The sequence below is a fragment of the Convolutriloba macropyga genome, chromosome 7, assembly GCF_964194025.1.
Source record: "Convolutriloba macropyga chromosome 7, txConMacr16.3, whole genome shotgun sequence".
Taxonomy (NCBI): Eukaryota; Metazoa; Xenacoelomorpha; order Acoela; family Convolutidae; genus Convolutriloba; species Convolutriloba macropyga.
This window is the reverse complement of record NC_134474.1, coordinates 74,729,798-74,801,886: the sequence shown is the minus strand read 5'-3', so window position 1 is coordinate 74,801,886 and position 72,089 is coordinate 74,729,798.

Here is a 72,089-nt window from a genome sequence, read left to right as displayed (position 1 = left end):
TTTTTCAGTCGTTCAAGGAGTTTTTCAAATCAAGCCTAACGCGGTGTGCAAATTTTACAAACTTTTGCTGTCCTTGAGAGAAAAATTTTTAGGGGCAACTCGCCTAGAAGAAAATGTTCTCTCGATGCTTAAAAAATCGAATACACTTTCTAATGATAGTTTTTTTTTCAATCGGACAATGAGTTGTTCATTTCAATTGGTCGAGAAGATGTTGAAAACAAACCAAAATTGTTGTGCAATTTTCATCAAGTATATAGTTTGCATTTAAAAGTCGTTCAAGTGGAATTTGCCTAGAAAAAAGTTCGTTTTCTGGTTGCTTTTGTACAAAATTATCGAATACATAATTTTGAAAATAAATTTTTTTAAATCGTGTCTCAGAGCTGCTCAATCCAAATTGCATTTAGTGTGCAGGTACAACCAAGTAGATAGTGTGCTTACTAGAAAAGCATTTAGTTCTAGCTCTGTAGAAAAAAGTTTTTTCTCTCGTTGCCTTCGCACGACGAGAATAGCGAATGAACTTTTTTTAGATAGCTTTTTTCAATCGGTCAAGGAGTTTTCCAAATCAAACCAAACATGATGTGCAATTTTTAACAAGTATGTAGTTTGCAGAATAGAGGAAGCCATTTAGGAATAATTTGCTCTTTCTTCTTTTCTCTCGTTCTCGCGCTTGAACCCCATCACTCTCCTTGTTTGCGCCCAGAGGCAAACACTGCCCTTTGTTCTTTTCTCTTGTTCTAGCGATTCAACTCTAGACCTTTCTTTGTGTGCCCCCAACGCGAACCCCCATTCTTTCTTCTTATTTCTTGTTCTCGCAATTCAACCCCATCTCCTTTTTGTGCCCCCAGCGCGAACCCCCGCCCTTTTTTCTTTTCATTTGTTATCGCGCTTCAAATCCACCTCTTTCTCTGTGGGCGCCCCGCGTTAACCTCCGACTTCTCTTTACAACTTTCGTTCTCGCACTTCGAACCCACCTCTTTCTATAGGCGCCCCCAGTGCTAAACCCAATCCTCTCTTCATTTCTCTTGTTCTAGGGCTTCAATCCCACCGCTTTCATTTTGAGCCCCCAGAACAAAAACCCACCTTCTCTTCCTTACTTTTGTTCTCGCTCTCCCACCCCACCCCTCTCTTTGTGTGCCCCCAGCACAAACCCCCACCCTTTCTTCTTTTCTCTTGTAGTCGCGCTTCAATCCCAACCGTTTACATGGTCTCTGTTTTTCTTTGTTGTTTATATGCTTCTCGCTGCGCGTTTTTGTAGCTCAGAAAAGCACAGTCCCTGGCCGTCAAAGAAGCCGAAGAGGCTTACAAAAATCTAAGATTTTGCATCAAATGTTTCGTTAAAAAGAGCTATGAGCAGAGTTTAGATCGGCCGTACTGAATATGATTACACTGTTATTCAAAAAGACTAGGTCGACCGTATCAAATATGAAATGATTATGAGTTGACCGATATTTGTTGCCGTCGAATCAATTTTTTTGTAAAAAACAACCAAAAATGATCAGACTTTAGGGCAACTGTACCGGATATGAAAAGGACGTGGTCGACCGACAATAGGTTTCAAAAGACCGTTGTTCGAGTTATAAACGGACTATGGGTCGACAAATATTGGGTACGAAAACACCGTAGGTCAACTCATATGGGATTTGAAAAGACGTTGGTCGGTTTATGAAAAGACCGTGGTCGACCGATATGTAGGGAAGGGAAATACCCCCAAGGTCGACTTTATAAGTCTTTTCATAAAGTCGAACTCTCAACTAGGGAATCATTTTATGACAGACAAAATTTTCTGCGCTTTATCTTTATGTTAGAACAATTTTTTGCAAAGAGAGAAGTGGTTCGGTAATAGAGCAACCCAAAAACTAATAGGACAAAATACTGCTGTCATTTTTTTGCATTTCAACTTCAATGTCTCTGTCTAGAAAACCCAAAATCTCTGAGTAGTTTAAGGGGCTCGCTAGAGGTACCACAAAAAATTTAAGCCGCGTAGTTTTTTGCAAGTTTACAACGGCGCGAGAAAATGAACTAATAGGAAAAAAATTAGATGCATTACAAGAAAATGTCCGCCCCGTTTTTTTTCTCCGAAATGCAAATTTTGGAAACAATTTTTTGGTTCCTCATTCAAGAGAGACATTATCTTGTAAAATAGCTTTTGAAAGATGTGTTCCAAATTTTTATGTCGATTTAGTCTCTTACGGATGTGAAATAGTATGAAAAATGCTTTGTGAGTGAAAAAAGTAGTCGATAACACTTTTTTTCGAAAATCGAATATTTTTCATCATGAAGGGACATAAACAATTAGAAAAAGGTCTAAGATCTTTTAACAACTTTTCGGTATTGAACAATGTGAGTGGGTGTGAAACACACTCTTTGAGTGATAAACACCAACCTGCATCTCGCCGCCACGTCCCTAACCATCCGTTAAGCAGAAACCAACTAAACTCACCATACACACAAACGCAACACCCAAAAACATCCCCCCGATAACATAGCTTACACACGCCAGGAAACACACTGCCCAAACTGACCCCATAAAAAACACGCCGACACCCACTGCATAACATTGCAAATTTGGATCTTCTGCGCTTCCCCAAGAAAAAAATATATGACCTTGTTGATGTTAACCAAAAAATGGATTGCAAGTCAAAGAGGGCTTGAGATTTTTTGGAGCTTCTATTGCGCTACTTTTGTTTGCTTCCCGGTCAATTCCAAAACATTTGTTTTTGGTGTACTGTTTATGAACTGGTTATTTGTGGCGTCTGAGACTACGCTTGACAGTGAGTTCTCTATTGTAAAATTACACTTTTCGGGCTTCTTTAATACTGCCTAATTGATATTTAAAATCGGCAGTAAGTTAAAAACATCTGGCAGATATGTCAACCGTTTTTGGATATTGTTTTATTAGTAAACACAGAGCTTTAAGCAACGTTTATTGAAAACGGAGAATAAAATTTAGGGAAGTGAGTGGAAAACAAATGGAGAAACATTGTTTGTCTTGACTTCTTTTTTTGTGTTGAATCAGCCAATCAGAAACTGTTTTCTTTTAATTGTGTTTAATGACTCAATTTATGTATTATTTGATCTGAACAAATCAACCAAAATCAATGCCCGACTCTTATGTCAATATTGAAACGGCTCTTTTGTTTGCATGTTTGCCAAAAGTTTCTTGTCTCTTTCTCGACAAGAAAATTTCTTTTCGCGCCAAGGTTGGGCGGGTGATATAGAAAAAAAACTTTAACGCTTGTCTGATCAACATACAATTACTCGTTCTGAGCAACTGTGTTTTTGATGAAATAGGAACCTTATGGATAAATTATTTTTGACAAGTTAGAAGTAGTTAGGTAAAAAAAAGCAACCAAATCACTTATAGTACAAAATACTGCTGTCAATTTTTTTGCATTCAACGTCTGTTTTGAAAGACTCATTATTTTTTACAGTACTTTTTTCATAAGTTATTGATTTCTAAGCAGTTCAGAACATTGGTTTGTAACAATTTCTGCCTAATCCTGTTCATATTTGTTTGCAGGCGCCCTGGTTGCGTTGGGCGTCCATCTGATGCTTTCATAAATATAGTGTTTATACACCATATCGTTGTTCCCTTATCTGGAACACACTTCAAAATCTCTGTCTAGAAATTTCAAAATACCTGAGTATTCTAAGAGGCTCACTAGAGGTACAACGTTTGGGAGTTGGAGGTTGAGAGTGGGGACGGATAATTACAGCAACGTAATTTTTTTGAAAAACTCCAACGGGGTGGGACTATGAACTAACAGGGAAAAAAATACATTAAAAAACTGTCCGCGTTGTTTTTCATCGAATTTTGAAATAAAGTTTTTGATCCCACATACAAGAGCAACATTATCTTTGAAATATTTTGAAAAATGTGAACTTTATGTCAATTTTTTGTCTCTTATGGAGGTGAGTTCTCGTTTTTGCATGTGAGTTCTTCATGGCAAACGTACACTTTTCGTGCTTCATTAAAACTGCCTGACTGATAATTAAATTCTGTGAAATGATTAATCCGGCTGATCTTTTGGCTTTTTTGGTGAAAACAAGGCACTTTAAGCAATGCATCGTAAAAATCGGAATGAAAATTACTGAGTAAACACCAAATGGCAAACGAAACATTTCGTTTGTCGGGACTTACTGTTGAATCAACCAATTAGATATTGTTTTGTTTAAACTGTGTTAACTGACTCTGTTTCTCTTCTCTGAGCACGTCAACCACAATTTTTGCCATAACTCTTATGTCAAATTTGCAACAGCTCTTTTGTTTGCCTAAATCTCTTGTCTCTTTCGGTTGTGCAAGTGATATAGCAACAAACTTCACCGCTTGTTTAATCAAAATTCATTTATTCGTTCTGATCATTTTTGTTTCTGAAGAAAATGGAACCCTATTGCTAAATTATTATTTGGCAGACTTAAAAAAATTCTGTTTTGAATCCAATAAAGTGTTCACTTTAAAGGATTTGTCTTCGACAGCAAATTTTATATATATAAAAATTTGAAAAAGTCTGCTATCGTCATTTAGGAGTTGGCTAATAATTGTAATCAAACTTGATCAATAAAAAATTACATGAAAAAAAATATTTTGAAAGCCAATGCAAACAAGAAAAAAGGAGAACCTACATTCAGTAGCAATTTTATTTTACTGGCCTTCTTTGCTGGCGCGTAACAAGGAATTAGAGTTGACTTCTCGTATTCAACTGAAACGTTGTTCGAGAGTAAGAAAATGTTTTTTTCCGGCTTTTTTGTTGGGTCCTTATGCAGTTCAGAAGACTGATCTGACGCCCAGAATACTATTATCTGCCCCACTTCTGCGAGCTTCTTGAGCTGATTTGCCCAAAATTTGATACACCCGTGGTCATAATCTTCGATCAGTTGTCTGATTTTGTTAGATAATTTATTTAAATCATCTCCCCATTTGGTTTAATAGGCGTGATGTAACCATAATAACACAGAAAAGAAAAAACTCAAAAACTGCTGAGTTTTCCTCGGGTGTTTTTGTCAGCTGAAATTTATCTTGCTGTTTTTGTATATTCGACCATTGGTTTGATATCATTTACAAGAATAATAAAGCTGATATCACTGCCTAATAAGCCTTTGTTTTTGTCACATTTTCTTTCACGAATGCCATATTCTTATAAATGTACCACGTACGCGCGATTTTTATCAAAAATTTGAGCAACCAGAACTCTCAAATGATAAGAATTGGAGCTGAAAGTGCCTTGTAACAGGGAAATGAGTTTGGGTTTTCAGAAAAAATATCTTGGCAGTGAAAAAGCAAACGCTAAAAATCGGTAAAAGTTGAAGTTTAATTAACGAGATTATTAAACCAGAACTGAGAAACGGAGGAATGTTAAGATTTATGTTTGTGGAACGCACAAAATTTGAGTCATGTCTAAATAGGGAATGACATCATCCCTTGAATATAGGTTTTCTATGAGTGCACTGGATTTTTTGTTTTGATTTGTAAAAAACAGCTTCCATAAGCCGAACCAATCTATTCATTGTTGATGAAAAACAGTTCGCTGTTGACTTCTATTGCGTCCGTTGGTAATTAGGATAATGTTTTTTGAAATATGTCGTGTATTGCTTAATGCTTAATGTAAAACTTCGCTACGCCCAAACTAACTTTTGTGTCACGTTGTTCAAATTTTAGTCCAGTTGTTTTCCCCGATCGAATGAAAAAAAAAATATTTTAGAAAGTTCTTACCAACTAATGTGCATACCTTTGCAAGTTCTCCGAAGTTGTCCAGTGCTGATATGTAAAGCATGAAGCTCGGCAACAGAATTAACGTATGCAAGCACTTCAGCTGATTTTACGCTTTGGTTTTTGGAGGCAAATGATAAGGAATCAAGGGCAACATGCCAATCTCCATATAACTGTAAGTTTTAGGCTAGTTGATTTCGAAGCTTGGCTATGGTATTATTGGCGAAATTACCCATCCATGCATTCAAATTCAAATCATTTGTTAATTTTTTATCACTTTTTATATTATGTCTTTGACAGGAGGGACCTTCAATTGGATTATATCTGGTTCAAAAAATTACCTTCACTTATAACGCTGTTTGCATCAATAAGGTTGATGTTGGTGGAATGATGGTGGCAATCTTAAATACTGTGAATACTTGGTCTGCATTTTTAAGTTTTTAACCTTTCGTAATTTTTTGTCTGGTTTTGCAATCCAAACATGGTCTCCTTTATCGTTTTTTTCTACTTTTTTGTTCTAATAGCGAGGCAATCAATAAAGGGTCGTGTTTTGTGAAAATTGTTTTGGGTGCAAATTAAGTAGCACGATTAACAACACCGTTTATTGTGTTTACGGAGACAGGCTACTCTTTAATGTAAGTCTCGGTCCAATTTTCTAGAATACTACGCAGGGTATTGAAATAAGTTTAACTAAATAGGTACCAGAACATGATTAAAACAATTTGATTCGATCATTTTTCCCCATATTTGCGTCCAAGTTTGCATAGTGTTTTCTCAATGATTATCAGTTGATCATTACTGATTGGTATAATTGCAGGAAGCACTTTCATCACACAATAACTCAAAAACCAAATGACATCACCTTCTGATAAAGAACTATAGAGTTCTGCGTGTTTTAAGTTGCAGATTATCCATTGCCTGAGCATAATCAAATGTTTCTTCTACATTTGTTACGGCTGTAAGAATTTCTTGCTTGTAGGGCATGTAAAGAACTGATGGCTCTAATTCAATGGTTTGAGATAAAAAGCCTAATTGTTGACTGGTTTACGATCAAATGTACAAAAGGCTCCGCTTTTGTTTATTTGTGAGCGTTTTCAAAAATTGAACAAAACTCAGCAGGTTTCCAAGGTATTCAATTTGTTGAATGACCCTTGATACTTGAACAAAATAATAAGTGTCATTTAATGAGATCAAGTGTCCTTGACAAAGTTGCTTTGACGAACCGAATAATGTTTCACATATACGACGTGAGTTGTTAGTTGATGTGCTGATGTTTTTTTGACAGACTCTTCAACGTTAAAAATTGCTTTGCATGAAAGTTAATAAATCAGCAGACAGTTGGAAAAAATTATTGTAATTTCATGTCCAAAGTATTTGATGACCTCTAACTCCGGGAGGAACAGCAGTTGGTATTTTTTAATTAAAAAACTCAAAACGGGTTGGTTTATTAGCATGCTAAACAAGGTTTCTGCTTTTCCGGAGCCACTGGGTCGCACAGTTGACATAAAGACCTTGTCATTTGTAAGTTTAATATTATTCATAGTTTTGGATTGGTAAGAATGTAACCAACTAAACTTGATAACAATGCAGGTCAAATGTATTTTTCCTCACAGCTTTCTGATAAAAGGAAAAGCATTGTAAAGCAAGGAATAATCATCAGCACTATGGTTCTTATTTGAACAAAGAAAAAAACTTCAGACCAAGGCACTGAAGAATTTGAACAGCAATGCCAGGGTGCTCGTTCCCTCTTGTTGACATCAAAAACTAAATTACTTATACCAGCTTTTGCGTCACCTCTTTGAGTCATAATGAAAAAATTTATTTTCCTTAAGAGTAAATTTTAAAGACCATCAAGTGAAAAATTTTACTTGGAATAATCAGTGACTGACATTGATTTCTATATGAACCTTGATTTGGTTTTTAGAACAACACATCGAGGCTGAGTCATGTTCACCAATAGATTGGTGGATAAAAATTTTTGGAACTTTGGAATGTTCTAATGAATAATATTTCAGTTCTTCGGGCAATTCACACACGCATAGTTCACGTCAAGAGTGACGTTTTTGAACTTTAAATGGAGGAACTCTTTTGTCCGTCCATACTTTCCAGCGGGGGGTTAGCTGCATTTTTTGAGGTTGTAGAGGTTTCTTCAAACGTAAGTTCATATCCATTGTTGTATTGTTTGCATTTTTCCTGCGTCCTCTGCTTGTTGCTCAAAAAAAGTTGAAAACGATAAAAAATTATAGATAACTTAAAGAAAACGCTCTAAAGCTATCAAACTTGTCTGGTGATAGGGCAATTTTTCAAAGTAACCTTTGACAGCAGCTCTTCATAATGAGTTATAGCGCGGCTGCTGGGCCACTTCGAGTTTGTTTAAGAAATTTGATCCTTTCTGCCCATGGACAAACAAAGAGTTCAACAAACAGGAAAAGACCCGCAAACATTTTTCTGACACAGAGATATTGTTGCAATTGCTGATTCTCACATATACCTTGCTTCTCAGCCACTGCAAAAAATTTGAAGATAGGTCGTCTCAATGATTAGACATCTGGTCTTTATCATAGTTCTTTGTGATGAGATTGCGAAAGGCGACTCTTTTCAGTATAAAGATCTCTGGAATACGGTGAGACAAAAATATTCGAGATTGTTTACCGTCTAGTGTTTGAGTTTTTAAGTAGCTCGCACTTTTCCGTATCTTTAGCAGAGAAGATGTTTCAAGTAATTTGAAACTGATACCCAGACAAATAGTTTTGAGATCTGCGTGTAATTTTTTTTACTTTTGTCCCAATCAAGAGCGTGTACTTTTTCGTCAACAAGAGAACTCTTAGGCGGTCTTTGGCTTGGTAGTTCTGTGAAATTAACAGGAGGCTTGCAGAAAAATGTATCAGTATAAATGCTACTCAAACTGCGTTCTTAAACAATCAATCCAAAGGACTTCATGTAGAGTCCTTCAAGATCCATGAAGTTTTTGTTTTATGACTCAGTGTTGTCTAGCATTACAAAAAACGGAAAAAGTGAGGATGAAATACATTAATTAAAAAAGTATATACTATTCCTGTCAAATGAACAAACAGGCAATTGGTCAGTGGAAAGTAGTGGATGGTATAAACAAATCCAAGACCTTTACCTTTGTTTTCTTTAATAAAACTTGCTGAGTCATGTGAAGCTGTGTGAAGTCTCAAAACTTTGCTGTGTTTCAATAAGGAGTCTTAGGGTGAATCATGAGTTTCAATCAAATCTCCAAAAGATCTCAATTTTAATGATGTCTCTACTCCATTTAAGGATCAAAAACAAACACGAAGCTATTAAGTAATATTGCCGATGTGACATTGGTCTATAGTTGAAATAACCTCTCAGAATTACTACTTTCTCTTGACCAAATTTAGGGTCTTTTATTCCGAGGTGAGTTTTTATGAATGGCTATGATAGATCATGGGAAGAGACTTATCTCATTGGTCAGTTTTTTGTTTGAGATATCCGAGAGTTCGAGCGTGACATCAAAGTCTACTTAAAAGTTCTCAATTCTCAAATAAACACTCATTAGGAAGGGTAGCTTCCTGCAAAGGTTATCCTTTTTGTTGAGATCATGTCTATTTTTGTGCATTTATTCTTTTTTAATTGGGGCAATAATTTTATCCAACACCATTTTTCACTAATCTCTGCTTGTTTGTTTGTTTAGGTTTTTATTTAGTAAGTTTTGCAAACTTTTATGTGTGTTTTTGTTTATTTATGTATGCATGTACGTGTGTGTGTTTGTATGAAAGTTTGTACGTATTTTTGTACGTATGTATATATGTATATCTGTATGTATGTATGTATGTGTGTATGTATGTATGTATGTATTTATGTATGTATGTATGTATATATTTATATGTGTTTGTATATATGTGTGTGGATGTATTGATGTTTGTATGTAAGTATGTATGTATCTATTATCTATGTTTTTGTATGTGTTGATGTATTTGAGTTTGTTCTAAAACAGGATGGCACAGTGGAAGCGCGCAGAGCACACAACGCCGAAGTCGGAGATCTAGTATTCAAATTTTTAAATTAATTTTATGTTTTGGTTATGAATACATGTATTTACTTCAATTGAATTGTTTTACTGATTGATAAATGTGATTGGCAATTTAGATCTCTGATTATTTTTCATTTTTGTCAAATTACACCCTTTTGTGAGATTTTTGGATTAAAAAGCTGATGAGCACATTTGACTGTGATATTTGTGAGTTTATTTATCAAGAACACATTTTTACGTATGATTTTTCCTTATGATTTTGCTTCCCGAAACTTTTTTCTTAATTTTTTTTCTTGTTTTTTTCGCTCGTTTTTGTGCATTTGTAATATTATATGATCTAAGCTATGACAGCGCATTAGCATAGAATTGGCATCGAGAAAGATTTTTTATCATTGAGATTGAGCTATCGAGTAGTTGTGTAATAGCAATTTATCATTTATTTTGTGTGGCCTTTGCCGTGCGTTTTGATTGGTGTAGTAATGGATAGTGTGCGGCGGTGCGGTGCTTGTATTTTCCAGTCTTCGGGTGTTGTGTTTGGGTGTTTGCGTGTGTTGATTGTAACCGGTTAGCGTGCTTAGCGGATGGTTTGCGGTGTGGCGTTGAAAAGCAATTTGATGTTTACTACACACAAACTGTGTTTCACATATTCTCAAATTGATTAAAATCGAAATGGCGTCAAAAAATTTTTAGCCCATTTTTTCAAAATTGGTATTTGTTCCCCTTGTGGGGCTAAATTTCCCAAAATTTATGATCGGTCAGAGACAAAAAAAATTGCAAACAAAACTTTTGATAACACTATTCAAAAAATTTTACAAGTTAATGTTCGCTTAGAGGTCTAAAATTGCTAGGCCCAAAAAAACTGATTCAGAAAACATTTTTCACTAACAAAAACACTTTACGTGTCATATCCCATCCGTTAAAGACAAAAAGTTGACTCAAAAACTTTAGGCTTCAATTTTCGAAAAAAAAATAGAGTAAACGTCCCCGTAGGGGGCTAAGATTTCGATTTGCGAAAAAAATGTTGCCGAATTCCGCCACTCAAAAAACATATTTCATAACATCTCACATCAATTAGAGATAAAAAATCAACAAAAAATTTTGTGTACACATTTTTTGAAACTTTTTACAAGTTAACATCCCCCAAAAGTCTAAAAATTCGGTTTTCAGAAAAATTGTTTTTTCACTCACAAACAACATTTTACGTCGTTTTTCATCCATGAGAGAAAAAAAACCGACAAAAATTTTTTAGAATCCATTGTTCCAAAAACATTAAATGTTTTTGTTATTTTTCAAAAATGCATTTCGCCGAAACAAACCAGTCCAGACAATATTTTCTTGTTTTTTGCTCGTTTTTGGCTAAGATTTCGATTTTCGACAAAAGTGTTGCCAAATTCCGCCACTCACAAAACTTGTTTCATAACATTTCACATCCATTAGAGACCAAAAAATCAACAAAAAATTTTATGTACACATTTTTCGAAACTTTTTACAAGTTAACATCCCCCAAAAGTCTAAAAAAATTCGGTTTTCAGAAAAAGTGTTTCTTCACTCTTAAACCACGTTTTACGTCGTTTTTCATCCATGAGAGAAAAAAACCGACAAAAATTTATTAGAATCCATTGTTCCAAAAACATTTAGTGTTTTTGTTACACTTTTTTCAAAAATGCATTTTGCCGAAACAAAACAGTCCAGACAATATTTTCTTGTATTTTTGCTCGTTTTTGGCTAAGATTTCGATTTTCGACAAAAGTGTTGCCAAATTCCGCCACTCACAAAACTTGTTTCATAACATTTCACATCCATTAGAGACCAAAAAATCAACAAAAAATTTTATGTACACATTTTTCGAAACTTTTTACAAGTTAACATCCCCCAAAAGTCTAAAAAAATTCGGTTTTCAGAAAAAGTGTTTCTTCACTCTTAAACCACGTTTTACGTCGTTTTTCATCCATGAGAGAAAAAAACCGACAAAAATTTATTAGAATCCATTGTTCCAAAAACATTTAGTGTTTTTGTTACACTTTTTTCAAAAATGCATTTTGCCGAAACAAAACAGTCCAGACAATATTTTCTTGTATTTTTGCTCGTTCTTGACTAAGATTTCGATTTTCGACAAAAGTGTTGCCAAATTCCCCTACTCACAAAACTTGTTTCATAACATTTCACATCCATTAGAGACAAAAAATCAACAAAAAATTTTATGTACACATTTTTCAAAACTTTTTACAAGTTTACATACCCCGAAATTCTAAAAATTCTGTTTTAAAAAAAATGTTTTTTTCACTCACAAACCACAATTTACGTCGTTTTTCATCTATGAGAGAAAAAAACCGACAAAAATTTTTAATTTTTTAGAATCCATTGCATTGTTCCAAAACCATTTAATGTTTTTTCCCTTTTTCAAAAATGCATTTCGCCGAAACAAACCAGTCCAGACAATATTTTCTTGTTTTTTGCTCGTTTTTGGCTAAGATTTCGATTTTCGACAAAAGTGTTGCCAAATTCCGCCACTCACAAAACTTGTTTCATAACATTTCACATCCATTAGAGACAAAAAATCAACAAAAAATTTTATGTACACATTTTTCAAAACTTTTTACAAGTTTACATACCCCGAAATTCTAAAAATTCTGTTTTAAAAAAAATGTTTTTTTCACTCACAAACCACAATTTACGTCGTTTTTCATCTATGAGAGAAAAAAACCGACAAAAATTTTTAATTTTTTAGAATCCATTGCATTGTTCCAAAACCATTTAATGTTTTTTCCCTTTTTCAAAAATGCATTTCGCCGAAACAAACCAGTCCAGACAATATTTTCTTGTTTTTTGCTCGTTTTTGGCTAAGATTTCGATTTTCGACAAAAGTGTTGCCAAATTCCGCCACTCACAAAACTTGTTTCATAACATTTCACATCCATTAGAGACCAAAAAATCAACAAAAAATTTTATGTACACATTTTTCGAAACTTTTTACAAGTTAACATCCCCCAAAAGTCTAAAAATTCGGTTTTCAGAAAAAGTGTTTCTTCACTCTTAAACCACGTTTTACGTCGTTTTTCATCCATGAGAGAAAAAGAACCGACAAAAATTTATTAGAATCCATTGTTCCAAAAACATTTAGTGTTTTTGTTACCCTTTTTTCAAAAATGCATTTTGCCGAAACAAAACAGTCCAGACAATATTTTCTTGTATTTTTGCTCGTTTTTGACTAAGATTTCGATTTTCAACAAAAGTGTTGCCAAATTCCCCCACTCACAAAACTTGTTTCATAACATTTCACATCCATTAGAGACAAAAAATCCAACAAAAAATTTTATGTACACATTTTTCAAAACTTTTTACAAGTTTACATACCCCGAAATTCTAAAAATTCTGTTTTAAAAAAAATGTTTTTTTCACTCACAAACCACATTTTACGTCGTTTTCCATCTATGAGAGAAAAAAACCGACAAAAATTTTTAATTTTTTAGAATCCATTGCATTGTTCCAAAACCATTTAATGTTTTTTCCCATTTTTTCAAAAATGCATTTCGCCGAAACAAAGCAGTCCAGACAATTTAGTTAATGCATCTTAACGTTTCCTCTCAGGTCAATGTCACAGCCCGTTCGAAACTCCCAAAAAAAATTAGGTTGCACCAATTTCAAACCCCCCCCCCCCGTTGTACCTCTAGTAAGCCTCTTACACTCTTGTCTGCTCTAAAAAGTTTGTATTGTTGATTTTTTCTCGTTTTTTTCTATTTGAGATATGAAGAAAGTGATTACCATGTTTAGATCTCGGCTTATGAAAAGATTTTTTAATTTTAGTAGGGGTTTCCAATATTGACTATAAATGCACGGTCCAGCTCCTAATTAAATTCAAAGTAAAGTCTTTTCATGGGTCCAGATAAAGTCTTTTCATAGCAAATTAAGGTCGAGCATGGTCTTTTCATGAGTTTAGGATCGCATTTAGAGGGATTTAAAAAAATTAGCTTTTCTATATTTCTTTTTGTAGATGCGTTACACCTACCAGCAACACCAACGTAGTATTGCAACGGGCATTCTACCTTCGAAAACAGATAGAAATTCACCAAAAAATCTGAACAGCATTTGAATTCTTAAGATAAAATAGTTTTCGCAATTGACCATTATAGCGAATTTGTTTGGCTCTAGTTAACAAAGCTCTGACAGTCGACATTCCACCAGCATTGAGTTTACAGATTTATTATTCAGTTCATTTCATTCTAAAATTTGATTTTCAAAAATTTTTATAATAGCACGGTTCCATTTTGTACACACTATGAGAAACTTTGGAAAATCTGACCGATATAACCCGTTAACTTCGTTGTAAAAATTAGCCAATTTTCAGTGCAAATTAAAGTTTTTTGGGTCCAGCTTGAACAATTTTAGGACGAGGTAAAGTTGAGCATCATATATGGATCTAGCTAAAGTCCAGCATCAAAAATTTTGGTCGAGTCAAAGTCTAGCTTAATGATTAGGTCCAGCTAAAGTCTTTTCATGGGCTGTTTCAGTCCAGCATGATCTTATCATACCAGTTTTGATCGAGCGTGGTCTTTTTTTATAGGTTAAACCTGGATTTTTATAGGTTTTATAGGCTAAACCTGGATTGTGTCTGTCCAGTAAGCAACTAGCTTCTCTAGATTTTTTCAAGAAAAAAGTCTCTGGTCAGAAAATCCGCTCGATTGTTGAAACCATTCAATTCTTCCGTTGTGAAGCATCATTTTCTTATGTCTGATGCAGCTTAAAGTCGTTTCCGCTGACAATTATTGACAGATAGAAAAATTGTGCCGAAAAATAAAAAGCCCAAACAGAAGACTTTTTTAGTTTCCCAAATTGGGGTTCAGCTATCTGAAGGGATCATCTTTTGATTTCGCGGATTTCCTGTCAAAATCTTGTAAAATCTCCGCCACTTCTTGTTGGGAATCGTTGCAAATTCCGTTTTCCCAACAACGTTCCCGCAAATTTTGTCAAATTTTTGTGTCCTTGTGTTTGGTGGCTGAAAAATCGGGATCTAACTGTATCTTGTCCAATATTGCAATCAGGGGTCATTTCACTGTGATGCCTCTGATCAGCGACCCAAGTCTGCACATAGTCTGATCAGAGTGGCTTAGGTTAGGGACCTTAACCTGGAAAAGCTTCACGCTTAAATACTGAAATTTACCTCAGTGCCATTTAATTTCAGAGCACAGCTCGGATCTGAGTTAGTTAAACTGGGGTTAATGGAGCAAATAAAGCAAATTTGCTTTATTTGCTTCATTAGCGACAGTTTAACTAACTGAAAACAAACTATTGCAAGATGGAATCCCATGTCTTAAGACATCGGATTCTATCTTGCCATAGTTTGTTTTTCAATGCTCAAATAAATTTTTTTGGAACGGACCGCAATTTAATGAAATTTGAGTCAGAATGACTACTCATAAACAAATTTTTTAAGCAACACCTTTCGTCAGTTTTAACATTTTCAGTCCCAACTTTCTTTGAATGCTAAAAAAAATCGATAAATTTTGTTGATTCAATAGATTTTGGTCCCCTAAAAGTTTTTCACCCAAATGTAATGTGTGTTTTGATATCAAATTTGATAAGTAAGGCACCCACTGTGCGTAAAAGATATGTGTCCACTAAGCTATCGGGGGGGGGGGGCAATCTATATATCTGATTGTACTTACCTCGGCAATTTCCATATATGTATAATGACCAAAAACAAGTGCAGGAAATATTAAACCGAGAGCGATTGTGATGCCATAGAAGACTTGTCGTCGTCTCTTGCTCAAAAGAACGCCACTTTCAGTAGGCAAAGTAATCAGAACGTATCTCTCCATAGCCATTGCAATAATCTGAATAGACTGAAACCAGAACAAATATATAATGTATCTTGTGCAAATTTCCCCAATGGAAGATCATGTATTCGAAAAAATTATTAAGCTTTTCTACAATATAGAAAAATGAAATGATTATGTTTGCAGGATTTTGTATTTTTATCGTTAGAAGGCTTCTAGCTGGGGACTGGCTAGCGACCAAAACCCTATTAAAATTTGAAAGTTCTTCGAAAAAAAGTGAGTTCGCCTGACAATTGAGTATAGACTGTTGTCCTCGTTGCTCTCTCAAAGCTGTATATAAAAAAAATTTGATGAACAAATAGTTAATTTCTTTTCCAAGTAAAGAAAGTAATACTTCACTGAAATATAGCTATTGAAACTACCAAGTATATATTAGTTCTTTGAATCAAAGAAGTGAAGCTAAGCAATATTCCAGAATAAGTAATTACGAAGTAGAGAATTAGCGAACACAAACAAATATTAGTTATTCAAAACTAAAATTTAGATATAACTTACAACAGTTGGAAGAATCCCAATTCCACTAAGTCAGAGTAGTTTAACCTAGTCAAAATGGTCGATTAATCGCTTTTTTTCCAGCACTCTTTTTACTTAGACAAGTTGAACTGACGTGTCAACTTCGTCTCTCAAACTATCACTAATTTATTTGACGAACCACTGCTTTTCAGATTGGTAAATCTCTCTCTGAGCGTATTTCTTGCGCCTAAGGATACTCAACCTTATTTAGTTGTTTTCCACCAAAATGTAACGTGTTGTTCCTTTTAGAACATTTTAACCTAACGTTTAAATGTAATAGTGAGCGTGGAAGAAGGTCAGTCACAAGATGCAACTTATCTTATATGAATGTTTGTTCGAGGTGACTAGAGCTGCGGGTTTAGCTCGGTTTGATAATTTCGGAATATTGCACAATTCCTGTTTCATGCTGACTAATATATATTCAAATTTACGCATGCTTGTTTTTACTCTCTTCCAGTAACGAATACGCATCCGATTTAAACTGTGGTGCCTTTGTTTCCCATTTAGGCTGGAGAAATAATTTGTTTTTTTTTTAAAAAAAATTTTAACCCTTTCGTTAGGTTCACAACAAATGAGAAAAACAAACTAAGCTCTTTCTGTCCCTTATTCCCTTTTAAAATAGTTTCGGCGCTCACACTTTGAGATTAAAGTGTAATTTATCTTAACTCTTCACTTCTGAACGAGGTCTTGGTAAAATGTTTTGACCCTGGAAAAAGTGTCCTTTCTTTCAAAGCAGAATAAGAAATTCGTCTTTCATCTTTTTCTTTGTCTAGTCTAAAGGCCCAAAGATTGGTTTCGGGCACCGGAAAGTGCCCGTTGTTCGGTTGTTTTTTTAATGCGTAAAGAATTATCACAAGAGTGACCAGTCAAATTTTAAGGACGATCGTGCTTCAGAAAATAGGTTTTTCAGGAATTGAGGAGGGTAGTTAGTTTATGGGCTTTTGGTTTTGGAAGAATTAGGAACACTGAAGCTGTACCAGAGAGTGGCAGATCTATATTTCGTACCCTGATAACTCAGTCAAAGAAAAAATAGTGTGCACACCAATTCTTGTTTGCTCAATGAACTTCTGCAAACATTAGTAAACTAGCAAATGACTTATTCAGTATACCTTGATTCCTACTAGCTTTAATTCACCTACTAACTGAAAACGCTAATTGATTTCCAGTAATAACAATCAATTCTCAAACTTTATCGCTGCTGAACAATTCCACACGATGTCAATCTTAGTCAACACAAAAGGCACCATTTTAAAAAATTATGCAGTTGGTACAGCCAGCCAAAACGAATTCTGGATCTTTTCCGTTTGTGCCCCCCCAGCTTACTGGGTGCATATTATTTGCAACCCCCAGACGAACGTGCAATATTTTTACATAATGATTTACTATGTAATGACACGTGCTCTGTCACTGGGGGGGAGCATAACGTACTGGGGGGCACAAACGGAAAACATCCCGAATTCTTATTATTAAAAAGACTGGACTTAAAGTTTTGCTTTCCAGGAATGCAAAATTATCATCCAAAATTAACATCGAGACTACGAGCATATTAAAGGTCGAAAGGTTTGTTGAACAATATTACGATGTCCGGGGCCCCAGCCCATCGTTCGGGAAGTAGTACGTAACTGTGATTATTGCAGTGATCAGATCATTCATCGGCATTTTACTAACCCTTTGGTTCATGCTTCTCGCCCTAAACTTGATAGACGTTCGAAAGAATGAAGCCTAGATATTAAAGAAAGGCCGTTACTGGAAAACAATTGCTTTAAGAACGCCCCTTCGTTAGGTCCTACATCCTTTATCGCTAAAATCGAGAATACTATTGATCCCGATTTAAATTGTTTGTGCGCTGCACTTAACACAGTTTTGACCGAAAACCCTTTTCAGGCGGAAAAATTGAAGAAATCTTCTGTTCCTTATGGGAAGAAGACCCGGAACGCCATTTATTAAAACTGATGGGCGCTGCCCCTCTTAAAAATGGCCCCGATGATCTTAACCTTGTTACAACAACAGATTTGAAAATGCTGTCCCGAGCTTTTAGAATAAACCTTTACATGGAGGGGTAGGTTGTTCAATTTGGTAACATAATTATTTAAACCGGACTAGCACACATATGACAACTATATAAATTAAAATAGAGTTAGCTTTTACTCCACATAGGGAAGCTCAATTTGTAATCTCTTTACTTCCATTAGCGCTTATTGCTCAGCTCTTCCACCTTCTGACAAGTCGTTATCATAAATTTGTTGATGCTGTTGTTGTTCGCGTGGCTGTTGTTGCTGCTTGCTTCGCTGCTGTTGTTGCTTGCTTTGCTTTGCAGCGAATGACTTATTTCCCTTGTTGGATCTGCCGGTCTTCGTTCTTTTCTTTGTCTTTGTCTTAGAGATACGAATATGTTCTGCCCGTGGCGTCTTCCAGCCACGGGAGGTAGCTTTATTGGAGATGTTCCGAGTCGCGCTTTTACAATTTTATTGTCCAAAACGCGAGTGAGCTTCAATTTATCAAAGACTGACGAATAAAGGGCAATGGCGGCAAGGCCAATAATGACAATTAACTAAGTTATTAACTGAAACAATTTATGAAAATAAATTGATTTCCTTTGTTTGCAGTTTCAACGGGCTCAAGTCTTAAGTTGAAGGACCTGGATGCTTTTCAACTCGAATATTCTTGTTTTTATGTGCCTTGCCCCAAATCGCGCCACAGTTTTGTCTGCCTCTTATAAGGTGTTATTCGTCTTGCAAATCACAAATTTAGTTATTGTTGAGCATTTTTGTGCTAATTCGGTCTTATATTTGTTAGAACAAGGTATTTGAGTCCTAAGTGTTTGTTCCATTAGGCCTTGTGTTAGAACGCACATTTGTATTTGAGACCTGTCAAAAATCGGACCTATTTATTTTTCTATTTAAGTGTGATTAACAAAAGAGTCAAATAACTGAAGAAAGCGAACCTGAACTCAATTTTACAAAGTTTTTCGCAAGTGTTTTACCGGAGCTCAAAAAATTTTGTAAACTTAAGGTGAAGAAACGAACAAATAATTACTTGCTATCAAATGGAGGCAGCAGGAATTATTTTAACCTTGTTAGATTTTTATGGAAATTTTGTGGGACGATGGGCTGCAAGATAATAACCCTTGTGACTTAATTCTTTATTGCCATTATTTGTAAACTTTGACAAACAATCTCTCAAATGGGCAGATTGATATCAAAGCGGTGTATTTCAACCACTGAATCGGTTTATTTGTTCTTAAACGGCTCCATCTTGTGTAGCAATAAAAACGTTCGTGATTTAGGTGTTCAAATCTGTTCAAGTTTTTCATGGGACTGAAATATCATTCTTAAACTCGAACAGCGTCTTAAATTTCTCAAAACGAAATATACCAGTTAGCCTCTCTTTTCATCGTGGAAAGATAATTTTTATCTCCCTAGAGTTGTCAGTACTCGTCTACGAATCTGCCCCATGTCGTGCCTCGGTAGCTTCTATGCAAAGACTTCAAAAAGACCAAAAACCGGCTGCTCGCTAAATTCCAAATAACTCGAACAAGTTCTACTCTGAATCACTCTAAGTTGCTGAGAATGTTGCAAATAGCAAAAGAGAGAATACATGCAGACCTTATTATACTATACAAAATAGCAATTCTCCATTAGACGTAGTTTTTAGAAAAAGGTTTGGTAATGGTTAACCCGTTCAAAGGAGGTGGGTTTTTTATAATCAAACGAAAATCAAATTTGACTAGAAATTTTTTGAAGAACGCAAGTTGCTGCAGATCTTCTCATGCGGAACAAAATAGTGAGTTTTGACATGACATGCCTAACTTTATAAAAGTCATTGATTGTTATCGGCAAAAGAATTTTGTTTACTTTATTTCGAGTAATCCTGTTATTTTACTAAATTTCATTTAAGTCGACTATATCATATTCTGCGTCAAATTTAGAGATTTGATGAACGGTTACAGAAGCATTTATGGATAATGTACTAAGCCCATTTCTGAGCCAGCATTTCTAGAATAATGGATTGAAACGTGATTAAACTGTAAATCCATCTTATCAATCTACTTATTTTTTGTTTTCTCTCTTAGACTTCAAGACTGAATGTAGGGTGGGGTGGGCAGTTATAACTGTAAAAGTTTTCAGCATTGAAACAACGTTTGAAGTGTTCGATGCCCAGAGAGCTCAAAAGCTCTAATCCCTTTCTGCAATTATTCGCATTTTTTTACAAACGTTATCCATAAGAAATATATGGAATCCCAGTTTTGTGGTTCTGTTGTTCGGATACGGCTCCCAACACATTTCGAATTGCATGTTACATGGCCCTCGTTTTATAAATTGGGTCATAACGTAAGTTTACTGTAATCTTCGTAATTTGCCCTTTGAGTGAATTGTAATGCAATTTAGTGTTTTTCTCTAAATGTACTAACTTTGATCCCCCTCTCAGCAATTTAGTGTTCTATTCCATTAGGTAATATAAATACAGCGCTGGTTTAGAAAATTTTAATAACAGAACGATGTACATGACATAATACGCTAAATAATGATGAGGGTTCTTAGGGTTGTGAGTAGTATAAAAAAGTGACTAGAACCTCTGCGGGGGACACTATGTATTAAGATAGGGAAGTTAGAAATTGTCCCCCTAGACGGGACACTTTTGGGACATTTTTGCAACGCAATTTTTTCTGGCAAATTACAACGGGGTGGGACACTTGAAAATTTTTAAAGTTTTTTGTTAATTCATTTAAAGAATTGGTGCTTTATTTTAAATTATTCTACTAAATCATACGTATGCTAATTGAAATAGTTCGGTTTAGTTGCAAAACTTTGCAAACTTTCCCGCCATATTGTCCAGCGCTAGACAAAGGCGCGTTAGAATGAGTTCATTTTAGCTGTAATTTGAGTTATTTTGAGTTAGAATGAGTTCATTTTGCTGCTTTATTATATAGTGCTGCCAAACTTGGCGTTCATATATCCGATTTTTGAGAAACCTAACCCGGTTTTTTGCCAAAAATGTTCTAAATTTTCGGTTTTTTTGTCCCCCACTAGATTTTTACCTCAAGATCTTAGAAAAATTGCCCACACATCAAATAATCAAGATTAAGGTAATTAAATAAAGGGTGTTGGGGGAATCAGGAAGACCAGCTGATCAACATTTGGTTAAAATAACACGTCTCTCAGTGGAAAAAAAAGGAACTGTCTGGACTAAACATCTGGGGTCCCATTTTTATTCATTTTATTTGTCAACCTATTGAGCTCTCCTGAGCTAGCTCACTTATTCTACCCGTGACAATTACGTTCAACTTGAAGAGTCTACAGCTCCTGCAACCTAAACTGCCACTTCCTTGTAAAAACTGTTTTAAAGGGGCAAGTTACGAAATAGTTTGATTACTTGAATTAGTGCGGATTAGGGGATTTGAATTATAGAGTTTGCATTAAACGCTTTATATGTTTTAAGTGAGTTATAATCATTGAAGTTTTATTATAGATATTAGATGAGCCAGTTTTGAAATCCTCTAACTGTTTCATTACCTTAAAGGGTTTAAATTTTGATTTTTTAGTAATCTAAAGCTACAGGTGTCTGATCTAATGTTTTCCATTGGAATTTTATACAATAACTTGCCCAATTGTCAATAACAAACAGTTTAGTTGACAGCTTCGTGAAGATTCGTTGATTCTCATTTCTTCTTGGACTCATGGGACAACCTACTTTTTGGATCTGAGCTGTAAGAACTAACAGGTTTGCACCGGAACTCTTGTCTCGAAACTTTCTTTGTTTTGCTAATGTCAGATCTGTTCCGACCGTTGAAGAGTTTTAAGCAGTCCTAATTCGGGCAAGAATCATCAGAAAAAATTGTAATATCAAAGAAATCAATATTCTGTGCAACTTTTTAAGATTTTAAGTTTTGTCGAATGGACGTGGGTCTCTTAACCCCTTTAGTTGCTTCACATGGATGCGTGTGCAAGAATGCTTGCTGCACTTTTAAATTTACACTACATCACAATGATTAAGTGTCATCCATCGGAAAATATTTAATGTTTCAGTAATATTCTGACTGCAGTCAAGGTTCGAGAGTATTTTTTGCTGAAAAATAACAAGTCAATGACAGGGACATCAAAATAATCAGGTAAGTGGTTTAAAAAATGTTTTTTCCGGGATAGTTGATTCTATTTCGGTTGCGCTAACTTTTTTCTCGATTGAAATTTTAAAAGTCTGAGCAAAACGAGATATCTTCAGATAACCCTTGAAAAGTTTGGTTGTTTCAGTTTCAGAAGATTGATTTGAAACATGGATAAAGTTTCAATACACTAAAATCTATACAATAAAATCTGTAAAAAATGGTGTTGTCAAGTCATTCAAACTGATAAAACCGTACAATAAATTGTCAAATTTTCCTATTTTGCTAAAAAAAAAGAAAATTTTACGGGACTGTCCAAAACTTTAGAAATGACGTCTTTTGCTTGAATCATCGAAGTGTGATTGATCTCAACATCTGCCATTGTGGGAAGTGCAAAAATCCAGAAATTTTTGAACGTCAGGACCGTGTTGTTATGATTTGGGAAACGGACAACTACACATCACCCTGCGCAACAATTGAACAAGAAAATTGTTTTTAGTAGACAGGATATATGGGTAGCCTGTGGTTGCTTGCGGCTATTCGAGTGTTGAGCAAACGCACCACCTCACTCACCTCCTTTTGCTGACTGCTTAGCAGGAACTGAAAAAAAAAGAAACATTGATTAACTTGCAATCCTTGCGAGGTTTCCTGCCTGCGGAAAAAAACTTGAACTACCTGAATGGCTACTGCGTACTGGTTTTTATTGAAGGATTGCGTTTGTCTGATCAGTGAGTGATTGTGAAAAAGACTTATAGTTGCCTTCTGTGAGCTTTATCGAGTACAGCTTGGGCTTCAGTCCACAAAACTCTGCAATCGGCTTGTTTCTCATCTCGTCTTTGAACTTTAACGTGACTCGGGCAGTGTCACCGCTGTACAAGGGGTGTTCTGATGGAAAGTTTGAGAAATTGAACTGCTCAGCGACCGACTTTTTCTGCTTTAGTTCTGCAAAACAGTCTCGTGAACGCCCTTCATATACGAAAGAGTCCGTGTCTGAATAAAGCAAATTGCGAACAAAGTTTTCCTTCATGACCTTGAAGTGAAACTCGAACATGAACTTTTTTGCCAAATCCAAAACACAGGCACCCACATGGTTGGCTTGTCGCAAATCTTTTCTGATTGCTGAAGGCATACTGTGAGAAGATCTTCACTAATAATTTTTGACGATTGGTACTAGCGTTGTCTGTCCACTTTAGTGTTTCCGCTTTCCGTGCGGGTTATCCTGACTCTCATTCAGTTTTGCTTTTCCTCACAAGTTTTTCCAAACGATGAGTTAACCATCAGTTTGAAAAAATCCTCCTCAAATTTATATTTCGCTTGCTTTCGCTTTTCAGTGTTCAGTTGTACGTACGGTGCCAGCCACTTTTGCTGTTTGAACGAAAGCACTCTATGAAGCCTGGTCACTACCCATCCTCATTCAACATAGATTCTGAGGGTTTGAGAGTGCAATTCTGTTTATCGAACGGCGTCAGAATGAGCTTTTTCACCTGCGGTTGTTTTTTAATTTGCATATCGGCCAACAAGCTGCTTTGATACTCACAGAGCCAGTATTCAACAATCGCTTCTTTGTGGGCGCCAAAGGAAAATCAAAGTGTAGATCGTGCAGGCTGTTGGGGTAACTGAAAACAACTTCAACTATGTATCCAACTTCATCATCATCAGGCGTATTCAATATTCGGCGCAAAATTGGCAGAATTTCGTATTCAATATTTGGCTCCTGTGTTTCCTCATCGGTCCATTCACTTTTGTCAAACATTTCGAAATTATGGAGGGGTTTTTCCATGATTCCACCATACAGATTATTGGCGCCGATCTTTGTTATAAGCAAAGAAATGTTCTTCGGTTTGTAGTCCGAAAGAAAAATGTTGTTTGCGCGACAGAACCGCTTGCTGTAAACCAAGTTCACGCCTGCTCTTATAAGATTTTCCACCATGTCGAGGTGTTCCCTTTCTATTAGAATATGTAGTTCACGTTTGCATATTCTGAGCATTGCATCTCCTGACAAGTTGGAAGCCGTGTAAAACTGGCAGCAGTTGAGTCCATATGTGTCATAACACACTTTTCTGAAGAGTACTACTGCAGCGAGGAGAAACACATCTGTTGTCAAAAAATAAATTGAAGTAGAAACCAATGTTTTGACAATTGAATAAAATGAACACTTCGAGAGCTCGCTTGTATTCATCTTCACTCACTGTTACCTCATACTGCTTCAACATGTTTGTCCATTTCTCGAGAGGGGGAAGCTGAGTCTCTTGCAACTTTTCAAAGCTATCGACAAAGCAATAAGAGCATGAGTCTTTTTGTTTTAACAAATTTACCGACGTTGTGGGCCACGCTTGGAAATTTTGTTCCAATAAGGTGTATTGATCAGATGGAAGGTTCTGTACCATCTTGTCGATCGATGCATTCATGAACTTGAATGAGTCCAATAGTCCGATATACTCATACTGCCTCGTCCAAACAACTTTTTTGTTTTGTGTTGTTTTCATATGCACTCCAATTTGCAATGAAAAGAAATTCTCACTCAATTTGCAATGAAATGAATTTCTCACACCACCGAAATTGAATTTTTATCATTTAGACTTTGTAGTGCTAAAACTACGTGATGAAAATCATAGTTTGACAAGTTGTGCGCAAATAGTGGCGTGAAGTCTAGAGTTTTGCGTTTCAAATTGCACTGCGCATGCGACAATCCTAAACATTTTCCAGTGAAATGGCAGTGGTATAAAACAGTGGGATCTTGTGAGGATGTATTCAATTCAGTTTCGCAAATCCAGCACAAACTAGCTTGATCTTTAGCGATTGTTGTCTCGCCGGAAAAATTTTTCTATTGTTGTTTTACGTCATATATATCCCTAGCAATTTGTTCCAGTGGCTTAACAAATTCAACCATGACATTCGGACCATAATTGAGATCGAAGTAGAATGGCTTTCTTTTGTTTAAGGCAACGAAGAGCAAAGCATAGCTACATGGCTTGTGTTCTTCCAATGCTCTAGTAACTGAATTTTATTGTGTACTAATAGTGTTAGCAACTGGTTCAATTATTGACTCTAGATCAAAAAAAAATCCAAGTATCGGCGCAAATCATCGGCCTGGAACATTTTTAAATTCAAAGTTTTGCTGCTCAGCTTTTGGCTTTTTTATTATTGCTTGCGTGTTTTCATGATATATTCCTTCATGCCTCTCATGTCGATCCATTGAGGTGCTGACGCGGAAACAGTTACGACAGAAATGGTTGTCAATGCGCTGGCGTTTTTCAAGATATTTATGAATTAGTGCCTTGATACGTATGATCAGGACAAAGTGATGCATTGATCCATCACTTAGCAACAGCAGATCCAGATTGAAATTGTAGTTTTTATTATTTGATATGCTGAGAGGAACCAGTTTCTTGTTCAAGCGTCGAATCACATTAGCGCGTACCCTGTTCCGCTGTTCAGATTTTTTCATTTGGTGAAAAGCCATGGGAATCATGAATTCACCAGCCGCTTGCTTTGCTCTTGGATTTTCCGAACTATACATTATTGGATTTGGTTTTTGTCTCCATAAAGCATTGGTGGGTATCAACGGGGTTCCGAATGTGTTATGGTACTGAATTGTATAGCAGTAGAGAAAACATTTCTCGTCTTGTCAGTTTCGAATGTTCAACAGGCACTGATATTTCGCTAGTTCAGTAGGCAGAGCTAAATATGAATAACCAGCAGTTGGATTTGACCTCAGTTCAATGTTTTCGATGCTATCTACTGTCCAGCCGCTACCATGAGATGCAAAGTTGTTCAAGGCAAGCAGCATTTGCTCAACCATTCCAGCGAAACAAGATTTACTCAAACCTGTAAAGTAGACCCGCTGCATTTTCGAGTTGATATATATTTTAATGCGATTTGGCTGGCTGCTAGCATATTCTACGTCTTGACCCAATTTATAAAACGAGGGTCAGGTAACATGCAATTCGAAATGTGTTGGGAGCCGTATCCGAACAACAGACCCCACAAAACTGGGATTCTATTTCTTATGGATCATTTTAACAATGTTTTCAATCTCATCACGTTTTCTACGCATGAAACTTAGCAAGTCTATTTCATGTTCTCCACTGGTATGACATATATTTTCAAGACACCGCCAAATGTTTGCTCGGAATGCAGAATTCCAATTCCCAAGTTTTGTTTGTTACCGGCAGACCATACCGGCAGTCCGTGGCTTTTACTCAAGTGCTCAGTGTATTTGAGACTCTCTGTGAAGAACTTGTTGCAGTATTGACAATAGCGTGGGCGGGTTGAGTTATGTTGCTGTCTCATATTGGCCTCGAGCTCGACGACTTTTTCATTTGCAAATGCTCACTCACCGCACACGAATACGTTTCTTCGTACATAATGTTTATGCACAGCTTTCATGAGCCGACGTAGGCTGCGCTTGTCCGAGAGTGTTTTCTTCCAAACTGTTCACTTTTCTGAATTCATTAGCGATTTAAGAACTGGCGACAAATAAGTAATATAAGGAAGCGAAAAAGGAAGTTTTTCAAAAGAAAGAAAATGATGAAGGTTTTAAATGTTGCTAAGTAGTTTCTGAGAAGGATGAAAAATATTTCGGTACCTTGAGTTGAAAGTTAAAGCAAAAAGCAAATAAGAAAAATTTAATGTTTGTGGGCACACATTTTTTACAACACTCTCAGCCAATCACAGCGCGCGTCTCTTTTGTTTGCTTTTCGAACGGAAAACTACTGCTCCACAAATAGTGGTTGGGGGCAGCAAGTCTACCAGACTGTTGTGTCAATATCACATATATGCACAAGTTTACCTGCTTTTCTAGACTTTGTTGGTTCATCGCAGGTGGTTCTGAGCTCACAGTTTTACTTCTTATTTACATAGCCTAGTTTCGTTTCATTTTCTATACTGAATATTAGCAATTGGTGAAATTTTTTTATTGATTGTTTGTCATTATATGAAAAAATCCAAGCTTTAACTGGGTTTATTTCATCCCGGTCTGTTTTTGCTTATTTGTTTACAGCAATGTCTCACATACTTTTCTGTTCAAAGTCTGAACTTGTCCGCAACGCCTAAATCCTTCTCTCAAAAATCATGCTATGTCTTGAGCTAAGATTAATTGTTATTGAAAATTAAATTATTAACTAGCTTAAAGAAGGAAACACAAAGTCCATACGTTGGCACACAATGAAGAGCAACAAATAAAATGTTCAATGTGTAAAATGAGTTTGAGGAAGGTTTGTTTTGTTCAATTTCGAGGTAACTTGATCACCTTCTTCACTGGGGCTTAACATTGATTCAACGGAGGAGTTTCATCGATGTTGACATCATCAGAAAATTTGTTAGAAAGCAATGGAACGATTTTTTCTGGAGTTTTGTTTTCCTCAATTGGCGACAGAGACTGATCTGCTATCTGCGCAACCTCGTCTAGTTGACCCAGTTGATTTTCCGAAATTTCAATGCAATCGTTATCGTAGTCGGCAAAAAGTTTTCTTGTGCGCTTGGCCTATTTCTTCACTTCCTGCTTTTTCGTTTGAATAGAGTAATATATCCATAATATCGGGGGGCATAAGGAGGCTCTTGTTGTCTTGATGTTTTTCTGGTGTTTTTGTAAGCTGAAATAAATCGTTATGTTTTGTATATTTAAGTACTGGTTCAATGTAAATTCAATGGTATAATAAAGCTGTTTTTTTGTGTACCACAATTTTGTCTTGTCATCATAGCTTTCCTTGACAAGGACAATATTTTTAAAATTATGGCACATTCGCACAAGCGCTCGGCTGCCCTGCTCACTTGTTTTTGTAATTTCTAATTATTCAGCAGCTATATTCCGAGCAAAAGATAAACAAAAAAAAATGTTTACAATATGGAAATTTTTTTGGTGATTTTCCTTTTTTAAACGGTAAATGCAAGGAAATTTTTCCAAAAGAAAATGGACTAAATATTTAAAAGCAAAGTTCAAGAGATAAAAAATTGTATTCAAAGTTTATGGAACTGAACCGAAATTCAGATATAGGGATGAAAGACAATTGTGGAAGTAAATTGAGTTCCAAATGACTGGAAATAATGTAATGAGATGACAGTGAACTGAGGAAATTTGACCTGATTTTGATCAATGTGTAAGAGCAATGGTGGAAAGAATGAAAAATTTTAGCTGAACAATCTGTTTATTTGGCTAAATTATTTCATCATTATTCCGTCATGTCTATTAATAGAATTGAGTCACGTTGACGAAAGGGCGCTAAACCAAACTGGAAAAATTTGAATAGATTCCAAGAGGCGAGCCAGTTTATCCATCGCTAATGCAAACCTATCAGCTTTAGAATTTAATGGTCGGGACTTGTAAAACTGTTTTCTGCTATGCCCTTTATAATGCTTGGCCCGGCGATGCTGCATTAGTGAATGGAAATTTTTAATTTGTCTTGGACAGTTGTGGCATTGAATGGGTCTAGATTCTGAGTATAATTTTTCCGATTTTTTGAAATTTATTTTTCGTATAAACGTCATAGCTGATAAGGAGGAGTTTAATTTTGTTTACACGCTTAGGGGATCTGTTTTTTCAGCAGTTATTTTGTCTAAACATGTTGGTGTGGGTTTTGAAAATGTTTACACTCCAAAAAACAGTAATGTATTAGTCATTTATCATTTCAGATTACTTTGATATTTCAGATTATAGATATTTCAATTTTACTACATATGTTTTAAAGAAGCTAGCAACTCTAATTCATTTACATCAGGTATAAATGGAAATTTCTCACTATAAAAAATAAAACAATACATATGCAAAATAAACCACAAAGCTGGGAGTCTGAGGGTCGCAATGGAGATTTAATGTCTCTTCTATGTTCCTCTATATCCATCATTATCTACAAGTCTTCACTCTGTTGTAAACGGTTGAAAATATCCTTTTAGGTACTGAAGGGTAGAGCCAATGGATCTGGAAAATATATTATTGGGCATGCATATCGTTTAACTAGCACTACCCAGTGGGTTTCAATAGAGATGGATCGTGATGCATTAACAATAGCAAAAGTGTTGGTTTTTAAGTTCAGCGGATAATTATCTGCGGCAGAAACCCCTCTGAATTTGAACTTAATGTGTTTACACTTTTTCACTTGAAGATGAATTTGGTCTTCGTCCATTAGTATGTGATCATGGGAAGAGCGTTTTTAGATTCGTTTCTTGCCGAGTCAATTCATTTCGTAGATGCTTTTTCTCCAAGAAAAAAATTCAACTTTATGAGCTAACGCTACATCGAACTTGAGTTCAACAGACAATGACTAAATTGTGAGCTCTGGATGAGTAAAGTCATGAGTTACCTCTTGAGTGCTGGTCAGATCAAATACCAATATATAATGGCGTGCGAACTCACTCAGAGGTATTCCGTGGCCATTTTCTACATAAGCTAATGCACTCATTGAATTGTAGTACAACCTCTTGTTATCAGTTGTTGACATTGGAGTTCCAGCCGATGCAAAACCATTTCGATAAATGGTTGTTTCTCTTGAGCTAAATTTTTGGCAATGAAATGGATAAGCACTATTGGCACCTATGAATGCTGTACCAACGCATAATACAACAATGACTCCTCTGATCGGCTCTTTAGTGAAAATATCCTTATGTTTCCAACTTCGTTGGCCTATTGTAGCTAAGAATGTTTTTGTAATTACTTCATTGTATCAGTGAATTGCCGGAGTTTTCAATAATGTTTTTGGAATTGCTCCATCAACATTATCTGGCACTGTCATTTTCCTTGTAATGTTTCGCTGCGTCTTCGCTGATGACGGCAAAGTCATCTTAAGATCTTCTCATTAAAACGCGTAACGTAACTCCACTAACCAAATGTTTCTCACATGAAAAGAAATCAACTGGCAACTTTCCATCTAACGTTATGCGTGCGGATTGTCGCACTGTTATATTTCTTATATCCGATGTTGCTGTTGGAATAGTGCTGGGGTTTTCTTCATACTCGTAACCCTGACATTTTAGCCAAGTTTTCTTTGCGTCTGTACCGTGAGAGAATTCAGTTTCTTTGAAAGTTTTGTGTGCATAGTGTCCATTAGCTGTTGAAATTTTGATACCATTTGCAGAAACAGTACAGTCGGCGAAAAGTGAATGAAGGATATTATTAGAAAAACATGGAAGATGACTGGCATTAGCGTCACCATTTGTGTAGCGCAAATCTATTCCATCTGTTTGAAGTATTCGACACTTGATCTCCATCTGAATTTTTTTGCGAGTCAAAAAAATTGTTGCAATCACCAACAACTGCAAATTCCAAAGACGATTCTGAAGGCGAATAATGCGGTCCTGTTTTTTGCTCGCAAGATTGATCAATTGTTACCAGCAAGGGTGGTTGTTCAAATAAGTCTAAAGAACTGTGAGTGGCTTCAGATGGTACTACAATATTAGTTCGCGTTTTTCACTCGCGAGAAAAAATCCGGACGACTCTTTTTCGCGCCGGTTTTCGAGAAATGGTTCTTCTGGTTTAGATTTTTCGTTTTTGGTTTGGCCTTGTGTATTGTTTTTTTCGACTAATTATTTTACGACTTGAGGCAATACGTGATTGAAGAGATCCACCTATTTGTTTGCAAGCTGTTTTGGCTACTGTACTTTTCGGTGCTTGTTTTTGGTGACTTTCTTTTGGTTGCAGCTTCTACTAACTGCGGTGCTCCCTGAACCAATAAATCACAACCAATATTTTTTGCTGCGGGCCAGAGAAATTTGCGTGCTAATGGCAGAGCAACTCTTCCAATACTTCCAATACAGCAAGGGCTCTAAAACCGCTGCCTCTTTGTCTGTAATGTCCAGAAAAATGCGGAATGGATTGAGATGCCTGATTGCCGTAGTATGCCTCCATTTCAAAAAACTTTTTAAAGTTTCAAACTGGCTATATTTTTTCCGGTGCCCGTAAAAGGAATTAGTTTTCCCGTTTCGTTTCTCAACTCTACGTGGGTGTTTTGAATATTGTTTGATAATATTGGCTTGAATCCAAAATTTTGTAGGACTTGTGGTGTATGGATGTCAGTGTGTTTATGCTACCGCTTCTCAAACGTCTTTCAAAAACTCTATGATTTTTATTACCGGAGCTCTCACATCACCAACGTTCTGATGTTCCATTATATCAATGTATGCAAATATTAACTGTGATCCGCAACTGGTTTTAACTGGAAAATCTCCAACAAGTCTGTTCAAAGAGTTACCTGCATTTTCTGACTTCAATATGAATAAAACCATGATTCAAAATATCTTTTGTTCCTTTAAAACCAAGAATACTGGGGACTTCTTCATCTTCAAATGAGAAACCTTGATTAGGCCCAATTTTCAGAACCGACTTTTGCGTTAGAGTGACAAAATCATATTCAAAGTTTTTCAATTGAGCAATTCAAAAAATTCTTTCCAGAAGCAATTCTGAACTGTTGTATATATCTTTGAGAATTCTTCGAAGTTTTGCGGTGTGGTTATGTGAAGCATCAAGTTCAGCGCCAGAATTAACGTACGCAACTATTTCGGCTGAGTTTACATTGTTGATGTTTGATGGAAATAATTTTGAAGCATGGGCAACTTGCCAATCTCCATCTGACTGTAATAGTTGGGCGAGTTTATTTCGAAACTTGGCCATAGTATTATTGGTAAAAATTCCCATTGAAGCATTCAATATCAAATCAATAGCAAATTTTTCATGAATACTCATGTTTTCGACAGGAAGGACGTTTACTTGGACAAAATCTGGATTATAAAATTTACCTTCAATTATAACATTTTGGCATCTATAAGGTTGTATTTTGGTGGACCGGGGGTGGCAACCTTGAATACTGTGAAGACATCGTCTGTATAATTTTCTTAATATACTTTCCTAAATATTTCGTCTGGCTTTGCAATCCGAACCAGGTCTCCTTCTTCGTATTTTGGCATGTACTTTTATGTGCTAATTGCTAAGGATATGACAAACGGTTCATGTTTTTTGGAAGTTTTATAAGTTTTATTAGGTGCAAGTTGGGTAACACGATTAACATGACTGTTTATAGTATTTACAAACTGGGTCAATCCATTAATATAAGTCCAAGTCCAGTTGTCCTCCAAGTATATGTGAATAACGGAAAAAATCAAATGGAATATTTACGGATATAGAAATTTTAGATACAAACTTGTTTTCCATCGAAGGGTAGTGTGTGTAAATATTAAATCCCATACTCTTACAAACAACATACGGTACCTCTGCCTCAATTTCAAACAAAATGTCAAGACTCATGACTTTTACTAAAACCATGACTTAATGGGTCTTTCCCATTATAGCTTTCTACAAAAATGTTGCTTCTCCATTGTCGCTTGTCTAATGAGATTGCGAAAAGTGTCTATTTTATGTGATCACTCAGCTGGGGAGGGGTTATAATGAGAAAGAAACGACATCAATTTAAGTAACTGTGACACAAAGATCATATGCCTATAATTTTTGATGAAGTGAACTTGTTTTGTACGTATACTTATAAAAGTCATCTCTAGTGATGGAATTCACATCTTCATACTTAGCTCATCATTTGCCTGTCTTATTTCTTACAATATCTTTTTCAGGTCTCCCGCGAGGTTCAGTGCTCTTATTGTCATAGCCAGGTAAAATCATTAAATTAGTTCATCGTTTTGCCCTTCGTGTTACCATTTCAATTTGTTCATTTTTTCTCTTATATTGTTAACCAAAGTTGGTGTCTCTTCAGCTAAACCATTGTCTGCGGCGGAAATCATTTTAAAACTCTCTTCATCATTTTGTAAAACTGTTTACATTCTTGTTCACATTTATTGTGGACTGTTTTTAGTTCGTCCTCTCATTTCCTGTCTGATTTAATCTATTTTTATTTCTATAATTTTGAATTCAAAATTCAGTTGATCTAACTCTTCATTAAATCTTCAGGGCAAAACTCAGCTAAATCTCGGCATAATTAATTGCAAATTGCTATGTAACTCACAATTAAATTATTGGTACTTGATTTCGCTGCGCAAAATCAAGCCATAATTTGTATCAAATCAAAATTAAATTCCGTAGTAAAATAATATGTGATTTTCAAAATCAAATCAACAAAACTTAATACACAAAGTTGGAATTCACGTCCCGATTTCAACATATAACTCAATTGATTTGCTCGTGACGGCATCGCGCAGTCAGCACATTGAGACTCATCATGAAAAACGCCCTTCTCAATCGAACCCTTTTTGGAGAGACCTACTTCGGAGCCCCCAATCAGATGGGAAAAGTGGAGAATCCAACTTCAGCTCGCCATTTTAGCACGAGAGAACATTGCAATCAACACACTGCTAGGTGAAAGCCCCTAACAATTAATTCTGCCGAAGCAACCCAAACACAAAGAGCCAATAGCTTACCCTACAGAGCAATCCGAAAGAGAACGCCAAACACGCAATAGCCAATTGCAATCTCAGTGGGAGACAAAGTCAACAATTTTTTGAAGCAGGAGTTCTTTGCGGCGAAAGACCTTGAACGATGTGCAATCAGAAATTTGTCTCACTTTTTTACTTTAGTATGAGCCCAAAAGAGAGATTGATAATTACAACAAAAACCACATTAGGAAATCAACGATCTCACAATTATTGGAAATGCTGAACCATGCCTTCAACCGTTCTCGAAATATCACGTTCGACAAACACAATTTGTTCTGAAAAACGGTAAAAATGGGAGATCATAGAACAATTCTATACCATCCTAAAAGAATTCGCTGAAAATCTTAATTTTGAGCCCAATTTTGAAAACAAGTCATTCAGGTATGTTTTCATCAAAAGTTTTTGCTATACCGAAACAGAACGACAACTACTACGAGATAGAGTGGCAACTGAGAGAGCTCTGAATATCTTAATCAATATGAAGACATAAACATAAACAGAGAACGAATGGCAGCAAACAATTCCCAGAGCGTAAACACATTTTAGCAGCAACAGCTATTTCACGGAAGAAAAACAAACCAAAACCAACGTGGACGAAATACCAAAAATCGCGGCAGGGATAACTTCAATAACAACAGAGCTAACAATAAGTGCCGCAATTGTGGCCAAAACTGGAACTCTACATATCAACCTAATTACCCTGCAAATGGTAAGAATTGCAATCATTGTGAAATGGAGAACCATTTGAAAACGTATGTCAAATTGTTTTAATGATCTTTGAGACAATGCCACCAAAAGACAAGTAATAATGCAGAAACTGAAAATTAAACTGAAAACAGAGTAAGAAAGATTGAAAAATACATTGAAATGTACATTTAAACCACAACTCATCAGAATATAATTATGTTGCAATTATTACTTACAAACACTCGAGCAAAATTACACCTATGGGCTTGAATTTGACCATCAGAAATTCTGATTGTTCGCTACAATTAGATTCGGGCAGCGCTTGCTCAAATCTGAATTGGACATCAGTAATACAAATTTTAAGAATTTTAAGAATGTATGGAGACAAAAAAGTCCGAGAAAAACAATGGCGGTTCAGGAGCAAATTTTTTCAAAGTAAGTAGTTGAAACAGTCTGATGCTTGAAATGTCTGGTCAGATATTATGATTGGACTTTTTAATAAGCAAAGTTTACTTTTAAAGCACATAGTCACCGTTCGAGCCTCGGAGCAGATATTTTTGATAAATTCGGAATTTGCATCAAAAAAACAACCACTATTTGAAAACAAAGTAAACTGTGTTAACAATTAATGCCCAACAACAAAAGTAATATACCATTTCGTTGGTTTTCGCATATTGGCAAAGTTTAGGAGATCAGCGACAATGCGGATGTCACTGTCCAAATTTCCGTTCATTTGTCGCTGTTTTTGTCACGTCCAATAATACGCAATGTAGGACAATAGGATTTAAAAAAATGGCGTCTAACCCCCCGATTTTAAAAAAATGGCGTCAAACCAGGTTAAAGTTGTCGAAGAGATCAAAAGTTTAGAGACAATTACTCTTGTCGCTAGATTGCGCACGGTCTAAGTGACTCCAACTTGAGCATGTCGGATTTATTGGCTCTCGCTCATTTTCCTGATCGTAAAACGTGTATGCGAAATAGCGATATTGTATATATATATGTTTACTCAGGCAATTGTAATTTTGCAAGGAAATGACCTTTGATTTGACTTTTTCGTTGAAGAATACTGACGATTTTCAAAATTAGGACTATTCCCCCTCTTAAAGTGTATTTAACATGCAGAACCTTGCCGCATAATGTTTTCTTTGTATTGCGAATAATCATCCTATAGCCATGCTTTTTTATGTATTTGAAGTCTTGAAAAAAAGGAGATTTGTTCTAATAATTGACTCATAAAAGATCCCCCTGTGAGACAGATCTATTTCACCAAAATTTCAATTAAAAAATTTTTTCAGTACCTGTTCTGTTGACGATAGATTGACTGATTGATCTTACGCTTATGTTTTTTTGAATCCTTACAAAGTGATTTCCTATAATTTAATTGAATACTTGAGTTGTGTCATCATCTGATGTTCATTTTCAGTCTTATGATGAAATGCAATTAACCAAAGCTCGGAATTTCCAATTAAGGAGCTCTTAAAGAAACTATGGAATGCTTTCACATGACACCTAACGGTTTTTTTGCTGTTATAACTCGGTAAGTATCATTATCCAAACCTCATCTTTTTTTGATGTAATGATTTTTTTTTTGGTGAAAATGACTATTCCGGTTACATTTTCAAAATAAAATAGATTTTTTGGAGTGCAGTGTTACCATCACCAGTTCTGTTCTAATCACGGAACTTTACAATCCACATATAATTTATTTGAAATCGAGCTTTTCGAAAAAAAAATAATTGCTTTCTTTGTTACAGGCCAGAATGATTTTAGACAAATACTTAGTAAATATCGAATCAATTTGATGTTCAGATGAAAATTACTGGGCATACTCAAAAATTTGAGAAAACAGAATATGGTTTTTCTATTCAACACTGTGTTTGCGTGAGATTGTTTGTGAAACCTTGTTCAGCCAGTCTGTATTCGTTGTTACGTTGTAGTCTATTGACATAGTCCCAATAACAACTAGTGGAATCGTTATTGTTAGCGTTCAAAAACTAATCCATCTATTTTCTGTTCAGATGAAAAGTTATGGTTGTTATTACTTATGTTCTTAAATGAGTTAATTTCAAAAAAAAATTGAAAGTTTTGCGAGTTTCGCCATATTTTATCTAACTTCTGACTCTTGCAGCATAGTCGCAGCAAAGAAAGCAGTTGCATCCTCTCCCTAATAAATATGGAGGTAATACTAAATTCTGTTTTATCTTCTAATTTTTACTGCGATACAACAAATTTTCTTAAGAAAAAACTTCTGAATTTTTACTCATTCTTGGTGTTTACCGAAAATGATTATATTTAATGTTTATATTTAGGATTTTGAAGCAGGTAATTTTTCTTTTTGTTGTTTCATTTGCCTGTGTTTTTTTGTGTAACGATACTTTGGACAATGATAGGTCTCAATGGCGTGCTATAGAAATATAGAAGAAGACATTTAGGGATTTTTTTTTGACAGCCAATGGTTTTCATGACAGAAATTACTTGTTCACAAAAATGCGAATGTATTTTTAAGTTTGTTTTTTTTTGTCATCTGTTGATTGTGAATTCGTTCTCAATAAAGACAGTTCCCTGATGATTTTTCTAGTAAAATTCAAGTCATTTTGTTCACTTTAGGTCTTACTGATGGTTTTTTGACTTTCTTATGAAGCTCTTTTTGGCTGGATAGTCATCGAGCTTTGGTCGTAATCAATGCTAGTTTTTATTTTATTCTATTATTTGGCTTGTCGCTTAGTCTCCTTAATGACATATATCATTGGCCCCTTAATAGAGAGTTTGTTATTTGTTTACTGATTTAATTTTAAAGCGATTTTTCAAATAGATACAGCAATTCTTCTGAACAGTATATGGATGTTGAAAGTTTTCTATCTCTCCCTCATTTGGTAGACAATTCACTCCGAAATACAGTTCAGTGGGGTTGAATCGTTTTGAGCGCACGCACATTACCGAGCCTCCTTGTTTCCTCGTACTTTTTTAACATCCATCTGTTTTTAAACGCTCATCCAAATTTGCAATTTGCTTCTTTTTGATGCAATTAGGCGGATTATTTTCTTAGATTCCACAAAAAAATATCCTTAACAGGCGTTTTTTTATGGATTCAATTTTTAATGGTTTGGTTTCCCATTAAATTAGCACAAGAAATCTGTATCTAGCTGGGCGCAATTTGTTCATTTGTTGTGTTGAGTTGGGAAGAAGTCTTTAATGGTACAACACAAGGCTTTCCAATCACCGCGTTAAACCCATCAACCCGCTATTTAACATAGCGTAGCCATGGTAACTAATTTATAATAGAAAAGATGGATATAGAAATATTGCAGAGATTTCAAAAAATGAACAACATTTTACAACTAGCCAAATTTTACAGCTATCTGGAGAAACTTAAATGGAAACTTTAAGGATATAGAAATTTTAGATACAAACTTGTTTTCCATCAAAGGGTAGTGTATGTAAATATGAAATCCCGTACTCTTACAAACACCATACGGTACCACAAAATGTCAAGACTCATAACTTTCACTAAAACCTTGAGTTAATGGGTCCTTCCAGCTTTATTGTTTTTTACAAAAATGTCAAAATGTTGCTTCTCCATTGTCGCTTCTCTAATGCGATTGCGAGAAGTGTATATTTTATGTGATCACTAAGCTGGGGAGGGGTTATAATGAGAAATAAACGACATTAATGAAAAAACCAAGAATACTGGGGACTTCTTCATCTTCCAATGAGAAATCTTGGTTAGGCCCAATTTTCAGAACCGACTTTTGCGTTAGAGTGACAAAATCATATTCAAAGTTTTTCAATTGAGCGATTCAAAAAATTCTTTCCAGAAGCAATTCTGAACTGTTGTATATATCTTTGAGAATTCTTTGAAGTTTTGCGGTGTGGTTATGTGAAGCATCAAGTTCAGCGCCAGAATTAACGTACGCAACTATTTCGGCTGAGTTTACATTGTTGATGTTTGATGGAAATAATTTTGAAGCATGGGCAACTTGCCAATCTCCATCTGACTGTAATAGTTGGGCGAGTTTATTTCGAAACTTGGCCATAGTTTTATTGGTAAAAATTCCCATTGAAGCATTCAATATCAAATCAATAGCAAATTTTTCATGAATACTCATGTTTAGTTTTCGACAGGAAGGATGTTTACTTGGACAAAATCTGGATTATAAAATTTACCTTCAATTATAACATTTTGGCATCTATAAGGTTGTATGTTGGTGGACCGGGGGTGGCAACCTTGAATACTGTGAAGACATCGTCTGTATGATTTTCTTTATATACTTTCCTAAATATTTCGTCTGGCTTTGCAATCCGAACCAGGTCTCCTTCTTCGTATTTTGGCATGTACTTTTATGTGCTAATTGCTAAGGATATGACAAACGGTTCATGTTTTTTGGAAGTTTTATAAGTTTTATTAGGTGCAAGTTGGGTAACACGATTAACATGACTGTTTATAGTATTTACAAACTGGGTCAATCCATTAATATAAGTCCAAGTCCAGTTGTCCTCCAAGTATATGTGAATAACGGAAAAAATCAAATGGAATATTTACGGATATAGAAATTTTAGATACAAACTTGTTTTCCATCGAAGGGTAGTGTGTGTAAATATTAAATCCCATACTCTTACAGACAACATACGGTACCTCTGCCTCAATTTCAAACAAAATGTCAAGACTCATGACTTTTACTAAAACCATGACTTAATGGGTCTTTCCCATTATAGCTTTCTACAAAAATGTTGCTTCTCCATTGTCGCTTGCCTAATGAGATTGCGAAAAGTGTCTATTTTATGTGATCACTCAGCTGGGGAGGGGTTATAATGAGAAAGAAACGACATGAATTTAAGTAACTGTGATACAAAGATCATATGCCTATAATTTTTGATGAAGTGAACTTATTTTGTACGTATACTTATAAAAGCCATCTCTATTGATGAAATTCACATCTTCATACTTAGCTCATCATTTGCCTGTCTTATTTTTTACATTATCTTTTTCAGGTATCCCGCGAGGTTCAGTGCTCTCATTGTCATAGCCAGGTAGAATTATAAAATTAATTCATCGGTTTGCCCTTCGTTTTACCTTTTCATTTTGTTAATTCTTTTGTTTTATATTGTTGACCAAAATTGGTATCTCTTCAGCTAAATCATTTTCTGGGGCGGAAATCTTTTTAAAATTCTCTTCATCATTTTGTAAAACTGTTTACATTCTTGTTCAGATTTATTGTGGACTTTTTTTAGTTCGTCCTCTCATTTCCTGTCTGATTTAATCTATTTTCATTTCTCTAATTTTGAATTCAAAATTCATTTGATCTAATTCTTCATTAAATGTTTAGGGCAAAACTCAGCTAAATCTCGGCATAATTAATTGCAAATTGTTATGTAACTCACAATTAAATGGTTGGTACTTGATTTCGCTCCGCAAAATCGAGCCAAAGTTTGCATTAAATCAAAAATAATTTTCGTAGTAAAATAATGTGCGATTTTGCGTCACAAAATCAAATCAACAAAATTTAATACACAAAGTTGGAACTCGCGTTCCGATTTCAACATATAACTCAATCGCTTTGCTCGTGACGGCATCGCGCAGTCAGCACACGGAGAGTCATCATGAAAAACGCCCTTCTCAATCGAACCTTTTTTGGAGAGACCTACTTCGGAGCCCCCAATCAGATGGGAAAAGTGGAGAATCCAACTTCAGCTCGCGATTTTAGCACGAGAGAACATTGCAATCAACACACTGCTAGGTGAAAGCCCCTAACAATTAATTCTGCCGAAGCAACCCAAACACAAAGAGCCAATAGCTTACCCTACAGAGCAATCCGAAAGAGAACGCCAAACACGCAATAGCCAATTGCAATCTCAGTGGGAGACAAAGTCAACAATTTTTTGAAGCAGGAGTTCTTTGCGGCGAAAGACCTTGAACGATGTGCAATCAGCAATTTGTCTCACTTTTTTACTTTAGTATGAGCCCAAAAGCGAGATTGATAATTACAACAAAAACCACATGAGGAAATCAACAATCTCACAACTATTGGAAATGCTGAACCATGCTTTCAACCGTCCTCGAAATATCGCGTTCGTCAAGTACATTTTGTTCTAAAAAAACGGTAAAAACGGGAGATCATAGAACAATTCTATACCGTCCTAAAAGAATTCGCGGAAAATTTTAATTTTGAGCCCCCTTTTGAAAGCAAGATATTCAGGTATGATTTCATCAAAAGTATTTATGACACCGAAACACAATGAGAACTACTACGAGATAGATTGGCAACTGAGAGAGCTCTCAAAATCTTAATCAATATGAAGACATGTCACATAAACAGAGAATGAATGGCAGCAAACAATTCCCAGAGCGTAAACACATTTTAGCAGCAACAGCTATTTCACGGAGGGAAAACAAATCAAAACCAACGTGGTCAAAATACCAAAAATTGCGGCAGTAATAACTTCAATAACGACAGAGCAAACAATAAGTGCCGCAATTGTGGCCAAAATTGGAACTCTACATTTCGACATAATTACCCTGCAATTAGTATAAATTGCAATCATTATGAAATGGAGAGCCAATTGAAAACGTATGTGAAAACGTTTTAATGATCTTTGAGACAATGCCACCAAAAAACAAGTAATAATGCAGAAACTGAAAATTAAACTGAAAACAGAGTAAAAACGATTTAAAAGTACATTGAAATGTACATTTCAAACTACAACTCATCAGAATATAATTATGTTGCAATTATTACTTACAAACACTCGAACAAAATTACACCTATGGGCTTGATTTTGACCATTACAAATTCTGATTGTTCGCTACAATTAGATTCGGGTAGCGCTTGCTCAAATCCGAATTGGACATCAGTAATACAAATTTTGTAAGAATGTAAATTTTGTAAATTTTGTAAAAACAATGGCGGTTTAGGAGCAAATTTTTTCAAAGGAAGTAGTTGAAACAACCTGATGCTTGAAATGTCTGGTCAGATATTATGATTGGACTTTTTAATAAGCAAAGTTTACTTTTAAAGCAGATAGTCAGAGTTCGAGCCTCGGACGAGATATATTTGATAAATGTTTTTGAGCGATCGAATAATCCTCTCAGCAAATGCCGACTTGGTTTCGTTTTCGGTTGTATAGAAATGAATTTCCCTCTTTTCACAAAATTTTTTGAATTCACCTTTAAGCTCGGATCTCTTGTCTGTCCAAATCTTTTCTGGTTGTTTCTGCTTAATCATTTTTCAACAGCATCTTTTGCATATAAAGCCTTCATTGGTTGCACTTGTAGGTATCGCGATAAAACATCAACGGCCACCAGCAGAAATTTGACTCCATTGTTGTGTTGGGCAAATTTATACATATACACCACAGACCAGATTTCGTTTATTCGGTATGCAACCGCTTTCAGTCTCGGAAACAATTTTCTGAATTTTTGTATTTTGTGTACAGGGCTTTTGACTGAAGGTATTTAACAACTCTCGATCTTTGTAAACCGCTGGTTGTCCTCAAGTTAGCAATGCTTCCAAAAGCTGCACTATCTTTTGTGTATAATTTGTTTAACGTGAGAGGAAGTAATTTGCCCACGAGCTAGACGAATGAATTTCGTCTTTTGCATCTTCAAAGCTCCCTTCATCGTCGCCAGAAGCTTTTGATTCTTCTGTTCTCGAGACTTCTGATTCTCCGTTTTCTGGTTCATCCTCAAACAACTGCAATTTTTCGATTAGTGATAAGGCAACAAATTTTTCATAAATATTACAAATTAATTGTGAACTGATATCTAGAAAGGTCAGGACTTTATGAGGTTCGAGTGAAAGCTATGATATTGTTTGTTGTAGATCATAAAGAAAATCTGCAACCAGAATTCCCGTGTTTGAACTATTATTAATTAGTCTTGATGTTTTATCCAATGGTGGAGATTCTTACTCTTCTATTTTTTCCAGTTTTAAGCTCGCCTTTTCGATCTTTTCTCTGTAAAGGTGTTTAATATCTCTCTCGAAACTCGCTCCCTGATTTCAGTTGAAACTTTTGTATCAATTTTTTCATCTCTAGTCTCATTCAACTCATCTTTGACATTCTCCAAAATATTATCTGTCTGTTGTTGCGTGCGTTTCTTGTTGCCTGGTAGAAGATGTTGGTTGAGACTTATTTCTCTGCAATAGTGATATTTGTTTTGCTTTCTCTCGGACATCTTTATTGTTGAGAAAATGAGTAATTTGAGGTTGTTCATTCGAATACATTTGGCGAGGAATTAGAAAAAAAAACTCTTCGGTGTGCATTTTGCTCAAAAAAAACAATACAAGGTAACGCAATGAGTTTAATTAGACGGATTCCAAAATCTGATCAAAAAATTTTCATTCTCTCACTTTTTTCAACTCGTCTGTCTGCAAATTTACATAGTGGTTCCTGAAAGTTTTTTAATTCAACTTTATTGATCGGCAAAACTCCAGAGCGTACGTTCATCACACATCCACTCAGAAACCAAATGAAACTGCCCTGGTGTAACTTTTTTTTAGCTATGTTCTAATTCCTGTTACTTGCCTAATGCTTGAGCAAAAGCAAATGTTTCTTTTTCATTTGTAATTGGAGACTGCTTCAATGACTCTTGAAGCAGTCATTGTAAGTGGAGATTCTTACTCTTCTATTTTTTCCAGTTTTAAGCTCGCCTTTTCGATCTTTTCTCTGTAAAGGTGTTTAATATCTCTCTCGAAACTCGCTCCCTGATTTCAGTTGAAACTTTTGTATCAATTTTTTCATCTCTAGTCTCATTCAACTCATCTTTGACATTCTCCAAAATATTATCTGTCTGTTGTTGCGTGCGTTTCTTGTTGCCTGGTAGAAGGTGCTGGTTGAGACTTATTTCTCTGCAATAGTGATAATTGTTTTGCTTTCTCTCGGACATCTTTATTGTTGAGAAAATGAGTAATTTGAGGTTGTTCATTCGAATACATTTGGCGAGGAATTAGTACAAACTCTTCGGTGTGCATTTTGCTCAAAAAAAACAATACAAGGTAACGCAATGAGTTTAATTAGACGGATTCCAAAATCTGATCAAAAAATTTTCATTCTCTCACTTTTTTCAACTCGTCTGTCTGCAAATTTACGTAGTGGTTCCTGAAAGTTTTTTAATTCAACTTTATTGATCGGCAAAACTCCAGAGCGTACGTTCATCACACATCCACTCAAAAACCAAATGAAACTGTCCTGGTGTAACGTTTTTTTTAGCTATGTTCTAATTCCTGTTACTTGCCTAATGCTTGAGCAAAAGCAAATGTTTCTTTTTCATTTGTAATTGTTTGTAATTTTTCATTTGTAATGACTGCTTCAAGAGATGAAATGTAAAAAATAGAAGGTTCCGGTCCAATAATACTTTTTGTTCAAGATAGTATCATTGTGTTGATGATCATTCTGTGCTTCTCTATGCTCTTTCTACTACCAGAAAGCTGTGAGATGAATGACTGCTTCAAGATAGTATCAATGACTGCTTCAAGAGATGAAATGTAAAAAATAGAAGGTTCCGGTCCAATAAGTAGCGATGAAAAGAGTAAACCCTGACTGGTTCTCGGGTCCAGAACAATTATCAGGTGTCCAAAGGGCTCCGCGGTTGCTAGTTTGTATGCTTCTTTTATCGGTTGGAGACAATTCAACTGCTTTCCAAGATAATCATTTTGTTGAATGTCACGTAGCGACTTGAATAACAGTATGTGTGTTGTATTCAGATCAATGGTTCTGGACCATTTGCTTTGATGGAACAAATTATGCTTAATGTATATAACATTTAGTTTGCGATGGCGTCCTGAGGTGGCTATTTTTACAAATTCTTTGTCGTTGAAGATTTCTTCTTATGAATCGTCATAGATAAGCAGACAATGCGATGTCAAAGCCTGAGTATTTTAGAAACTCAATCACTGGTATAACTCGTTGCATGTCTTTGAAAAGTGGTTGGAACTATTTGTAAAAATAACAAATTTTCTCAAAGCGTGGATAAAACGTCGAACTTTTTAGCATTCAATACACAGCTCTGTTTTACCACAACAACTTGGTCCGATAATTGACATGAATACCCTGCCATGAGTAAGAATAACTTTCTTCATAGCTTGGGATTAGGTAAAATGTAACCAACTAAATTTGATAAGAGAGCAATCCAAATTGGATTCTCTTCACAGCTTTCTGGTAGTAGAAAGAGCATGGAGAAGCACAGAATGATCATTAACACAATGATACTATCTTGAACAAAAAGTATTACTTCGATACTCGGCACTGTTGAATTTGAAAAAGGCCATGGGTGCCTCTCCTTGTTATTTACATCGAAGACTAAATTACTGATACCGGCGTCAGCCTCGTCTCTTTGATTCATTCGAGAAAAATAATTAATTAAAAAGTGAATTGAAACAAGAATGATAAGAAATAATAAATTTTTGAAATTTTCACTGGGCAACTGTTTCATGTACCAGAACTCAAGAAAATTGAAACCTTTAATATGACTTTTTATCTCTAGTTTATAACCAACAGTTGATGAGTCATTTTCATTGAACGATGGTTGATTGAAGACTTTTTCAACTTCGGGTTGCTCCAAGACATATAAACGCAACACATTCACCATCTCATTAAGTGATAGCTCACGTTCTGGTGGTGTTTTTTCAATCTAAAATGAGGAACTTTTTTGTCCGCCCATTGCTTCCAATGGGGGATTCGCTGCTCTTTGGGGGACTGCATAGGCTTCTGGTTTGTTTTCATCATAGCCATAAATGAACTGATTCCGATGTTCTCGAGCTCTCTGCTTATTTTTTACGTACATTTGGAAATGATAGAAATTACTATCAGGGGAAAGAAAGCTCTAAAGCTGTCTAGCTTGTCGGGAGAAAGAGTAATGGTTGCAAAATAACGTTCTGCTGCCGCGTTATAAAGCCATTTGTGGCAAGGTTGTTGTGCAGCGTTTGGCTTATTGTTGAGGTAGTTCGCTCGGTTCTGTTGATCACTTGAAAAATTATTCGGTATTGGTGCAGAGGGATGCAGAACTCTGTTGAAAATTACAATAGGTTGATCGTCAAGTGGAGTCAAGCAAGTCAATATCTTCAAGTTGTTTGGCAGGTTGATACAGTTGCCGTGTCTTCTCTGTCCATCAATTTGTGTCCACTGTGAGAGTATTCTTGCTTTACGTTCTGCGCAGTGATTTTATAATTGATCGTTTGTTGAACGAAAGTTTGAATGAAGATAACAGGAGGGAAGCTGTTCTTCTGATATAATCTCTGAGATTCGGGGAAAAATTAGATTCTCCAGATAATAAACAGTTTTTTGTAAAAGCTTACTGAGGAGCTCACACTTTTCAATGGCTTTCGCAAAAAAAAATTCCGGATGAATCGGAAACTGAAACTCAGACAGATTGTTTTCAAATCACAGTACGGCATATCACATTCGTCCCAATCAAAACAGTGTAGGCTGTTGGTCAGCCAAATAACAGTTTGTCTATCATGTGTGGGTAAATCGGCGATTTTAAGTGGGGGTTTGAAAAATATTGTATCGTTGTAACTGGAATACAAACTGAGTTCTTTTATAATGAATCCAAGTGACTTGAGTTTGAAACCTTCGAGATCGAGAATAATTATATTTGTCGTTTTGCTGCCAAAATTTTCTAGCATTCCATTTCACGAAACAAATGTGAATGAAAAATTTTCACTGATAGAATGAATAATATTCCTGTCAATGTCCAAAAAGACAATTAATTACTGGTGAGTAAAGGAAAGCGTAAACATATGCAGGGCCTTTGTTTCTGCAGTCTTTTATAAATACAGCGGCGTCATGCAATGCAGCATGAAGTCGTAGCACTTGGCTTCGTTCAGTAAACGATGTAGTCTTGAATTATCAGTTCCAATGTCACCACCATAGGGTCTAAATTTAAGTGCTCTTCTCTGTCAACTTCTGGATCTAATAAAGAACAAGCAGCTACGAAATATAACTGTCGATAAGGTATGTGCGTATAATTTATGTTATCTCCCAGTGATAAAACTTTTTAATGAATGAGCTTGATGTCTTTTGTTCCTATTGTTCATTATTTACTGTTTACAGAACGTGTGCGTTTCGAGTTTTTGTTACAAAATCTTTCAATTCTGATTGGTTGTCAACTGGAATAAGGAATCCACTACTGCCATTGGTCAGTTTATTTTGGAAAGTGGCGTGAACCTGAACATGTTTGGGCATGATCCAATAACTCTCCACTTAATATATCAGTAATGGTTCTATACATCTACTAACAGTTTAGTAGTTTACTGTTCTTTTCGCTATTTTATGTATGCATTTATGGACATAATTGATTATGACCATAATTGGGTACAAACTTAGGTGAAACCTTGTTCTCTTGTACAACTCTGGGTTTTTTATCAATGTGTATGTATGTATGTATGTATGTATGTATGTATATATGTATCTATATGTATGTATGTATATTTGTATGAATGTATTTATGTATGTATGTATGTATTAATGTATGCATGTATATATGTATGTATGTGTATGTATGTATGAATGTATGTATGCATGCATGTATGTATGTATGTATGTATGTATGTATGTATGTATGTATGTATGTATGTATGTATGTATGTATGTATGTATGTATGTATGTATGTATGTATGTATGTATGTATGTATGTATGTATGTATGTATGTATGTATGTATGTATGTATGTATGTATGTATGTATGTATGTATGCATGTATACATATATATATATATATATATAAATATATATATATATATATATATATATATATATATATATATGTATGTATGTATAATTATGTTCACATTACATAACTTCCATTTTTGGTCAAAAACAGGGGACATTTTATTCAGAGTGTTCGAAAAGACAAGTGTCCCACACCGTTGTTGTTGGGCCGAGGAAATTAAATTGCGAAAAAGTGTCCTCCAAGTGTCCCCCCTAGGTGTACACTTTATGCATTCCCTGTCTTAATACATAGTTTCTCCCCCCCCCCCCCACGTTGAGGTTCTAGTCACTTTTCAAACTACTGTTGTGTACACTGATACTATCTACCACTCATTTTTGTTTAATGTCTTGTTGTCTCACATGTGATGCTTTTCAATTGAAATTTAGCCAAAAATTATCAGAATCCCGTGTTGTACTGCTGAAGTCTTTTTTGGTCAGTTGTGCCATTATTGAATACTACTTACCAAATTTGGCAATTGCGTTGCAAATGCCACTTTATTAAATTTGATTTTGAAATTTGCTTTCGGAATTAGCGAAGCGAATGGCTAGATTGCTTTCCCAGACTAGCTCTGAAAAGCAAACTGCTAATTTTAGGTTGCAACTGATTTTGAGAAGCAAAAATGAGATTATGAAATGAAAATGTACAAAATGAATCAAAAAGGAAATTAAAGAAATCATAAGGTCATCACGCAGAATAAAAGTAAGTTAGATTTGTTTACAACGTGAATAGACGGTTTCTTGTCTAGAACATGAACAAACTTGATGTTGCAAAAGTGATGAATGAATGAACTAAAGATTAGGGAGACTGAACTAGTTTACTGCCCTTGAAGATAATGAAAATAGGTTTAAACTTCTTTGTAGTGTGCGTTTTTCTTTTCTGAGAATGGGGTTAAATTGCGGCGCGGATGGTCCCGGCGAGGATGGTTGAATTAAAGGAGCTGCAATTGTTTGAACTTGAAGTGCAATATTTGTGTGAGATGAGATCTGTTCTTGAATGCTGCATCGTGTTTTGGGTTTTGCTTTGGAATACGCATTTTGAGGGCTTTTGCCACGTTTCTTGCCGTTGAAATGCAAGAACGACCCACCAAGATCACACAAACGTCATCGGATTGTTTCTTAAAGCGTTTAAATTTCCTACTGCCTAGATCTTTTCTGAGGAGGTCCTTTCTGTAATTTCTTAATTTTCTGCTTAAGCATTTTCTTGTTGATTTTAGGCGGCCTTCTGTCTGCGCATTGAACCATGTCTGTATCCTTTTCATGCTTTGTTCTGGATTTCGCAATATCTGAGCTGCGCACTCTCACTTCTGGCTTATTTGTTCTTTTATTACATTTGTTGATGGGCTCACATTTACCACGGTACTGCCAGGTGCCGAAACCTCATACAGTCAATCTAGATTTTTAATTTGTCTTTGGGAAACGTGGATGTTGCGGGTCAATTTCAGAATACTTCTTTCAGTGCGTAGGATGGGCCGCTAAATCCCTTCTGCCCACATGAGTCTGTTTTCTTTGTTTTGTAGCTTCTGATGTTTTTCTTGGGCTTTAGCATTCGCGGCACAAATAACTTCTCGAATTGCAGATTTGAACACTTTCCTGCGTCTGTCCACTCTTCGTCAGTTAAATATGCGCGGCCTTCGTCTAAATAATATATAATTCTTTTGTTATAATTTATATTTTTACTATTTGATTTGGTTGCTATAACAGATGCTAGTGTGTTACACTTTCTGCCAAAACGTGCCTCAAATGGAGAAATATCAGTTGTTTTTGTTTAGATATTCTTAGTTTGTGAGTGATTGCATGTATTGCATGTTGTAAGTGAAGTTAATTATTTAAATGTGCTTCCATACATAAAAATTGTCATTTTTTAGTTTGAATGAGACGTTCAACAAAACATATTGCTCTATGATCATGTGCAGGCGCGTACGCTGGTTCTATGTTACTTTCAGCACAAATTTCGTCAATTTTTTTACCCGTTAAGCATCTAGCTTGGTCTAGTCTAAATGTTCCTGGTACCCCGTGAATATATATATATATATATATATATATATATATATATATAAATATATATATATATATATATATATGTATATATATATATATATATATATATATATAATTACATTCAGATTGGAAGCATTATTCAATTTTTCTTTTGTAAGATTTTTGGTATATCTATCAATGCCTGTTAAGAAACTTTGTTCTATTCTCTTCTCGATATTAAAAAGACTGCAGAACTCTATTTGTAATTCGTCATTCGGTTCAACACAATTAAGTAATGGTGACCATTTGCTATGCGGAATCACTGGTTTTAGGTTCTTATTCATATCTGTGCAAGGCTTGCATTCACTTGTTGTTGCTATTAGGACCCGATGATTATATGGTCACCATATATTCTGTGTGAGCGAACGCATCGCAAGGCTCCACGGATGGTCGGAATGGATATCTTCTAACACAGCGTCCTTTATTCCTTTGGCGATTGCTCTCCGCTCATCGCGCCACAAGCACCCATGCTTTTGACACTCATATTTTGCCAGCATGATTGCATGTAAAGACTGATGTATTTCAAACTCTTCTCGTCTTTTCTTAGGACACATCTCGTACTTCCTTTAGGATAGCGTCTTTCCCCGTTAGAATGGCTCAAAGTTTTTTTGTTGGTCGTCTGTGAAAGTCTGAGGTCGTCGGCTGTCTCTAGTGAACTTGAGGAAGGGGTCATTTTTTGTGGAAGAAATGTTGGTGCCTGGTGTCGTATTTGTAGTGGAATTATCCAAGAAGGTTAATCGGGCTTTTGTTGGTGTTGTCTTGGAATTTTTTTCTCGAGGCTTTTTTGAGGTAGAGGCAATTGATTTGAACTCAGTGAACTTGTTTGCAAAAAAATTTTGGGCAAAAAGCGAACTTTTTGGGTTCTTGTTATTTATAGATGGAATATTTGAGTTTCGCACCTATTTTACAGAATTTATGATGATTTATTGATTTGATATTAAATATGGGACTTATGGGGCTCAATAGTTCAGATTGTGCATATTCTTTACTGTCTGACTTTTGCAAAGCATTTGGAGCGAATTTGTTAATGAAAAATGACATATTTAATGGCAGGGCATTTAGTGCAAATTGTGGATTTGAATGTGAGACTGGCATTTGTGGCGCTGTCAGCGTTTTCAAGTCGGATTATTGAGCTTATGAGAGTGTGAAATTGCTAAGCACATGAATGTGAAGTATTAGAATGTGGCAAATGGGAAGTAATTAATTTTTTTATTTGTAATTCTCTGCTTTTTGATATGGATGCTCGCGGTGCGAATGGCTTCTTTAAATTTGAATTGGGTGAATTTTGTTTTAGAATGCTATGTAATTTTTGTAATGCTAATGCTCTATTTTCAATAAAATGTTTTGAAGAAATCTTGGATTTTCAAATTTGTTGCCAAACACAAAGTGTTCATTTTATGATGATTTTTTTTCCTTTTGTAGAAAGGTTTCTAGAGATTTAGTCTAAAAGACCCTGGCATGTGTTCTACGGCAAATTTTTTTTTTAAGAAAATAGTCGATCAATCCACCGGGAGAGTCAACTGTTTTGAGATTATTCAAACGATGTTCTTTAAATTTTGATAGAAGGGCTCTGTGGTCTGTAATTATTGCAAAACTTTTACTATAAAGCTAATATTTGAAATAGTCTGTTGACCATACAACTCCCAATAAATCCAATTCATTTACGTTATATCGTTCTTCTGCGGGATTGAGAAAACTGGATGCGAATGCAATAGGATTTTCAGCCGGGTGTTTTGTTCTAGTGCTGCACCAAGTGCGGAACAAAAAGCGTCGCGTTTTATGCTAACATCTAGTTTAAGATTATAATGGCATTTTTCAGTACTATATGCTTTTTGTCTTTAATTATATTGATGTGTTCGGTATGTATTTCAGTCAAAACGTATTTGGCAGATTTTTTAATATTGGTTTGATCGGGTGACAAGGTTGAGCTAGATGTTGTATAAATTTTCTATTGTAGTATACTGATCGAAGAAATGATCTTAAGCGTTTAGGTGTAGTTGTTGGTGGTATTGGTAGAATGACAGCAGTTTTGCTCTGAGTGGTGAAATACCTGTTTGAAGAATTTTATAACCAAGCCAATCAATTTTCGTTTTAGCAAAGTGACATTTTGGAGACCGATGCGCAAATGAATGTGGTCGGATTATGGTTTGATACTAACTATTATGATGTCGTCTAAGAAACAGTATGTGTTTTGAACACCTAAAAATTTGTAGTCTATTGCTTTTTGAAATTCAGCTGGCATGTAAGTGGGGCCGTAAAATCCAGTTTTAAATTTTTAATTACCTGAAGACTTGCCACAAATGATATTAAAATTGCAGTATGCAGTGATTTTATGTAATTGTAATTGACTGTATGCATATTTGAGATCTATGGTTGAAAAATATGCTTGTTCGCCGTTTTGTGTCTTTGCTAAAGGTTGCAAAATTGAGACAATTAACATTTCTATAATGGGTGTTTGATATTCGTTTTTATGGGTTGATTTGTCGAGGACTTTGTAATCTAGTGCTAATTTTATAGATTAATCTTTCTTTACTGTAATTACTATAGGCAAATTGAATTTTTTGTTAGAACAACTGGACAGCTTTTCAATATTTCCTCCGTTCAGTCTAAATCAGTCTAAATTAGCAGTAACTCTAGCCTTTAGTTTACTTGGAACGCCAGGGCCTTTTTGATGCTTTCCTGTAACTTTTTGATGAAATTCTGACCTAACAACATTTGTCTTTGATAGTCTATTTCTTGAAACAAGATCTGGAAACGAGGACGCGATGGCTTGATCTACTTTGCATATAAAATTATCAGTATTATTAACAAATTTACCTCTTTTTGCTTGTTGTTGAGCAAATGCCAAGGCAAGACTACTAAAAAGTTTGCTTCCAATGATGCTGGCATGAGTCCTCACACATCCAATTGTTGTAGACAACTGTGGTTGAAATCTTGATTGATTTGTTTGAACTTTGTTTGATTCGTTTGAAAAAGTTCGAGATCTTTCTCACAAGCCGAAGCAGTCCATTGTACTGTTGAGGTAGTCATTTGGATGTTATTTGCCAAAGTTGTGGTTATGATGCTACACACACTGCAAGAATCAACCCTTGAACTTGCAGTATTTTTTTCCAAATTGAACTTTTGCATTCAGTGGTTCAAGTTGACTTACCGCATCACTGGAGATAGCTGCAACAATGTTGTCAAAATCACTGTCATAGCTTGAATCATACACTTGTTCGTATAGTTCTCTGTAGCTGGTTTTGTAGTTGATGGATTCTTCAAAATCAGTTTTATAGTTGTTGCTTCAATCTGTTTGACGTTTGTTTGTTGAGGCTGTGATGTTTGAGATTGTGATTACGACTGTGCATCTTAGCTTTACGACACTTTTCGGCGAAATGGTTGAGGAATCCGCTGTTGTTCCATTTCTTGCTTTGTGTGTGTAAAGTTTGACGGTGATTAAATGTCCAGAGTTGACCGCAGTTTGCAGAGATGCTAGTGTATTTGTATTATTGAGTAACGGTTCGTTGCGATTGTATGCTTGTCGTTATTGTTTGTAGTTTGTGGAGCAATCGCAGTTTTGAAAATTGTTGACTATATTCAAAGATTAAGCATTCGTGTTGAGATTTTGGTTAATATTTTGTTGGTTCTGTGCTCCCATCTCCATGTGGATATCTATTTTTAGCGCTTTGGTTGGCGACATTGTTTCCTTGAGAAATTGTTTTTGTTTTCGAAACCCAACATATTCAATATGAAAATATCACGTATTAGTGTTGCTTCCTCGTACCCCAGGCTGCATTTCTGCGCTTGTTCTATGAGTCTCCCATAGAAGCTCTAAACAGATTCTCTTTTTTGAGGTTTGGATGAGAAAAAGACAAATCGGTCAGATGTTATGTTGCGGTTTGTTATGAAGGATTCCCCTTATACACGCCAAGAATTTTTCATTGGCTTCTTTTCAAAAAGGAATTGTTGTTATTTGCTTTTGAAGATCCTGCGGCTTCAATTTTTTTTGAGTCAGTTGCTGACTGCGCCATGTTGTACTACTGAAATCGATATTGGGTCAGATGTGACACGATTGATTACTATTTGGCAAAATGGGCAATTGCGGTGCGATTGTCACTTTATTAAGTTTGATTTTGAAATTTGCTTTCAAGATTGGCAATTAGGGACACGAATGGCTAGTTTGCTTTCTTAGATGACCTTTGAAAAGCAAACTGCTAATTTTAGATTGCAACTGATTTTGAGAAACAAAAATTGAGTTTATTAAATGAAAATGAACAAATTAAGTCAGAAAGGAAGTTAAAAATTTATAAGGTGATCACGCAGAATAAAGGGCAGTTAGATTTGTTTACAACGTGAATAGACAATTTACTGTCTACAACATGAACAAACTGGATGTTACAACAAAGAGGAATGAATGAACTAAACATTAAAGAGATTGAACTAGTTTACTGCCCTTGAAGATAAAGAAAATAAATTAAAACTAAATACGGTAGTCGATGTTTTCAGAAAAAAAGATCCAGTCCGCATGACATCCCGCATAATAAGCTTAATGAAATTTTTTGCGAAAGTGTAAAGGTATTCTTTCAACAATGTTTTCCTTACAAGGTAACGGTTTTTCTAACATGTTGATTAAATTTGGAATATCATTGCTTGAACTTCATTCTGTAAGTTGAACGTCATATCCGATGTTGCCAACTCGATGTAGATATAAACATTTCAATGTTTCGCATTTGAGTTTTTGGGTTAGCGACCATGGGGAGAGTTTTGCTTTGATGGTTTTTTTTTGTGTTTTGAACGACGTGTTTTGGTCAAAGCTACGTTATCTCGTTTTCTCATCTTTTTGCGTTAGTTAATTGTCTGTTACTTGAAACTCACGAGGTTGCCGACAAGAGTTGGATAAGATCAGAAAATGCTGTAATTTGTTTTAAAGAAATGTAGTTGCAATTATCGATTTTAGCTTTTTGAAGGTGACTATTTCAGGTCTCAGTGAACGTTCAGTTTTGATGTGTGTCTTTTGTGAGTAAAAAATGCAAACGTTTCAATCTGCAAAATTATGGTGATGCCATTATTCTTCTTGATCTCCCTTTTTCCATAAACACACCGGACCAGTAAGGACGCCATCCAGTAAAGCCTGGACTTTTCCACCGATGAGATTTAAAAATGGGATTGGACTCAACACCTGTGCGTGTTTGATAGCTAGGATCTAGAAATTTTATTGAACGAATTCTTAGTGAAAAATTACGTTGTCAAAGTTACAAATTAATAGAGTAAATTTACGCGAAAGTTTAAGACTTGTCGACGCCCATTGTTTAAGATGAGTTTTATGAGCGAGCGTGGACAACACTGACGGTAAAAAAAAGTAGTTCAGATTCGCTCTAAATTGGGTTTATCCACAATGCTTAAATTTGGCAATTGTGGATATTTTTGACAGAATTGTGTCGAAAGTACCGTCACAATGAGTAACAGTACAGATAACCAAATTCCGCGTTTGTATTAACCAAAAAAATTGTCTAAATTTCAACGACGATAATTGGAACAAAGATAATCAGCACTGAGGGATTTTTATTAAAATGACCAAATTTTTTATTGAAATGGCCAAATGATCATTTCAAGACCAACATACAATTTATAATCCTCCTTTAAAGTCTTTCCCGTCGTTTTTTTGTTTATAAATGACTGATGAATGTAAATTTGTCAGAACTGATAATCTAAAAGGAAGCGTTGTTGATCTGAATATCTAATTACCGAACATACTTTAAGCCATCATTCTGAGTCATGCTCAAATTGTCGACAAAATTTTAATGGTACCTGAGCTTTGCCATCGTTAAATGCAAATAGTTGCTCCGGACTTTTGTAACAATGTAACAACTCTTGTCCGCAACTTATCGTTAGAATTATTCACAGTTCAAAATTAAAACAAAACGGGGATAAATTCTGAGAAAGAACGTGACATATGTCCGCAAAAAGAAAAAAATTGTGGAAGTGTACATTTGGTGACGTGATGAGGTTGGAACAGGAGAGCTAAGGCCATACTAAGTACCCATCCTTTCGAAAATCTGTAGGGAACGTTAGGTACTGTAAATTTATGTTGCATTCTTTCAACTTTTTGTGATTCATTGTGCACAAAATTTCTCCTGCATTTAACGTATAAAACAGGTTTCGATTATATCACGTTCAAAATCAGCTTGAGTGCTATTTATCAGTTTTTTACATGAGTAAAATTTTCTTTTCTAAAGTATTTATTAAGTCAATAACATAGCTATGAAGCCTGAACAGCCTATTGAATCAAATGATTTTGACTTCTTGTCAGCTAAATTTGATGCTTCGCTGTAATGTAAATTTTTAAAGATTTTTAAAATATAGATTTGATTGCATTTCTCAATATCTTTTGTCAAAATCTGGAACAGATTGAAATGCTTCAAACTGTGTCAAATAAATGCCAATAGTTGCTCCGGACTTTTTTTAGCTCTTGTTCACCTGTCAAATTAATCAAATATGTTTTTCAAAAAATTAGCATTCATTAATTTGAACAAATTTTTAATTGTACCTGGCACCAATATGGCACAACGTCTGTCATGATATGAACAACTCTTGAAATGGGACCAAATTTAGTTATAGATCTGTACTGCAAGCCACTTCTCCAGTCACGATAGTCGTCAAAGCTGAGAAACGGTTCATTACTGAAATACTGTATAGAATGTTACTCAACGGCAAAAGTTTTCGATTAACCGTGAAGATAAATAAACACATAATCTGCATTTATTTGTTATAACCCAAAAATAACAATTATGTTTATTAAGTTTATACATACTAAAAGTTAAATATAACTCCGCTTCATTATAATGTTTACTCATGTGGTCATTTCTATCTTTCTCTTTAATGACCACTTTACATATAAAACAATTATAAGGTTGTTCTCTACGTTTATAATAGCATTCTTTCCACTGTTTATCTCTAAAATTAAGACATTTTGAAAGCATTTTTTACATTTTGAAATTTCAATTTTTCCATAAAGAAATGGATATTAACAGACGCAACAAGTGTATTATCTGCTATTTATCTTTCAATTCAAAGAAAGAGTTTCTCAAACACACTTTAACAAGCGAACAATTAGAAAGAATCAGAGAGCTGATTGATGATGAAGATGAAGCTGAGACTAAAAATGGGACCAAGACTACAGCTGAGACTAAGACTAAAACTGTAACTGATGATAATATCTATACTAGATTTCGGAATATATATATATATATATATACATATATATATATAAAGGTCATGACTGCAACTTTGGGTTTTTTTGATTAGGAAATATTCAGGCAAATTTTGAACCAACTAAAACATCAATTGGTAGCTATATACATTTACCACCAGATCGAGAAAATTCTAAATCAATATTAATAATAAGCAATTACAGATATAACTGTCTACAACACTCTTTTACAGCGTGGGTACATCCGGCTAGAGATCTTGCAATACGCGAGAGTAAATATGTAAAGAATCTAATTGTACCACAGCAACAAAGTGAAGATGACTTTGCCTTTATAATAAGAATAGAGAAACTAAGTAATATTAACAAATGGTTATATACATATTGTGTTGAGAGTGAATTTGTGCAATTTAAACCAGTCGATGATTTTGATAAAGACAGAAAAGATGTCAGATTATTAGTTTGGGATGACGAAAAACGGGCTTCGTCCGCGACCACAGGTCGAACAGAACACTGTGCTCTAATTAAAACAATTGAAACTTAATTAGAAAAACCAGATAAAAAGAACCATAAATACTATTATTGTAATAGATGTACATATCGGTTTGATTCATAAATTATGCATAAGAATCATACATGCAGTCAGTCATTTAAATCAGAGATTGTTTGCCCTAAGAAGAAACATATTACTTTTATAAATGAAAACAAACGCCAAAAAATACAAACTTTTATAAATGCTGATATAAAATGTTTTGTTATCAATATCACAGAACACGGTGAAAGATTGACGAAGTCCTATACTAACAAATATGTAAGAGGTTAACAAATACTAATAAGTGTGGACTATATGGTTAATGGTGAGTCCAAATACTTTTTCGGTTTTGACTCTATCAAAAGATTTGCAACTGGTCTACTAACTATTGAAACAGAGAAAATCTTTAAGTACAACAAACAAATATTATTTACCACTGAAGCTGAGAGTTACCATACTGCTAATAATAAATGTAATATAGGTAGTAAACTATGTATAAGCAGACTAAGAGATCATTGAAACTGGTAAATATAGAGGACCCGCTGGTAATAAATTCAGTCTAAGATAAAAACAACAAAACTTCATTCCTGTTACATTCGATAATGGCCCAGTCTATGATTTCAATCTACTATATAGTGGACTATTTAAACGGAATAATGACACTGAAAAAGCAGATAACATACCTCTAGCAGCTGGTAAGTCTAACATGTTTAGTGTTGGTAGTCTTAAAAAATAGATAGTTATAACTTCATAGCTGATATCCAATAGCAAAGATTTATCATTGCGAAAGAAAAAAAGAAACACACTATATCCATATGAGTACTTTAGTTTAGACTCCTGCGAAGAAATTAACGGTAATCTAAAAAAAAGAAGACTTTGGATCCTCTCTCTCTCTCTCTCTAATAAATTACCAACGCAAGAAGAAGTAGATATCTTTAAAATCGAAAAAAAGACATAAGATCTACCTATAGAGTATTTGCGGAACGATGTGGATATATTAGACTATTGCATGAATGAATATGTTAATCTAAGTAAGAATGAATTCGCTCTTAGACCTCTACACTATGTAACTCTCCCAGGTTATATTTAGGATTGCTGCTTAATGTCAAGTAGTGCCTCATTAGATACTTTACATAATAAACAAATGATGGAGGATTTTATTGAAGCAAAAAGAGGTGGTATCTGTGGTATAATGGGTAATTGGTTGGTTAACAGTAGTAAAACTAACAAGTCTATCTGGTACATAGACGTAAACAATCTATAAGGCTATGCAAAAGCTACCTTATGAAGACTTCAAGTACACTACTACATCTTTAGATAATACATTAAAAACTTCAGATGCAAGTGATTAAATTTATTATACAGTTTGTGATATTGATTTCAATGATGACTGTAAAGACAAAACAGAGCAATTATCTCTAATGCCTAATAAAAGAAAAATAGAGCATGATGAATTGGGTTTTAGAGATAGAGAGTAAGGTACAGCAAAACCGAGAAACTAAAATTAGACCAACCCATTAAAACAGAATATATGGTTCATTATAATATGTCAAAGTTCTACGTTAAGATGGTTGAATAAGTTTCTAATACACATAGAGTAATTCAATTTAAAAAAGATTATATATGTAGAGATTGTATGCAAAACAATACAGATAAAAGAGTAACGGCTAAAACCCAAGCAGAAAAGCATGTAAATAAATTAATGAACAACTCGTTATATGGAGGAATCTGCATGAATCCTCTATTTTTTTCTTCAAAATAAGTTTTTGCATGATGAAGACAAAATAATGAAAATCATAAGTAAATCAAGTTTCAAGAATATAACTAGATATAAGGATTATAGCCAACTTGAATATACAAACAGAAAATAGAAATTGAATCACCAATATATGTAAGTGTTACTATATTAGAATTACGTAAACTACTTAAGAACTAATCCTTCCATGATATACTAAAACCATCACTTAATGATATACAACTACCTTATGTGAATACTGATGGTTTTGTATTAAGTTTTGGTGAAGGCAATGTTATTAATGAGAACATTGAACTGTTCAAATTAGATTCCCCCATCAAAACTAAAAATAAAGTCCCTGGTAATTTTAAATATGAATTTGGAAGTAACATTATTGATGAGTTTATAATTCTATCACCGAAGACATATAGCCTCAAACACTACAATTCAAAAGAGAGAGGAATAAAGAAATTTAACAATGCTAAACAAAAAACTTTTACAATGCAGTAATCCATAACACAGAGAAAACTGTAGAGAAATGTAGAATACAAAAAGTGGGGGAAAATGACAATAAAAAACAAGTAAGATAAGACTAAACACTTTCGATGATAAGAGATTTTATATAAATAATATTGAACACAATTCTCATTGTAAAAATTTATATCTATTCAAAAGAGATTTGTTAAATAAAATTATTTCTACTCCAATAGAGCAATTAAAAAAACTAGGTCTAAACGAAAGTTAAAGATCCGCGAACCGACTCCATCAGCGGCATGCCAAGCGGTAACTCCGTTGATCTTTTAATAAAAATTTTTAAGAATTAACTGTTAATGATGAGCATGAATTAATCCTAGTTGCCATTACACTATATAATGGTTTATGTTGAAAATAATAATAATATTAATCTTCGTTTTAACATTATATTTTTATCTAAACATTGCTAATAGTCTTAATATTAATTTTCAATTTAACATTGGTTATAGTCTTAATGTTAATTTTTATCCTAACCAAAATTGAAACAAAAAAATGCTATAAAATAAACATGTCGAAGCTGGAATCACTAATAAAAATAACTAAACCAGAAAAACTAAGCAAAATAAATAGATTAGAAGATAAATTAAAACAACAAGAATATTATGGGAGGTAGAGGAGTTATTTGATCCAGTAACTAAAGCTCTAAATACTAAGGTGAAAACAATGCAAGCTTTTCAAAACTTCAAAACCAAACTTTTGCAGCACTAGCCGACCACACCTCAAAGAGTGTGGGGAACCAGCGACAACTAACCTTTCTTGATGAACGAGCTGCTCTCTTATCACCCACACTTGTTCCACTTGTAACATTGAAAGGCGATAAATGTAAAGCATTTGCGGTAGATAATGAAATGGTTGACATTTTATTACTAATGTGTAAACAAACAAATGAGAAATTTGAATTAAAATCAGTTGATCCAGATTCAAACAAAATTAGAAAAAAATGGTATAGTTTGATCTCTAGTACTGATGGTATAAAGACAAATAGTTTTATCTATGATTTTCCTAAGGGCTCTGCTATGTTAAATACTAATGAAAATGTAATTGAAAGAGACAAGATAAAAGGTGATGAAAATAAAGTAAAACAATTTAGAAGGGATATCGGTTATAAACAAAGCGGAGATACTAAAAATAACAGATCAAAAATTGTAGGAAGAATAATAGTTAGCGTTGCATCACCAAGAAGAAACTGTTTACGAGAGTGACGAAAAACTGAAAGCTAGTAGTCTTTAACAATTTAATAGAAAGAGTAGAACTGCTTATACTAGAAACAAAAGCTGGACATGATGGATTGTATGAATTGTTAAATATTACGAAATAATTATTATCTAAGAATATTATTAGTCAAGAGCAGCTAGATAACTTTGTTTTTATTTTTGGTAAATGAGCATGCCCACAACTAAATTGGTGAATGAAGTTCCTGGGAAGCAGAGAGTCAAACCCATTACTACAATTAAAACTCAACAACAACTCCTAGCTAAAGATGTATTCAGTCATAAAATAACCCAGTTTAGACGAGAAAGATTAATATCCTTATATACAGATGAAACTTGGTCAGCTGATAAAACTGATAATCTATTAAATGATGCTGTTGTAACATGTAACATTAACAAACACACAACAAAAAACTTGACACCCATTGATGCATCAAACCATCCTGAAAAAGTTAGATACTCCATAAGTTTTAAGAAAATTAAGCCAACTCTCAAAGCTGTTGATTATGTTAGAAATGCTGACAAACGCAACATTTTCTCTAAAAGATATACATCTAATTGGAATAGAGAATTAGTTAATGTTAATCAAGTAAAAAAAAACAACACATAGAACGGAAGTCATCGATGGTGAAATAATGGAGGACAAATATTTTGAGCAGGAATTATTAAAATCTGATGTTAATTTTGAATCTAATAAGAAAACTATAGAATCATTAAATTTAAATCTTAATGTAAGCAAAAACAAAGATGACAAGAAACAGATTGAATCTGGCTAAACAACAAACAGTAATCAGCCCCGCTGATCGTAGGAACAACTTAATACTAAGTAAAGCCCATCAATTATTCTAACAAGATGATAATAGTACCGATATGAAAAGTAGTTATAAACAACTTATATCCACCTCTTAATAGGAAAGACGCTGTTAATAAAAAAAATTGTAATAATAACTTATTATCGTCAAATAATAAGACAGATATATTCAGTAAAAAATATAACTGAGTTAAGAAAACTTGAATTTGAAGAAGTTACAATGGATCAATTAAATGCAAACATTATTCGACTACCATCATTCACAACCAACGGAGGTGCTCTATGGATTGATGATCAGACAGTTGAACTAGTTTCTCTTAACTCAGTTAAAATATCCAGATAAGGAAATCAGTGAAATTGGAACTAATATTGTTGGATTTGACAACAAGGTTTCTATTATAACATTTCTACGTTAAATGATTTAAGATTAGAGTTTGATAATAAAAATAAATTTAATTAGACAACTACTGATATTCAGTTAGGTGATGCGTGTGATGCAGAGGTTGATAGATGGAGAGGTTTAGTAGATAATCACATATTAATAATAAATGCTGTTAAAAAATATATAATTGCTATTTTACTAGGTAGATAAAAGGTGATGAAAATAAAATAAAACAATTTATAAGGGATATCGGTTATAAACAAAGAGGAGATACTAAAAGTAATAGATCAAAACTTATTAGAAGAAAATTAGTTAGCGTTGCATCACCAAGAAGAAATTATTTACCGGAGTGACGAAGAAGTGAAGGCTAGTGGTCTTAGCGAGGCCAACCTTTACAATCAGAAGGTCTATGGAGTGGCTCTGAAATTACAAAACCAGAAAATATATGGGTTGAGAGAGGTAGTGAGTTTTATAATAAAACACTTAAATATTTACTTAAGGAATTTGAAACTGAGTAATATTCAACATATTGTAATTTGAAAGCTGTATTTATAGAGAGATTCAATGAACATTATTACACATAATTGATAAACCAATATTTTTAAATCGTGTTGGTAATTGGGTAAATCTATTAAATGATGCTGTTGTAACATGTAACAAAAACAAACACACAACAATGAACATGACACCCGTTGATACATCAAACTATCCTGAACGAGTTAGATACTTTATCAGTTTTAAAAATAAAAAGCCAAATCTCAAAGGTGGTGTTTATGTTAGAAAAGCTGACCAACGTAACATTTTCTCTGAAGAATACACATCTAATTGGAGTAGAGAATAAGTTGATGGCGAAAGTCGCTTCTGAGAGGAAAGTCGCTGTTAATAAAAATATTTTGATAATAACTTTTTATCTTCTAATAATAAGACAGATATATAAAGTAAAAATATAACTGAGTTAAGAAAAATTGAATTTGAAGATTTTACAATGGTTCAATTAAATGCTAAAATTATTTGACTACCATAATCTACAACCAACGGAGTTGCTGTATGGATTGATAATCAGACAGTTGAACTAGTTTCTCTTAACTCAGATAAAATATCCAGATAAGGCAATCATTGTAAATGGAACTAATATTGTTGGATTTGGCAGCAATGTTTCTATTATACCATATCTAAATGAAATGAATTAAATTTAGAGTTTGGTAATAATAAGTTTAATCAGACAACTACTGATATTCAGTTAGATGATGTCTGTGATGTAGAGGTTGATAGATGGAGAAGTTTAAGAGATAATCACATATTAATATTAAAGGCTGTTAAAAATTATATAAGTGCTATATTACTTGAATGTTAGTCGTTGACGACAAAGAAAAAGCAGATACACTATGGTTTAAATCAAGAAGATATATTGATATATTAAGAACTAGAGATGCATTATGATTTTATTCAAGAAGCTATAATCAAAGAAATTGATAGTTTAAGATTACTATGTCCAGATTTGTCACCAGTATTAGAAAGACTGATCTGCTTAGCGGCTGCTGTCAAGGAACAGCAGATAAATAAAAAAAATAAGCTAATAAAAATTTAATATTAATATTAATAGAATTTTGAAGAATGTTAATGTTCTACGTTAAGATGGGTACAAAAGTATCTAAAATACATAGCGTAATTAAACTTAAACAAGACTATATATTCAAAACAATACAGATAAAAGTGCAACGGCTAAACATGAAGTAGTAAAGGATGTAAATAAATTAAAAAACAACTCGCTATATGGAAGAATCTGCATGAAACCTCTATACTTCTTTCAAAATAGGTTCTTGCATGATGAAGAAAAAAATAATGAAAATCATAAGTAAATCAAGTTTTAAGAATATAATTAGATATAACGATTATTGCCAACTTGAATATACCAACAAAAAATACAATTTGAGTCACCAATAAATGTAGACGTTACTTTATTTGAATTACGTATAAAACTTATGTTTTAATCCTTCATTGATATAATAAAACCATCACTAAATGATATACAACTACCTTATGTGAATACTGATGGTTTTGTAATAAGTTTTAGTGAAGGAAATGTTAGTAAAGAGCACATTGATCTGTCCAAACTAGATCCCCCATCAATGTCCCAGGTAAATTTAACATGAATTTGGAAGTAAAATCATTGATGAGTTTATAACTCTATCATCCAAGACATATAGCTCCAGACACTACAGCTAAAAAGAGAGAGGAATCAAGAAATGTAACAATGCTAAACACAAAAACTATTACAATGAAATAATCCCTAACACGGAGAAAACTGTAGAGAAATGTAGAATACAAAAAAGAGGGGAAATGACAACAACAAAACAAGTAAGATTAGACTAAACGCTTTCGATAACAAAAGATTTTATGGAAATAACGTTAAATACAATTCTCATTGTAATAATATATATCTATTCAAAAAAGATTTAACTAACAACATTAATACTACTCCAATAGACCAATTAATAAAACTAGGGCTAAACGAAACTTTGAGATCCGCGAACGGACTCCATCCGCGGCATGCCAAGCGGCAACTCCGTTGATGTATTAAAAAATAATTTTTAGGAATTAACTGTTAATGATGAGCATGAACTAATCCTAGCTGCTATTACACTATATAATGATTTATCTTAATATTAATATTAAAATTGATCTTTGTTTTAAGATTATTTTTTTTCATCTTAACATTGCTAATAGTCTTAATATTTTTTTTGTTCTTATCATTGTTTATAGTCTTAATATTAATCTTTATCGTAACTAAAACAAACAAAAAAATATTTTAGAATAAAAGTAAAAACGTCTGAGCTGGAATTACTAATAAAACAAACTATATTAGCGAAAACTAAACAAAAGAAATAGATTAGAAGATAATTTAAAACAAGAATAAAATTATATTGAGATAGAGGAGTTAATTGATCCATTAATTAAAGCTTTAAATACTAATAGCGAAACAATGCAAGCTCTTCAAAACCAAACTTTTGCAGCACTAGCCGACGACACTTCGAGAGTGTGGGGAACCTGCAACAGAGAAACATTCTTGATGAACGAGCTGCTCTTTTATCACCTACCCCCGTTCCACGTGTGACATTTGAAAGCGATAAAGGTAGAACAAGTGCTGCAGATAATGAAATGGATGAAATTTTATTTCTAATGTGTAAACAAACAAATAAACAATTCGAATTAAAATCAGTTGATCCAGATTCAAACAAAACTTTAAAAAATGGTATAGTTGTATCTCTAGTACCTAATGGTATAAAAATAAAAGGTTTCAACTATGATTTTTCTGAGGTCCCTGCTATGTTTAATACAATAAAAGATTTAATTGAAGGAGATGAGATAAAAGGTGATGAAAATAAAATAAAACAATTTATAAGGGATATCGGTTATAAACAAAGAGGAGATACTAAAAGTAATAGATCAAAACTTATTAGAAGAATATTAGTTAGCTTTGCATCACCAAGAAGAAATTGTTTACGGGAGTGACGAAGAAGTGAAGGCTAGTGGTCATAGCAAGGCCAACCTTTACATTTTAATAGAAAGTCTAGAACTACGTAAGCTAAAAAGCTTGAAGTAAAAAATATTAATTTATAATTCTAATTTTTTGGTAACCGTTATTGATATATTCACCAATACGCCTGAGCTATAACTTGAAAGAATAAAGCTGGCACATCTATAAACATTGGTTTTAAAAAAATCTTATCAGAAGGTCTATGGAGTGGCTCTGAAAGTACAAAACCAGAAAAGATATGGGTTGATAGAGGTAGTGAGTTTTATAGTAGAAACAAAAGCTGAACATGATGGATTGTATGATGAAATGTTAAGTATATCAAAACAACAATTACCTATGAAAATTATTAGTCAAGAGCAGCTAGATAACTTTGTTTTTGTTTTTGGTAAATGAGCATGCCCACAACTATATTGGTGAATGAAGTTCCTGGGAAGCAGAGAGTCAAACCCATTACTACAATTAAAACACAACAACAACTCCTAGCTAAAGATGTATTCAGTCATATAATAACCAAGTTTAGACGAGAAAGATAAATATCCTTATATCAAGCTGAAACTTGGTCATCCGATTAAATTGATAATCTATTAAATGATGCTGTTGTAACATGTAACAATAACAAACACACAACAAAAGACTTGACACCCGTTGATGCATCAAACCATCCTGAAAAAGTTAGATACTCCATCAGTTTTAAGAAAATTAAGCCAAATCTCAAAGCTGTTGATTATCTTAGAAATGCTGACAAACGCAACATTTTATCTAAAGGATATACATCTAATTAGAATAGAAAATTAGTTAATGTTAATCAAGTAAAAAAAAACAACATATAGAATGGAAGACATCGATGGTGAAATAAAGCAAGACAAATACTTTGAGCAGGAATTTTTAAAATCTGATGTTAATTTTGAATCTAACAATAAAACTATAGAGTCATTATAATTAAATCTTACTATAAGCAAAAACAAAGATGACAAGAAACAAATTCAATCTGGCTAAATAACAAACAGTAATTAGCCCCGCTGGTCGTAGGAACAACTTAATACTAAGTAAAGCCCATCAATTATTCTAACAAGATGATAATGGTACCGATATGAAAAGTAGTTATAAACAACTTATATCCACCTCTTAATAGGAAAGACGCAGTTAATAAAAAAAAATTGTAATAATAACTTATTATCGTCAAATAATAAGACAGATATATTAAGTAAAAATATAACTGTGTTAAGAAAACTTGAATTTGAAGAAGTTACAATGGTTCAATTAAATGCAAACATTATTCGACTACCTTCATTTACAACCAACGGAAGTGCTATATGGATTGATGATCAGACAGTTGAACTAGTTTCTCTTAACTCAGATAAAAAATCCAGATAAGGCAATCATTGTAAATGGAACTAATATTGTTGGATTTGGCAACAAGGTTTCTATTATACCATATCTAAATGAAATGATTTAAAATCAGAGTTTGGTAATAATAAATTTAATCAGACAACTACTGATATTCAGTTAGGTGATGCGTGTGATGCAGAGATTGATAGATGGAGTGGTTTAATAGATAATCACATATTAATAATAAATGCTGTCAAAAAATATATAATTGCTATATTACTTGAAAGTAATTTTGTTGACGACAAAGAACAAGCAAGACTAGAGATGCATTGTGATTTTAATCAAGAAGATAAAATGAAAGAAACTGATAGTTAATTTACAACTGAAAATGAGTCAACCAACCGCAACGAGTGAGATTACTATGTCCAGATTTGTCATCGGTATTAGAAAGACTGATCCCCGAAGCGTCTGCTGTCAGGGAACAGCAGATGAATAAAAAGATTCAAGCTAATAAAAAAATTAATGATAATATTAATATTATATATGATATCACCAATTTTTATGAAACTGAAACTAATAACTATAATAAAAAATTAAGTAATAATAATAACACATTTATTAAAACAGCTGATATAACGGAAACACTATTATCATCAATAGCAACAAATGCAACATAAACATCATTTGCGTTAACGCGTTAACAGGTATAGGATACCATATTCTATGCCAACAGCTTCTGCTACAGCAACTGTTTGTTTTTCCTTATCAAAAACAATTAATACTAAAATAAGAAATAAAAATACAAAGTATTCACAAATGTATATTCTAGCTAAACAGTTTAGTGACACGATTAATAAGCTTTATCTTAAGTCAATTAATGATAATGATATAGATAACGTTGAATATAATGAATTTTTTAAAGTATATGAAAAATGTAAGAAATACAAGAAAATAAATTGACTATTTTTTTAACTAAATTTGATACTGTTTACAAATAAAAAAAAATATATTTTAAATGATATTAGTATTAATAATTACAGCTAAATTAATATAATTAATATTTCTAGAATTAGATGCAGATATATAAATATAGCTTTGGCTTTACTTATCTGCGAAGCAAGTTCCCTGGTAGCTATACTTATAACTATAGCTAACTGCGACGCAGGTTCCCGGATAGTTATGGCTAAGCTATAGCTAAGGCTAAACTATAACTATAAAAAAACAAAACTATCTTTTTTTAGTCCCTAAGTATTGAGCTCTTCCTTTTGTACTAATCTTATACCTTCATCAGTAGTTGCAAATTTGATTAAATCTGGTGTAGCCACTAAAGCTGCTCTAGGGTTTTGAGTTTCAGCTGCACTTCCTATTTTACTTGCTATTTTTAAGGCTCTTACTGGACTTTTGGCAATTTTTTTCCAATTTAAATGTAGAGCTACCCACACTCCTAAACAAATCCTTTAATCCTTCTGTTTCTTTTGTTGCGTCACTAACAGTCATTGACTTTTTCTTTTACCTTCAGTACAATTACATATAAACCTTTTAGTTTTTTTACATGTAATAACTCCCTTAATGTTATTAGTACCACTATAATGTCTACCACCTACACAAAAAGAATTAGAATTGAACTTCTGTTAAAAACTCATTTCAAATATAAAAACAGTGGAAGTGAGAATGTATAATCCTTTTGCTGTTGTAAATAAATCTAGGTCTAAGACTAAACCTAAGCCCAAACCCAAGTCTAAGATTGAAAGGAAAGGTCTGACTAACGCAAATGAAAAGAAATTAGATAATTTTTATGCTAAGGGATTTGTTAAGTTAAGTATTTCTCGCTAAGACTATAACTATATTAACTAGAGTGTGAGCTTTAGCCTTAGTATTAGACCTATTAGACATAATTATATATAATGTATTAATTAAGGCTATAGCTTTAGCTATAGCTGTAGTCAGAGTATTAACTTTAATTATAACTAAAGCTATAACTAGAGCATTAACATTAACAAGAGTAACAGAAATGTCTAACTACGACACTCTAAGCCCCCTGCTATCTGCGAGGCAGATTCACTGATCCGCGAAGCGGCTTTGCCAATTAGTCTCTACGAGACTATCTGCAAAGCCGCGTTGTCTACGACACGACTGGTTTTCCACCATGTCTCTACGGGACTAAATCAACCATCTTATTACCATCACTTTTAACTCTATTAATCTTCCTAGTTATTTCCATTGCATGACATATAACATCTGCAACAGCAACAACAAATTTGAAATTCAGCTCTACTGATTGTGGACTTATTTGATCAGGCAAAAATTCTGGAAAATGTGAATCAAAACAACGGAATTCACACTAATTTTCTCAGAATTTTAAACCTCCATAACTCCCTGTAAAAAACTAAAATAAAAGAATCTTTTTAATTCCGTATTCTTCGTTGTACGGGCTTTTTAATGATACCACTCGCTACGATGATACCCGACTCTCTACGATGATTATTTCGATTGACCAAAGTTGACTGAACAAAAAACACATTTGGGAATGTAGTTCCTCCCCTACTAAAGTCGGTCGGAACAATTAATACAATATTTTTGCATACTAGAGTTAAATTGGAAAGCTCGATGAAAAATTGTTTTTCCAATTCAGTATTTTCCCCAAATAAAAGCGCAACTTCACGCGAAGAACAAGACAACCGAACATTAATAGTGATGTTTGAACACAACAGGTAACACTTCTCGAGGGTACCCAGGTTGAGGTGCCATCCGGAAGTGACCCCTGATCAGACCGTGCCAGACGAAAGTTACCTCTGATCAGACCCTCCCATACCAAAGTATCCTCTGATCAGACTAAAGTGTGCAAGAAACACCGTGTGCGCTCTAAGTGCGCTCAAAACTGTCTCTGATCAGACCTTCCCAGACGGAAAAGACCTCTGATCAGACCATAATCAGGCCATTGTCCAGACGATTGTGCGACTATGTTCCAGTCCAAACCCAGACCATTGTCCAGACGATTGTGCGCTCAAAAACACTTCTGATCAGACTATTGTGCGTTCAAAAGTTACTCTTGATCAGACTATTTTGCGCTCAAAATCACCTCAACGCACGAAATTTGTTATAATATATTCATTTCATACAAAATGATGTTTGCATTATTATATTCATCTAACGAAAAGATCATTCTAAAAGTATTATTGCTAAAGAAAAGATAACCCAACTGCTGAGTAAAAAACTATTTAGTATACATTAGTGCATATTTCCAACTCAATGGATAAATTTAGACAGCTTTCCATATAAAACATCGTATTCTACAGTTAAACAAAATTTCCTTGTAAGGGGACTGACATGTTCAATCAGTTGGACCCCTTTGGTTCTGATCAAAGACAACAGACTCTAGATCTGTCTGTGATCAGAATGCTGCTTTTTGTTGCCTCTCGACAGAGCCGACATTTCTCTGTAAAAAAAACAAAAATTCAAAAAAAAATTCGCTCGAAATGGTCTCTGGTCAGACTAATGTGCGCTTAAATCCGCTTCTGATCAGACCATTCCCATCCTGAAGTGACTTCTAATCATACCATCCCCAGTCCAAAGTGACCTCTGATCATCCCATCCCCAGACCAAAGTGACCTCTGATCATACCATCCCCAGACCGAAGTGACCTATGATCATACCATCCCCAGACCGAAGTGACCTCTGATCATACCATCCCCAGACCGAAGTGACCTCTGATCATACTATTGTGCGCTGGAACCAAATTCCAGACCCTGTAATTTTGGTCTGAGAACACACCGTGTGCGCTGGACTTGGTCTGATCAGAGGTCACTTCCGGATGGCACCTCACCCTGGGTAGAGGTAACCAATTGACAGAATATGGAAACAAAAATTCTCAACAACTAAAAACAGTGTGTTCGGAATCATCTGGAATATTTTGAATTTTGTGGACAATATCACCAAAAAAATATTTTGCTGCGCATTTTAAAGACACCATCAAACTTTAGATGTGTAATAAGATTGGAAGTTTGCTCGAAAGAAAAGATACTACAAAATGACGTGAAACAACATAAAACTCAAACTTTTCTGTTATACAGAAAAAAAACAAGACACCCTATATAATGGAAAAAAAACAAAACTTTAATCGACACAGAAATTGTCAACAAACTCGACACTTCTAACAGAGCTGACAAAAATAGACTATTTACATAACTAGAAGCAAGATTTTTGTTTAGGTTGACAGGTTGAGCAAACTTTTCTGGTCAAACAAACAAAAACTTTGCCAACACGTCAGCAGACACAGTTTGTAGACTTCAATCAACGAACAAGACAAAAAAGTAAAGCAAGCTGAGGTACTTTAGGTACGAATCAAAACAGAGAAAAAAAAAATTATTGATAAATTACAAATAAAAAAGGAAATGTTCGAAATATTCCCGAATTAAATTAAAATGCAGTTGTTTAAAATGGAAACAAGCAGATTACATTATTTGGTGCACGACACTGAAAAAATATCAAACAATCGAAAAAGTTGAAAAATTACAGAGTTATGAATTCACAACGAATTGAAAAAATGCTTATTTGTGAGAACATTTTAGGAAAACCTTGATGTTCTTGAAAACAAACTATACAAAAATTTCGACTTCAAATGGTACGTCTCAGTAAAAAGTGTGAACGCTGAATTTTCTGGGTCGAAAGTATCAGCCAGCGCTAAAACCAGGCAAAAACTAAGACACCCACCGATTATTTTGAAGAAAACAAAAGGCAAATTTAAAAGTGAAATATGAACTGGTTATAATCTAATAACACGCTGGGTATAATCTTATCATCCAAAACAGTTGCTTCTCTGAAATTTCTAAAGAAGCAACAAAAATTAAAGAACTTTGGCGCTTCCTTAATTTCAAAACCAAACCATTGACGCAAAAAGAGATAAAACGCAATTTCTGCAACATTCATTTTATCCAATAGGTTTGATCACACTAATATACGATTTCAATAAATGTTGATGCCAGTATTTGCACAGTAAGAAACTTTAAGAGATCCCGGAAAGTCCTCAATGTTCAATATCTAAAAGAGTAGAATATAAAATTTGGTGATAAATAGCTTTTAAAGGCGTGAAATGGCCTATAGGTATAGCAATCAATTGAGTTTGAGCATAAAATGAAACCAGTTTTAATCGACCCCAAAATGTCATTGCAAAGGTTGTCAGAACTTTTAAACTTATTTTTGCTTTGTTTCCAAAATTTATATCTCGCAAAGTTGTTAGAACACCTTGCAAGAATCTTAAAAGATTTCGATTGGTTTATTTGTGTGGGGCGAGGGAGTAAAATTAAAATTTGATGAGTCCATGTCCGTGAACAGTTCCTCTGAACAAATGTAGAGTTGCAGAAAGAATCCCATCCTTGGAGTTCGTGTCTGTTGGGCCTGAAAACAGTTTCGTAAAGCAGATAATAAAAAAGATTAATTTTAGACGAAAAATATTTTTCATAAATTGGTCTCAAAAATTTAATATTAAATTGTGAGAGTCTGCTCTATCACATACAAGTACTGCATAATTTTTATATTAAGTAGGATACATGGTAACTCTTGCGGCCAATACGGGAATATTTATTTAAGGTTTTCTGGTAAAAGTTTAAAAATTCAGCGCATTTCTAACTAAGTTCCAGCACATTTAAACGCATTATTGTGTATTTTGTATATTTAGTTTTTATTTCATAAAATAACCACAAAAAATTCAAGATTGTAAGATTATGCCTGTATCTGTTGGTTTTTTTATACCAATTGCCCGATAATTTTCTTTAAAAAAATTTTTCTTAAAAAACACAACCTAATAAAGTCATTGTTTAAAATGGATTATGGCTTCGTAAGTTTTCTGTTCAAAGTATTTTTGAA